Here is a 72,089-nt window from a genome sequence, read left to right on the forward strand (position 1 = left end):
TCTGTTTACCTTACTGAAATGCACAAACTTCTCTGATGCATTTGTAAATTTAATTGAGCATTTATACAAAGGAACGCTGGCTTATATTAAGGTAAGAACATATGTTACACAAAAATACCCATTCTTAAAGGTACAAAGCAAGGATGTCCACTTTCTCCACTATTATTCACTTTAGTAATGGAGCCTTGGGCTAATTTGATTAGAAACAGTACTGACATAGAGGGTTTTGAAATAGACGAAAATACAACATCAAAAATTCAACTTTTGCAGATGATGTTCTAATTACATCAGCAGGATCTAATTCTTCTATGCAGTCTTTATTTGATAAAATTATGAATTTTAAAAGTATTTCTGGTTTAATATTCAATGAAGAAAAACTAAAATACTACCTATATATATACACGAAAAAATATTCTCATTAGTGATTTTACTAAATATGTACCCAATTCAGGTCAGATAACTTATTTAGGTATAATACTATCTAAAGATATTAAATCTATTATATATAATAACTATAATACCTGTTTTCTTAATATACAAAATCTTTTTAATACCTGGAATAATATGTTTTTTACTATGGAGGAGAGACTTACAATTATTAAAATGATAATATTCCCCAAGATTTTATACTTAATACAATCAATAATACTTTCACCTACAAAAATAATTATCAAGAAACTGAATACACTAATGTTAAATTTCTTATGGGCACCTAATAGACCTAGGATTGCATTAAAGAAACATACTAGCTGGTCTCAAGGGGGTATTTCTTTTCCAGACTTTAATTTATATATTATCTCTTCTATTATAAAAGTTATTACTTTATTAATAGATCAGTCATATATCGCAAAATGGAAAGATTATTGGGAGCTAATTAGTATGCACTTCATGAAAATCTCCTTAACACATAAAAATATGATTGTAAATAACTCCATGTTGTGGTTGCTAAAGGAATTTTGTACTTCACCTATTACACCTAAACATATGGTTTGTTACCCATTAAATATTATTATTAGTTATCGTAACTTTATATTCATGCACCCTAAGTATAGGGAATGGAATTTTATTGTATTCCTGTAATGTATACTCAGGGTATGCTTATGTCATCTACTTCTGAAGGAGCTCATTTAGCTATAGATAATGATCTAAAGTACTGGTATCAGCTGATATCTGATAATAAAGTTAAAAATCTAGATTTCTTAAAACAAGAATTTGATCTAAGAGAAACTTGCTGGTTAGAGGTTCAGATCTTTAGACAACATCTCATTGATAGAATAGATCTAATGTCTATAACAGTTAAAGAATCTATTCCAAAACTGATTGATTACTTGATATTAAATTTACAGCATAAAGTTTCTGATAAAGGTAAACTTTCATATATACATAAAATTATCAGACAAGAAACTTTTTACAGTGTAGATTCATACTGGAATTATTTCACCTCTATTAATGGGGACCCACCAACTCAACAAGATAAACAATATATATTGGAATCTGCTTATAGAACTACATCTTCCATTGTCTGGAGACTTTATACATGGAAATTTTTACATAGATCTTTTTATACACCTTTGATGATGAATAAAATAAATAATAAAGATAATCTATGTAAGAGATGTAATGTAGAAATTAATGCTGACTGGGCTCATATGTTTTATGACTGTATGAAGTTGAAAGAATACTGGAAGTCAATTAATGAATTTTTGCAGGCTCTTTTTACAGATAATTTCATTATTTCTAAGTCTCTTATATTATTCAACACACCTGTACCTCAATGTGTTAAAAAGATTAAGCTTCCCTTGTTATGGTCTATCCTAGCAGTGGCCAGGAAAATAATAACTAGAAATTGGATTTCAGATACACCTCCTTCGTTCAATGAATTAAAAAATATTATGAATATAATGTGCCATATGGAAATAAGCACAATTAGAATGAGAACAACTAGAAAAAACATCATATTATATTGTATGGGATAATTTACAAAATTTGTTAAAAAAATTCTAATTTCAATAGCACGGTATTTTAGTTTAATTAATTGATCTGATTGTAGTGGATGTCTTTGTAAATACTTTAGTTGTTTTGTTGAATATTATAATAATACCTATTTTTAATTACTTGTATAAAATTGTTATGATATTTCTCTTATATGTTAAAACAATAAACCTGTTTTGAAAAAAAAAGAATCCTTTTTAGAAGACTTATATTTGGTCAGCCAGAAGAACACTGTTTGATTCAAACATCTTAGACACATCAAAGAAACAATTAAAAAACATAAACATATTTACAGAATTAGAGCTTGTCATGGTGGCATTTATAACACAGGGTCATTTATAATTATTTACAAATATTTACAAAACTGCAGCCAGACATGCTAGCACAGATAACAATAACTGATATCCTCACACATCACATGCCTCTTATAGGCTGTGCCCACACCTCTCACATTCCAGGAGATTAATTTTACAGCCCCCGAGGTAATGCGGTCGGGGTATCATGGTTAAACTCATATTATGAATGAACAATTCTCTGCTTGTGCCCTTGTATTGTGAAGGAGTTCACCAGAGACCATTCGACAACCAGCAGGAAACTATATTGAATAAGTCCTGAAATTAAAGGAAAAAGAACACAATAAAAAAAACAAGAGGAAATGCCACACAACTATGACTATAACGTTACAGTCTACAGAACCCTGGGATACATAATTGTCATGATGTCTGTACTAGTACAATCTAAAATAAGTCACCCTATGACTTGGGAAGAAAACTAAACAAGTCCTAAACACTCAACAATTAAATAGCAAGTACTGTGTAGGTAATTGTTAAAACACTGTTGTCTGTAATGCTCAGCAGGAAAAATAACAAAAATATCTTTTGCTTCAACAACAGTGAACAACCCCTTCAATCCCTACCCCGTATATCAAACACTGATTAACTATCCTAATAAACAAGGTATTATAACAAGTTGGACATCATCACTGCCAAAAGAACAAATGAAGAAACATCCAAAAAACATAGTTTTGCGTTGCTACCATCTATGAATCTTTCTTTATAGAGAATGTGTACAGTCCTCAGATAGTATAATAATGCCAGCTTGGGGCCCAGTTGCTCCAGCCTCATTTATAAGTGGGAAAATGGGTTAAAATGAAAATGCAAAAGTACTTATCTCTATCAGAAGTGGTACCCATCAGCTGACTGCCAAATCAGATGATGTGACAGACAGGTTGGCATTACCAGAGCCCAACATCAGTTGTTCCATTTGTGATATTTCCAGTGGCAATGGATTCAGCATAGAAAAGTTCTCTGACCATTTTGTATCTGTAGCCTATGCCTTGAACATATGAGAAAGTTGAAGACCCACACTGCTTTGCTTCCATTTCTCCTGTTGTTCAGAAAAAGAACTGGTAGATATCAGACCTGTTAGTACTGTGTCTCTTCCTTTTATAATCAAGGTAGACTTGGAAGGTGATAAAGCTGCTGATCTTTCCTGATTTTTACTTTCTCCAGCAGAAAAGCTCTTCTGTCCAAGGGAGGCAGAACCTGATAATATGTCAGCTCTAGAAGGCATGTTGTTGATGGCTGCCTCAGCCTTCATTGGCAGATTTATTTATTTATTTATTTGCCTGGAAGAGTATACTGTGGTGGTGGTGCTGCGGTAGCGTTGTCGCCTCACAGTAAGACATTGTCCTGTTCGATTCTCAGCTACAGAGTCTTCTGTGTGGAGACATTCATGAATGGGCATACCTTCATTGAAGGTTGTGTGTCAGGGCCAGCAACTTGGCACGTAAAAATCTACTGTCAACCATTAGCAGACCAGGGTTCCGCTATGGCGACCCCTAATCGGGAAAAGCAGAAAGACACAACAACATTTGCCTGGAAGAGTCTGACTGGGCAAAACCCATTTTCAGTGGAAGCCCACGGAGAAAAGCTCCATAGTAGTACATTTATATTGGCAAGTGAATTTCAGACAGTTTTTAGAAAATAACAGTTAATGAAACACATGCAGAATCCCATGTAAACGCAACTGAAGAAACACAGGAAACCTAAGTTGCACAAAATGCTCAGTTCCATACATCAATATATCACTAGAATGAAGGCCTTCCTTTTCAAGTACAATGCCATACTATAATCAGGCATCGCTCACACCTTGTTGTCTAGGACCATCAAGAAGTTACCAGATTCCTTACTTTTTTTGAAAATCATCTCCCAGTAGTTGTAATCCAGGCACTGACAGACGAACTGTCAGGAAGTATTCATGCTCTTGACTTTCAAGTTAACTCTGTACAGTTTCACAATTATTACCAAGTTATTTCCCCAAAAACATTTACAGTTATGAAGTACTAAAGGAGAGCAAGTCCTCAGAGTCCACCCCTTCAGCGAAGCCAATCAACCGAAGATTGTTCCTTCTAGGCCAGTTCTGCATATCATATATCTTGTTCTCCATACACACTAAGTGGACATGAGTATTTTGAATATCCAGAGAGTGGACTGCCGCAATACTACTTAAGGAGAAAATTTCAGTCTGCATGTAGGCAAACTTCCTCAACTGCAGCTAACCTTCCTTCATGATGATTGGTGGCCTCTTTAATTTGCTGCATGCCCTTCATAATAACTTGCAGAATTGTTAAGAGAGCCTCCATATTCATCCACATAGCCTTTGTATCCTCTGCCATAACATGTCAGCAAGTCCAAGAATCACCATCAAAACACTAAGATGAAACAGTGCGATTTCTAGAACAATCACGCCAAATTTTGTTCATGGCCCTCTGATAAACTTACTACATCCAGCTATTTTATACCAAAGTAGATAAACCACATAAAAAGTCCAGTTAAGTATCTGTGGCAGATGTGAGCAAACCATGTTAGCTACACATTGTTATGCATTCTTGTGTGGCCCCCATTATGTGCAACATATTTTATATATATATATATATATATATATATATATATATATATATATATATATATATATATATATATATATATATATATATATATATATATATATATATATATATATATATATATATATATATATGGGTTCCCTTCATATGAACAAAACCTGGAAGAGCGGGACCAGATGTTCGAAACTTCAGAACATCGAAACCTCAGAAGTACAAAATTCAAAATCCCGACATTACGGGATTGTGTTTAGCACTTCTGGTGTTCCGATGCCCTAAGTATGAATGTGTAAGTGTCTGTTTGAGGGGTAGTGGTGTGTGTAAATGTATGTTGTGAGAGTGTTGTGTGTTTGTGAGGGAATGTAATGTGTGGGTGTGAGTGTGCCTTGTGTGTCTGTTTGTGCGATCTCGGAGTTAGAATAATAAAGAAGGGGATGTGTGGGGGGTGCAGGGGGGTTTGTAGTATTGTGTGTTAGGTACTTTGGGGTTGTTGTGTGTGTATGTGTGTGCTTGTGATGTTTGTGTTAGTGTTTCGTGGTTTTGGGTTTTGTTATGAATGTTTGTTGTTGTGGGGTTTCGTTGATGTGATCTTATTGTTTTGGGTTTCGGTGAAGTGGGATTTCATTGTAATGAAGTAGATCCATATATATATATATATATATATATATATATATATATATATATATATATATATATATATATATAATACACACATATATACCCTACCCTACCCCTTTCCCCCCCACCCCTAGGACTCTCAAACTTATACTTCTAGACCACACCCCCCAATTATCCTATTGCATCGCTCCATTCAACTATAACACATATTTCAACCACCAAACCTCCTAGCAATCAAGCACATCATTTATCACTACCACCACACCCACAACATCTACACCCTAACTTACTCACCAATTTTATTTCCAAATCAACTTTATCCTCACACTAATTCAAACATGTATAGCATACAACACCCCCTTCTCCATAAACTTTTATTTTATCAAGCAACTATCTCCATCCTACTTCTACTCTCTATACTCTCTTCCTATCATACCCATCTAAATATCACTTTTCCACCCCCATGGCAAACCAAACCCATAACTTACCACACACAACTTCTAAACTATCATATTACAACCCCCAACTATACATCCTTTCTAACCCCATCTCTCTATTATAACAAATTAGCAATAAAAACTAACACCCATACCTCACACAAGTTATCTAAAATTCTTAACAAACTCACCAAACTATACTTAAACTTACTCATAAAACTCTCCTGCTGTGGAGACATTCACCCAAATCCTGGCCCTACCTCAACAGAAAAAAACAAAATAAAGCTACCAACCCCCCATTTCTACAAGCCCAAAGCATCTCTCCTCCTCCTAAATATCAATGCAAGAAGCATACTAAACAAAATACATGACCTGCATGCCTTGTTAGCACTATACAAACCTGACATAGTGGTACTAACAGAGACATGGCTTAAACCTGATCACCACAATAATGAGATCATAGCCCCAGGTTATGATATCTTGCATAAAGACAGGACAGGGAAAAGGGTGGAGGTGTAGCAATTCTATTCTAAAGCCACCTCTCACTAGAACTACTTGACTATAATAATGAAGAAATCAACAACGTAGAACTTATCCTAGCCAAATTTAAATTAAACCCAAACAAACAAATAATCATCGCAGGGGCATATATACCCCCAGGTAACAACATTCCCATTATGGAAAACATGTTAAGTTGGTTGTCACTCTCCCTCCCTTACGAAACAATACTACTAGGAGACTTTAACATAGATTGGGCCAACTGCTCCAAAGATTATCCCTCAGAGCATATCAACCTTTACGGGTTCTCCCAAATAATCACAACCCCCACTAGGACAGACAAAACAACCAAACGTCAATCCATTTTGGATTAGATTCTGGTATCTCACCCCACTTTTGTACATCAATCTGGCTGTTTACCTGACAGTCTAAGTGATCATCAACCCACCTACCTAATTAGGAGCAAGACCCAACACCTACCCAACCTACCTCTACTAAAAATAATACATAATAAAAAAAGCTTCAAAGCCAATGACTTTAATAACGCACTAAATTGCTGCAACTGGCTCCCTTTTAAACAACTACCTCTCAACGAAGCTGTACAGTACTTTAACACTACCTTCCTACATATCCTAGACTATCATGCCCCTACTAGATCCATTAGGACAAAAACCCACCAAGCCCCATGGCTCACCAAAGAGACAAAAAAGATAATGAAAGAAAGGGACAAACTCTGGATAGCTTCCCACAAAGATTCAAATACTATCCTAAGGTCAAAGTATACAGAACTACATAATACAGCCAAGAGACTAACTAAACTAGACAAGTCCAACTATTACAAAAACCTACAGGATAAATATAGCCATAACCCACATAAATTCTGGACCTCCATTAATAGACTACTTCACCCTGGAAAAGCATCCACTCCCACCCCTGTACTGCCAAACAACCAAGATGATATTCCTACTCGATTTAGTAAATTCTTTACAGAAACAGTTCAAAATCTAGCCAATACCCAGAAAAATAATGATACCCCTATACAATCTTCTACAACATATAACAGTCATACAAAAATAACTTCTCTACCTTTTCCCTACAACCAGTGTCCACTAAAATGGTTGCAAACCTCCTTAGGAAGCTAAAACCAACTACACTAGCTGCCGATAAACTCCCTGCAGATTTCCTTCAGATAGCAGCAGACACCATATCCTACCCAGTGTCAATTCTTATTAATAGATCAATCTCAGAACACAAAGTTCCCACCCACTGGAAAATCTCCCATATTGTCCCTCTGCATAAAGGTGGCAACTCCTTAGAGCTAACCAACTATCGTCCAATTGCCATACTATCACCCTTATCAAAAATTCTAGAAAGAGTTGTCCACTTGCAACTAATGCAATATCTTCAACAAAATAAACTACTATCCAACTCCCAACACGGCTTCAGACCCTCCCACAGCACAACCACTGCCCTTCTATCCTATACCAATACAGTCAATCAGTTTAGAAACCAAGGTCTTTTCATATCTTCCATCTTCCTCGACTTATCAAAAGCCTTTGACATGGTTAACCACAATCTGCTCCTCAATACTCTATCTAGTCTAAATATTTGACCCTCCACCATACTCTGGTTCAGCAGCTATTTATCAGAATGCCAACAAGCAGTTCTCTGGCAAGAAAAGCTGTCCCTCCTCTTACCAGTTTCCAAAGGAGTCCCTCAGGGATCAATCCTTGGCCCACTGCTGTTCTCCCTCTTCACTAACGACATTTCTTCTTCACTACCCACTGCTACAGTAGTTCAATATGCTGATGACACCACCATAACCTGAGCTGCCCCCAGCATTAAGGAACTACACACCAACAGCCAATACAACTTTACCCTAGCAGAAACCTGGTTTACTAAAATACAACTTCTTCTCAACCCAAAGAAAACCAAACTAATACTATTCACCCCTGGCAGATCATCCAACTCAGACTATAACCTCACTATAAACTCCAAAAACAATATTCAAATCACACCAACCAACCACACCAAACTACTAGGAGTTGACATTGATAACCACCTAAAGTATGATATCCATATAGCACAAACCATCAAAAAGGTCAACCGAAAACTGGGTCTGCTCTATAGAAATAAAAAGTTCATGACTAATCAGACCAAAGCCACTATTGCAAGAAGCCACCTCCGCTCTATCCTTCTCTATGCTTCCCCTATCTTAACTAACCTTCACCTGACTGAACTTCACAAAATGGAATCATGCTACAACAAAATTGCCAAATTTGCAACAGACTCCTCAAATAGATCCCATCACTGTCTTTCCCTAATGCAACTCAAGTGGCTGGAACTTCCTCAGCTACTTAGACTCAATCAAGCCATAGGTGCACATAAACTCTACTACTACCCTGAAAAAACTCCTGCCCTCCAACAACTAATTAAGCCCTACACCACCACTAGATCCCTGAGATCTAGCACCCAAAATCTCATTCAAGTAATTAGACATAAAAACGAAGCAGGTAAATCTCTCTTCGCCTGCACAACAGCACAAACCTGGAACTCACTCCCAAACAATATAACCAGCACTACTTCTTGCACCCATTTCAAACACCTCTTGAAATCCTACTATTCTAATATCTGGCTCTGCTCTTGCTATACCCCAGGGTAGCAACATCTATGCTCAGTTGCAAGGACTATGCTACACTACAACATTTTCCTTTACTGAGCTCTACTGCTATCCCACAGATTCATCCTAACATTTCATCAATCTAACAGCAGTAAACATTCCAACACTTGTACTGTTCTGTACTATATCCCTTACCTGAAAAACACTCTAATCCGTTTCTAGACTAACACAATACCTAACAGAGCTTATCTTACTCTCATCCTACCTATACCTTTATCCTATTTTATGCCACTATGGGCATTTATTTACTTCTCGGTTATACTAAAACATAAATGTATTACAACTTTATATTTACTAATATTTCTACAAATAAAAAAAAAAAAAAAAAAAAAAAAAAGTATTTTATATATATTTGTATTATTTGTACTAATTGTATATTCTACTAGAGTACTGACTGTATATTCTACTAGAGTTATCACATGCCATGTAAATGGTCCTCTGTACTACTTATAAATGTTAAGAATTGCTTTGTACTGTTTTAATCTAATATTGTAATGTATCATGGAACTTTTCTCCCCGGGCCTCCGCTGAAAATGGACCTGTGTCCAGTCGGACTTTCCCGGTTAACAAAAATAAAATAAAATAAAAATAAAATAAATAAATAAATTATATATATATATATATATATATATATATATATATATATATATATATATAAAAAAATATATATATATATATATATATATATATATATATATATATATATATATATATACACACACATATATGCATACATATATACAACATATATACATAATATATCCATACATATCTATATATCTATATCTATCTATATCTATCTATCTATATATATATATATATATATATATATATATATATATATATATATATATAGATCTATATCTATATATATATATATATATATATATATATATATATATATATATATATATATATATATATACTTGTTTGTTTACAGGGGTAGTGCACTGATCTCAACGGACCATTTACAGGCACAAACCAGGTGAGTAGTATCACATAAATGACAAAGCATATTTACAGATGCAAGAATATGCTACAACATTTAGTTCAAGAACCAGTTTACAATGTCTAAACATGGATGGAATAATAGAATTATGCTTAGCAGAGCTTTATGGATAAGATGTGGACATAATGACCATAATGGTTTATGCTACAGGGAGAGCAGCATATCATTATACAGAATGGTGTGAATATTTTAAAAGCTGTAAGATGGACAACAGTCTACATGTTTACCAAAAACTAGAAAGGGGAAGCAAAGTCTACAGGTAAAACAGGTTTGGGAATAGCTGTGTTTAAGAGAATCTTATATGTGTGTTCCTCCCATGTGTACTAAATTACTGCTCACAAATCTACCTGAATGTTATGATTTACTGATATAATGGTTCTCCTTGAAAAATATAGCATATCAACAGAACTTTAGGGACATGTTACTGTAAAAGAGAAGCTACCTTCTTTCAATACCCATAACTCAGTTGTATATACTTCTCTTACAGCTTTTTACAAAGGTTAATCTAATATATCAAGCACACTTTCTGTAAGGATTAAAAAGGGATGAAAAAAAATAAAACTCATTCCTAACAGAGCTGAGTATACCCAGATGTCAGATGCACTAACTATAACACAATGCTATGAGACTAGTGTTGGTCAACATATGGATAGAAGTACAGCTGATGACTGAATTGAAGCTGGTCTCCTCTTTTCTGAAAATGTATTCATCTGGTATACAACACATTTAACAGAAATGTATTAGGACGATACCACAACATAGCAAAAATGGCATTTGAAAGAACTGGCTTGAAAAACATTGGCATTTGAAAGAACTGGCATGACAAACACTGTATCCAAAAGAGCTGGCATCTGAAAACTGGTTTGAAAATTACTGTCATTTGAAAGAACTCACTTAAAAACAATGGTGTCTCTAAGAACTGGCATAAACACTCATATCTGAAACAACTGACATAAAAACAGTGGCATGGCTACTATAACTCAGGATAACTGACATTTGGAAGAACTGTCTTGAAAAACACTAGCATGAAAAACACAGCATCTGAAAAACTGACATCTGAAAACTGGCTTGAAAAACATTGGTATTTGAAAGAACTCACATGAAAAACATTGGTATTTGAAAAAAAAAAACAGCTTGAAAAACACTGGCAGCTGAAATATCTTGCATAAAAACATTGGCATTAAAAACACTGGCGTTTGACTGAAGTGGATAAAAATAATCGCATCAGACAGAACTGGCATAAAACAATGGCATTTGAAAGAAATGGCATAAAACACTTGCATGGATACCACAAAATATCATGAATGGCATTTGAAAGAACCAGTTTGAAAAACACTGGCATGAAAACCACAGCATATGAAAAAACTGGCATATGAAAGCCTGCTTGAAAAACACTGGCATCTGAAATAAGTGGTATACAAACACTAGCATTTGAAATATGAAAATATTTTGTAAAATAGTCTTACCTAATTTTTTGTACAGATTTACTGGAGACCTGAACAATGCAAGTGAAAAGGGGAAATATTTTTACCATTGCAAAACATTTAAAAAGGTAGAATGTCTAATTACATAATGGCATAGTAGATCCAAGAGATAAAATGGGGGAATACATGTCATCCATTAAAGCATTGACATTAACAGAACTGGTGGTAGCTGTTTTTTTTTTTAATCACCTGCACAGATATGGGCAAAAGGTGAAGGAGGCTCGATCTACATTAATAACAAGTATACCTGTAGTTTGGCTAAACAGGGCAATCCCTGGAGTTTATCCAAGTGCAAATCACTATAGATAATGTCCCATACAAAATCCTAGCAAGGTATAGGTTACCCTCCATGCCTCAAGAATCACATAGCTCATATCTAGATCTACTGGAGACACTCACCATTAAACCAAATATCGTATTACAGACTTTAACTGTCTCTCCTTAGACTGGGAAACATACACTGCCTCAAACTCACAGGCAAAACTATTCCCGCACTTTATTAACATAACTATCATTATGCAGATAATATACTCATCCACCAGAGGTTCAAACATACTAAACCTGGTATTCACCAATATGGGACTGCGCTGCACCCCTCTCCATGCCATGTCCTCACTGGTAAGGTTTGACCACATAGCGTAGTGCTTTGAAATAAAAATCAACACTGTAACTTCAGGAAACCCTGTAACAGTTAGGAACTATTCCAAACCAAACTACATCCTATTAAGCGATAGTCTGCCAAAATTCAATGCCCCACCGAACATGTATGCAGAATTATTCACAGAGACTGTGCACAGCCATGTAAATGGCTGTGTAGAGGCTGCTGTACATAACTAGTAGTAAGTCCAAAACAAACACTAAAAACAAATTGCACTGATAGACTCCTATCCTTAATATGGTATATAACAAAAGGAAAAACTAACTCCGTGCTGCTAGAAGCTTTCTAATTAAACTAAGAGGACTAATTAAGTCCATCAAGGCCAATTACGAAGTCAAGATAGCCTCACAGGATAAAGACAACCACAAGGCCTTCTACAGCTATGTTTGTAACCTCAAATGCAGCACACAGCAGTATGCCAAACTGGCGGTCAATGGTGCCACCTTCAGTGAGCACAGCAACATAGTGAATCTGCTGGCTGACAATTTTAGCACAAGCTTCACCCCTCACCTACCTCCATGAAACACCTACTAGCACAACCCCCCCAATTATTAGCATGGAGCATGTCCTGGCAGCACTCACTAAAGCCAAAACCACAGCCTCATTGGGCCCTGACAGCATCCCAGGATGCCTCCTAAATAGCTTAAAACATGAGCTATGGGGATCACGTGAGTCACTTTTCAACTATAGCCTCAAAACAGGCTTTGTACCATGAGAATGGAGGACTGCAATGGTTGTCCTGCCTTACAAGGGTGAGCTATCAACTAACCACCAGAAATTAAAAACCCATTAGACTGACTAGTCTAATATGTAAAGCCATGGAAAGAATAATGATGAAAATGATCAATAAATACACAGGCAACCTTCAGACACTGGACCCAACCCAGTTAGGCTTTGTCAAGGGATGGCCATGACTACTAAACCTGGTGGAATTCTTTGAGAAGGTCACCAAGGCTATGGATGAAGGAGAAATGGTGCATACTACCTACCTGGACCTGGTTATAGTTGACAAACTCACTGAACTGGGCATAAACCCTACATAAATTGCTGAATTGCCAGCTGGCTCACAGATAGGACCCAGATAGTCAGGACTGGTAAAACCACCTCCACTAAGAGACTGGTCATTAATGGGGTACCTCAGAGCTCTGTGCTGAGATCACACCAATTGACATCTACTTATTGGATATAAAGGCTAATGTCAACAGCCTTTGGCTGACTAACTTCACAGATGACTCAAATTTGGAGCTATCATAGTTTCCACCCATGATACATACATCTTACAAGAAGGTCTAACACAGACAAATGACTGGCACCAAAATCATGGATTAAAACTCAATGCCAAGAAATACATTATAGTGTCTTTTGGGAAAATGGTCCATTGATCAGATATCCCTAAGACTTGACCCAGTAGTCAAGGATCTGGGAAGATATGTAAACCGAAATCTGGTCTTTGTTGAACATGTGGCCAAGGAAGTAAGAAAATCATTCTATGTTGCCCAACTTATAAGTACAGGCATGACATCCAGGTTCAAGGAAGTCATAGTGTCACTTTATTCAGCCCTTATCAGACCCATCATATAGTATAATGCCCTTTTCAGCATATACCTGACCAGACATAAGCAGCAGTTGTAACACCAATAAAGGTTCCTTACCAGGAGAATCCAGGGTATAAACACACTGTCCTACACTGATCATCTTAAAACCTTATGTCTATACTTGGTCTCCTACAGGTTACTGAGAAACAATCTATGCCTGGCATACAAGGCATCCTCATATCCAGCTCTGATCTTTTGCACACGCACAAAACAAACAGCACCTGAGCCATCAGATACAAGGACTTAAATTTTGCTTGTGACATAAATAAGACATGTTGGTGAGACAGACATGTGTCTCAGAGGATTGCCATGTTCTGCGTAACATTGATCAATACATGGGAAATTAGAAATTCACCCTGTGTCTGGCTCCCATATTTCTGATAGACAGAGGCAGACAGTAACTATGCCTGAACTAATATACTCCCCACATAACCTTTAGAAACTTCAGAACTAACATACACTCTCCTAATAAATACCCATGATACACAGGGATGTAATTGGTTTGGGTGGCTTATAAAGGCCCCAGTGATTGTTAGCTTTATATTTACCTATGAACCTATGAAATTATAAAGTTGTATGTCCCTCATCTTACCAGAAAAAAGAAATAAAAAGCACCCCTACAGACTATTAACAGATGCAGATTTTTTTAACCATTAGAAATAATAAAATAAAGCAGCTACAGGTTTAGCTTTATGTCCACAGTGCACTCCACCTGTAACGTAGACAGTGAAAAACTTTATTAAAGCACAACAATTATGATAGTAATGGTTTAATCCACAAAAATAAAGAAAAACACACCAGGACAGTCACAATGCAATTTATTAACAATATAACCAAAATCACTACACTTCCCTTCTGAAGATGGTATTAAAAACAAATAAATGAAAAAAATAAAGTGTACACACATTTCCACCCATAAAAGCAAACTATCCCAAAAACAATTACACATGTAAAAGCCAACTATCCTAAAGCAACCACAATAACATCTATTAGTAAAATGCCAAATGCATTATGTTTACTTCTGAACATGCTCCCTCCAAAAATAAATAAAATTATATGCACACATTTTCACTTTTAAATAAGCTTCTTGCTAGTCATCCCTAAACTGCCACTATAGAATAGATTACAATGCACAGTGGACCCCATGGACACCATTTAACAGTGAATACAACATTAATAAGAAAAAAAGAAGAAATAATAAAAGCTATACCACTAATTACCCTGCACAATGAAGAAATAAATAAATGCTCTGACAGCAACAGAACCATATTTGCATGACACCCAAAGCAGTACATTCTAACTTCTTAAAAACTGCATTAAAATCAATAAAATAAAACCAATTTTCATATGAAAAATGCAAAATATCCAAAAATTTTCATCTGTAAAAGCAAACTATTCTGAAACAACCACAATAACGTATTATTTATATAACACATGCACTACATTTACCTCTGAACATTGCTCCCCACCAGAATTAAAAAAAAAAGTCAAACAAACATTTTCACCTTTAAAACTACTACAACTTGCAAATCATCCCTAAATAACAACTATGGATTCAAGTAGTGTACAGTATACCCCATTTACCTCTGAATATTAAAAAAGTAAAAATTAAAATAAAACACAATATTCCCACTTTTTAAAATTTAGAGCCCTGGAATACTACTTGTACTTATCACTACAAAACAGAACAGGACAATCCTAGTCTTTACTGGGCTGGACAGCTTACCTTCTAGATTAGTTGGATGACTTCTGACTGGCTGAATGGCTTGCTGCCTTGCTGGCTTGCCTTCTAGCTAGTTTATTAGCTTGTTTGCCTTCTAGCTGGCTTGCTGGCTTGCCTTCTGGATGGTTGTTGGCTTTCTTTCTGGATGGATGGCTGGATGGCTTGCTGGTTGGATTTTCATTGATTACTTAAAAAAAACCTCAAACATTTTGATGAATACTTCTCAGGTTGTAGAAGCACTGATAAAAAAGTGTTCCACAGCTGTAGGCTTTGTAGGGCTCTTCCTGTTCTAGTCCTTGTCCCCTTTGTGAACTTCATGAGTTTAAATACCCAGACCTAAAAAGGAACAGTTCTGCCCACAGGTCCAGGTGAATTAACTGAATTGCTGTTAAAAAGGCAAAAGTAAGTTTAGCTTTTGAGTGGTGAATCAGTGCTTTGGCAAAGTGGGATTTTTTAAGCCCCCTGCTTCATACAACTGGCACCAGGATAATTTGATCCAAGCCATTAGTGTCCTGATGGTAGTGTGAAGAGTGGCAAACTTATATGGCCTGTGCTTGAAGATATGCGCTTATGTAAGTATCTTTAAAAACTTTTAAGATCAAGAACAGGGAATAGTGTATAATTTCAGTTCCTTCCCTCACTAGTAAATTGCATAAGCTAGTTTCACTGTGTAGAAAGATGAAACCCCGATGTTACCCAGATCACCTTGGTTCAACTGAGGCCTTGGCCCTGGAGTATCCAATGATGGGAAAAAAAGGCAAATGACAACACAATTCTTGTTTACATCTTTTAGGTGGGAGAGGGAGTAGTTTGAAATCAGAGGTGTAACAAGAAAATTCTTCCAGATTTATTGGGTGAGCAGGCAACAGACATTTGTTCCACCCTGTCACAAAGAAGATTCCCTCATTGCACAATTGCATTCTCACTGAGGTCACAATTCCATCATGTTAACAATTTGTTAAGTTTATTGTCAAAAGCCCTTGTTAGTTTGAATGACACAGGTCTGGTGAAGTTTTTATTTAATTGAGAGAAGATGAAAGCATCAGGCATCTAAAAAGAAATGTAGTAATCAAATAGTATTGTGTTTGTTTTCATTGTGGTGATTTTTGTGGTGTGGGCAGTCCCTCAGAATGACCCAAAGTAGAGGACAAAGAAAAAAAAATCCACCAAAATTGAGGAACTTTATCAAAGAACATTAATGAGCATTTGCTAGCTCCTTGCTATAGTTGGAGTCTCTCACACACACACACCCACACACACACACACACACACACACACACACACACACACACACACACACACACACACACCTGGTTTTCATTTGCGTGATTAGTGACATTGTGACTAGAAGACTGCCATCTCTTCTCCTCCTCACTGCTACTAAAATGCTCCCTCATTTCACCAGTATGATAGTCTTCCATTACAGAGATTCTCTACCAGGTAAAGAAGAAAAGAGCTTAGGGAACAGTTCTGATCAGCGGCAAAGTGTTCAGCTGACAAAAGTACCCTCTAAAAAGTAGCAATTATTTTTGATTGGCATAAGCTGACACATCATTGTGTTTTCAGTGCCACACACAGAGGGACAGATTGTGTTTAGAAGATTTGCATCAAGTTAAGATTTATGTGTGATGTAATAGTCATTACATCATACAGCTGTGTAATACAACGTCCTTTATGTACAGAAACTCTTATTTTCAGATAAAGTCATCTGAAGTGCTTTACATTATCATGACAAGGCAGTTATTAGGTACAACTTACAGTTTCTTGTGGGCACCTCTAAACATAATTTAGTTTTTCTGTCATTAACAACTAAATACTTATCCATCAATCACCAAACTCTGTCTGTAGAATAATGTTATATCAGCATGTGCAGAAGATCTTCAGAAAACAAAGAAAGCTGCATAAAGCATAAAACAGCATGTTGAAGGATGAGAAGTCAGTACACATATTATTAACAAAAATGGAAAAAAAGCAATTGTCCTGAGCAGAACATTGTTGGACTGGGAATGTCCATGGATAAAGAAATTTACCACCCCCACAGGTGACAATACAAAAAACAAACCTCAGTAACACTCTTTTAACCAGGAAGTTGTCTACAAAGTCAAAGCCCTTAGAGTTGAATGAAACAAGCCATGACATTGTTTCCATGCATATGGTCTGTTAGGAGTCAAGAGCTGCCATGATTCTACCACATTGTCTGAACAAATGGTGTTAGTCACAAAAGATACCACAGCTACTGATAGGTTCCAGGATCTGGTCAGCTGCTAGTTTGATTAAGAGGTTGAAAATGATGAAAGTAAGGTGCTATGTCTAAAGTGGGATAAGGAGTTTGTTCTTGAGACTTTAGATAAGGCTTCTGCCAGATCTTCTTTCCACAGATTAGAGAACTTGCGTCAAATCAAAGTGAGACCAGTGGTTTATGTGTTTGGGTACAAACTTTAAGAAACTAGAGTAGAATTTCATCCATCCAGGGCTACATTTGTCAGGAGGCTGTTTTGTTCAAGCCACTGATTTATCTGTAATTAGGCCAGATGTTTCTATTAAAATTGTGATTTTCAAGGCTCTTCCACCTCACTCTCTTCTATAAAGTGTCCATGCCCACAACTGTAAAGAGGTTGAGCAGTGTAGTGTTTTCAAAATTCATCACTGATATAAGTGCCTAAAAAGTGGTCAGAAATAAACTTATCTTTGAAACAATAATGATCAATGCCTTGTTGTTTGGTCTCCTAGAAGGTTGAATTACTACATTACAGAAGCTCCTAGGTTTATCTTTTAGGGAAATTAAACTTGGGTTGAATTTTGTATTTTTGTCATATAATTATACTCTTGTCCATGGCAGACCAACTGCTTTCCTGGTTCATCCTCACATTTTGCACATCTGCCGTAGCGCAGAAGTAACATTGTTATCATCATTGGGCTTCCCTTTTCTTGAGATAAAAATAAACTTTCTTGAAATGACAACAGACACCTGTGCAGGACAGTCAAAGATAAGGGAGGGTGTGGCCAAAATAAGATTCTTCATGCAAAATATTAGATTGAAGTTGAAAATAACCATTGTCTAGTCTCAACTGTCTTGTGGTAGAGGAAAGAGTAGGATGAAGATAGTTTTTTATGGATATACTAGTAAGGTGGTGGACAGCAATGCCCCACAGGTCAGATGAAGTCAGATAATGTATCCAACAATAACAAACAGCCCATCTTTCATAAGAAGATGGAGAGGCGAATTAATTGGGAAGAACAAGACAGTAACTTCAGCTAGTAGACTAAAGTGTACCACCTTATAAAAAGAAGTCATCAACCTAAGTCACTATGGTTCATCTTAATACACACAACAAGCCTGATTTCAGAAAACAATTCAAGCAACTAATTAATTACTAACAGTAAGCAGCAATAACTCTTGGGGTCCTGACCAGCATTTAAAAATAAAGGGTAAGTACATTCAGTACAGTGTCTACTATGCCACTCAACTGCAAACACACACACACACACACACACACACACACACACACACACACACACACACACACACACACACACACACACAAACTGTTTGAATGAAACTATTTGTTTAACTATACATAAGATCTGAATACATGTATTCATGCATAAAGTAGTTTCATGAGTTGCTATCTACCCAAAGTAATAAACAAGTTTTGGGACTCCCACACCTTTACTTTATTATGCACACCCCAAAGTCACACCATTTTCAATTCTCTGTGATTTTAGACTATCATAAAAATACAGGATTAGCACCAACATGCCTTACTATAATGTGTAGCAAGCAGAGAAATATGATCCAACAATATATGATGCAAACATGCTGAAAAATTGGTAAACATGCTTCAAAATGAGCAGAAGCATCTTGGGTAATTGACTGCAACCCAGTAGCAAAGCTACAAGTTTACCTACAGCAAGGTGAAAATAAAATATGTTAATAGTCTAACAATGTCACCATGAGCATAGCAGCTGACAATAATCAAATCAAATTCAGAATTTGCTAAATTGCTCAGAAATGGTAAAGTAGGAGAAAATTAATTTTAAATTCAATCACTTAGGAAGGAAAAAAAAAACTTTTTACCACTTAATTAGCAGTTCGTCTGGCAAGATGTAATTCTTAAAAGTGAAGCACATTGGTTGTGTAGAAGGAATACATATGCATTTAACTTTGAGTGTGCCTTAAAGTGTAAAATCTTAGTGTGGTAAACAAATCTTCAAACTCTAAAGCACCACATATTGCAAATAAAAAAGCTATTTCATTATTCTGATACAAGAATTCAGACAAGTACAATGCTTTTCAAAACATCAGGAGAGAAGTTTATCAATAAAAATGTTTAGCATCAAAGCAGAATTTCACTCACGTAAGGCATGATCATAAAGTCATTAAAAACCATCCAGAAATGTGAGTTCTGGCACCATGGATCTGAATTAATACAACCATAAATCCTAGCCATATACAAAACAAAACATTAGGAGAGCAATTTTGTAACAGCCAGTGATTGTGTTAAAAGACCTTAAGAATTGGGAAAGAATGAGTTGTATTAGCATATCAAGCAAAAATATAAAATGAATGAAGCAACAGTGTTCCTCCTAAAACAAAGTCTACAGTTCCAGAAGTACCAACAAGAAAAACAAAAACAGGCGGAAGACTGCTGTAAGAACATATGTCTAAGAGAGAAAGAACAGGCTAGAAACAGGACCAGTTAAAGTAAAAGCAGACAGTCAATTCAATTAGAGTAACAAAAGTACACATTGAGTAAGGAATATCCACTTTAATTAAGCGATAAAATGATTTTTGCACTGCACTGGTAGGAAATAAAAAGCAAGGATATAATGGAAGCTTTATGAACAGAGAGACAGAGGCAGAACACAGACTGACAGTGATAATTTGTGAATGCCAAATTAGTGTTATGGAGTATTCTCACAAAGCAGAAAATGGAGAATTAAGTAAATAAAATCATGGAAACAATGAGTCTACATTAGATGAACAAACACTTAAAATGTCGAGTACGACATGCTCGACAGCTTTTAAGTGAAAGTTCATCTAAGCGAAACCCCATAATGTTGAAACAAACAGTTTGAAAAGTTATAGTTGGCCAGCCATCAGGAAGCCAACAGCTGAAGGCTAAAATGTACTGTACACTATTAAAGCTCCCTCCCAAAAAAAAAAAAACCAAACAAAAACAAATCAACAAACAAAATAAAGTGGAAGGCTTTGCCCTCCACACCCCCCAACATGGGGGGCTGTGCCCTCCACACCCCCCCCTACTTAAATATACCAACTCTGAGATTGCACCACAGTGGAGGACTGTCATAACATTACACAGGGTGAACAACGAGCTCACACCACAGTGGAGGCTGTGGCCTCCACACCCCCCCCTACTTAAATATACCAACTCTGAGATTGCACCACAGTAGAGGACTGTCATAACATTGCACAGGGTGAACGACGAGACCACACCGCAGTGGAGGCTGTGGCCTCCACACCCCACCTACTTAAATATACCAACTCTGAGATTGCACCACAGTGGAGGACTGTCATAACATTGCACAGGGTGAACAACGAAACCACACCACAGTGAAGGACTGTGGCCTCCACACCCCCCCCCCCCACTTAAATATACCAACTCTGAGATTGCACCACAGTGGAGGACTGTCATAACATTGCACAGGGTGAACGACGAGACCACACCACAGTGGAGGAATGTGGCCTCCACACCCCCCCCTACTTAAATATACCAACTATGAGATTGCACCACAGTGGAGGACTGTAAGAATGGCTAGACAAGGTGAATGTTCTGACATCAGCTGTTAACTTCCTGACAGCTGGCCAACTATAACTTTTTGAAACTCCTTTTTTTGACATTCTGAGGTTTCATTTAGATGAACGTTTGCTTAAAAGCTAGCGAGCATATCGTACTCGACATTTTAAGCATTCATTCATCTAATAGGGAACCAAAACAATCTAGTTATGGGTGCAATACTGAGCATGTAAAAGAAGAAATTACTGACAAATGCTAAAATAGGATTTGAAAAATGCTAAAATAGGATTTGAAGGAAGCATAGGAAATACATGTCACAGCACCAGTAGTATTTTCATAAACTATTGAAAATGGTATGAAACTCAAGGAGTGAAGCAACAAGGATATTTCTGCAGGAAGCAATTTCAGCAAGACAGATAAGGAAAACTGCAAACAAAACTGATAATGTTTTAGTAAATTATCTAAAAGTCATACAATGTTTAAATATCTTGATGTTACAGTTCAAAATACCATACATACAGGGGAGCAAATTATAATAAATTTAAAGTTGTATTTTGCTGGATTAACAAGATAGGCCATTGAAGCACTATGGATACAGCTTAGCAAAGAATCATGCATAAGGGACAGATTAAGATCCTCTACACAGACTGAAAGCACACTCAATAATATCATGTTGAGGACTTGTAGTAAACTAGAATGTTCATGTAATATCCAGTGGAAAATATCATCTCTGCACCTAACAAAACTCAGGGGCAATCTCTTTGATTTATCTCTTTATTAGGTTCGTTTTTTAGTCATTTATGAACACGACGGTCTATGCAGGTAATTTGCATGATATAAATGTTTGCATAATGCTGCATACAATGTAAATGCTGCATACATATTTGCTGTATTGGACTGTTTCTTCTCTTTCTACTGCTGATAAGCAAGCAGGAGTGGATTGCAGTTCCTAGTGCATTGTACTTACTGAAGGTACACTCCAGTGCCTGTGGCATCTTGTTCCTTGGTACTGGATTTCATAATGGCACAGTGGTGCAGCAGTAGTGTTGCTACCTCACAACAAGAGGTTCTCTAGTTTGATTCTCATCTGGGGTGCCTTCAGTGTGGAGTCTGCATGTCCTCCCTGCTTTTGTGTGGGGGTCCTCCGGTTTCCTCCATGTTACAAAGACATGCATCTGGAGTGTTTCTCCCTGGGTCTCTGCTGAAAATTGGCTTTGTTGCAAGTTGAACTTTCCGGGTTAACAAATATTAAATAAATAAATAGCTTGCAGTCCATGCTTGCCTGTCATGTAAGTACAGGAAACATTTAAGACAGGTATTTCTGTGTGCACTTTGCACCTGTTCTTTTCATGACCACAACAGGGACTCATTTATCATGATCTGTATATGTGTGTGTGTGTCTGTGTGCAGTCTCATTGAGACACACCTAACTCATGATAAGCCTATGGAAAACTGTCCAACCAAACTACAGAATTTTCATGATGTACACACAGGTGTACAGGAGTAGATTTTGTAGTTTTTGAAACTTGAGAAGAATAAATCTAAGATGAATTCCCTGCTTAGTCTAGCAGAAGCATATCAGCATCAAGCAGGAATGGAAGTCAAACCAGAAGCAGACAAAAATCAGGCAGCAACTGAACATGCCAAAAAACAAACAAAAAAAAAGATTATAAGGTGAGCGATCAGATGAGAAGGCAAGAAATGTGGAAAATGCATAAATATAGTTGCAAGTATAGAAAACTTCGGGAAGAACCTCATGTTGATCAGGATCAAATGCAGGAGAATGGTTAAGGAGAGGCAAATTCAAACCAAAAGGTAAAAGGTTAATATTGGTGGCCCAAGATAGTGGGCTATGTACTAAGTACACATTGGTTTACAGATAAAAGGTTAATATTAGCGGCCCAAGATAGTGGGCTATGTACTAAGTACACATTGGTTTACAAAGTCCATTGAACATGTGGAAGAAACAGACAAATGTAGGTTTTGTAAAACAGAGCTATAGACAGTTGCACAATTTGTCGCTGGCTGTGACATACTAATGGCAGAAGGACTGTATACTGAAAGGCACAATAATGTGGCAAGACTGTTGCACTGGGGATTGTGCAAACATTATGGTATTGAAGTGGTTGATAAACACTGGAGACATGAACCACAAAGCATCATAGAAAATGCTGAAGTGTATATCACATGGGATCACCCATTATCAACAGTTTAAAAAATAGATGCAAGAAAGCCAAACACAGCAGTCCCCGAAAAGAAGACACAAGTAGCATTGATCATTGAAATTGCTACACCCAGTGGCTATAGTGTCTTGTGTACAGAGAAGCACAAATTTATAAAATATCAAAATTTGCAGGAAGAAATGAGATCATTGTGAAAGAAAGATGCCCGGGCAGTTTCAATAGTAGTAGGAGCAATGACTCTTATAAAAAAGAGTCTACAATGTTATTTAGATCTGTTGCCAGTACATGTAACTCCACACAAATTGCAGAATGTGTCATTACTGGGCACATTGTAGGTGCTGTGAAGAGGACTTTTGGCTGACATCAAAGACTGAAACAATACCAATTTCATAAACTTTAATTGTACTTTAACTTAGGAATGGGGTTCATTCCCATCATGGTATTAGAAACTCCAAAGACGTGGAGAAATTAAAAAAACAGTGTAGAATGTTAAGCATTTCTTTCAGCTGACTTTCACCAGTCAGTCTTTGAATGTGGATCACCAACATTTAAGATGGACTTTCTTCTTTTCCAATGAGTTGATGATGAGAGGAGTACTACATAATTACTAGAGGCTAATTTGATGCTTAAATGGGGTACTCCATTTGTAAGTGATTCATGAATCTAGATCTTAGCCATTAGAAAAGGATTTAGCACAGAAGTAAAACACTTAAAAAGTTAATCTATGTTTTAGCATTAAATGGTTAGACAAGGTGACACTTAAATTAATATTGTGATTAAATAATAATAGCAAACACTCCATTTTTAAGAAAGTGCAATTAGTAGGGAGCATCAGTCAGTCTGGCATTGAAACAACCTTCTGTAATATATTTTCAGGAGGGTTTAAATGTGAGTTCTGAAAAAAAAGTTTCCATTTTTGTAAATTACACAATAGTTGGGATAAGCAATTGTGAGTCTTGATGGAATGTATGTTAAAGAAGTTTATATGTCTGAAGGAATAGTCAAATGTGCAGGCATTGATATTTAATGCAGCTTTGGAAACAAAGACCTGAAGAAGTTCTCAAGACAATGACCTAAGGACTCTTGGTAATAATTTTACTGAAAAAAAAAAAAAGAAACATGTATAGCAGGGAGTCACATGATAAGATCCAAACAATACGGCTCTATAGCACTGATGATTAATAACTTGACTATGATGCAATCATTTAACAATTCATGTGTTGGATAAACAGAGTGATGGCAGTACAGGAATGAATGGTCTAAGCCTACCCACTAATATCAGGACTGGAGGGAAAGCATACATGACAGAGAATGTACTCGCTGTTTAAACTCCATAGTGCAGACCAGAGAAACAGCAGAAGTAATTATTTGTGCCAAGGTATATACATAGATATATAGATTTAAATAACTATATATATATATATATATATATATATATATATATATATATATATATATACACACACACACACACACACACACACACACACACACACACACACACACACACACACACACGCACACACACACACACGCACATGTACACACACACACATACACACATTTGTGTGTGTAAGCAAAACTGCTGGCTTCTCATTAAGCTGACCTGTTTTCCAATGTATTTTTTTTTAAACTTTTGCTGTAGAAGTCCCTGTTGTTGTCAGTTTAGTCATCAAATGAGTAAGAACACTGTAGTCATGGTTTTGTAACCATGAAGTTAAGATATATAATTATGAGGGTCGGAAGCAAAGTCCCCATATTTAAAGGCATGGGGTATACCCTCCACATATCTTCAGGTTTGTTAGTATGTTTGGATGTTTACATGTAAACACCAGAAAAGCCAAAAAAGCACAAACTGAATAAAAAAGCTAGGAAATCACTCCACTGGTCACCCAGAAATAAAATATAAAAGGTCCGTTTTATTAAGCGCTTTTCATCTCTCCTTATAGGGAGACTTCTTCAGATAACAGACATGTACAAATGCAAAGTTTAAATAAAGTGCTGTGGGAAAGCCTGTAGAAAGTGAATATGTGTGTGAATGTGAATGTGATTTTATTTTGAATTGGGCTCTGTGTAGCAATCACAAAGGTAGTAATTACACTTGCTTTCGGGATTTCTTGCAATGTGACGCATGGGTGTTTTGGGAAATGTGAAGACGCTGAGTTGGCATATCAATATAATTTTATTTTAGGTTGGCTTGTTTTTATAGTGATTGCAAATGCAAAGTTATTAAGCTTGCTTTTTGAACTCAAGTGTTGTGATGCATCAGATGTATTATTTTGTTATAAAACTTATTTTAAAGCATCAGAGCTAGAAAATAAGAACCAGAGAATTGCAAGCATGTTGTAAGTGATTGTATTAGGCAAAAGAATTACTGATAAAATAACTTACGAACAAGAAAATCAAGACTATTTTTTTTTCATATTGCAGTAGTTAAGGAGTTCATTTTCTGAACTCTTTGCATAATTTCGATTGCGTGAAATTTGGAATTATAAAATGAATTTGTAGTGTAAAGTTAGCAACTACACATGTACAAAATTCCTTACACAGTCCTTTAGACATTGTAAACACTCTGCAGACCATATAAATTACATATTACATGACTATGCAGATTTATTTAAAAGTTTAAGAAGTTTGTCTGCAGAATATCATGCAAAAATGAAATGTGGTACTGTGCCATTGATTCATGTTCCTAGCAAAACCTTTGCAGCTATCTGGAGTAAAATAAATCAGGAATTAAAGTAAAAGAAAATATTCAGGGTTGCATTCCAAAGGCCCAGCTGAGCAAGTGTAGAATGACTGAGGTCATCAACTACCAGTATACCAAACTGTGCAATGTACCTCACCCATCTGGGTCAATCCAATTCATGGTGGGATTTAACTGAATGGAGTGCATTTAGACCCAGATAAGATAATGACATTACTTAATATTCAATGTTAATGAATTTTATTACACATGTCAAGCATAGTGGTAAATCTGCTGAAGGACTTGAAGGAGTCACCCAGCCCAGCAGAAGTTCTCAAGTGGATTAGCTCCATTTGTATGTCAGACATGGTGTTACAAACAGGAAGCTTGCCTACAATACTAGGGCTGACATACAGGTGGATCTGTGTGGTCATGATGCCAGTCAGGGCAACAGCTCCATTTCCAGGATTAACTGGTGAATGCAGGAATAATCACTGTAGCTGTGATGCCTGCATTTGGCATGTCCAAGATGATAGATGATAATGCTGGACAATTAGCCAATGAGGAATTTCAACCTATTAAATACAGTGAAGTGAGCTATCTCAAGAGTTCTGAAGTGGCTGGCACTACTTATAACCACACATCCATACCATCCCAGATACTTTCCCTCCATCACCTGAAAGCTTCAATAGAACTCCATCTTTATGAGAAAGTAGGTACTGAAGGCAGTCCAGCTTTCCATCAAGTAATAATTGCAGTACCAAGTCAAACAGGTTCTATGTTATGTGATCAAAACCTTAAATTATCGAACAACTAAAGGTCGATCACACAATATCGAACCCTTAACATCGAAAATATCCATTTCCACATAAGGAAACAATGCCATTGGCCAAATCAAAAAAATTAAACAGAAATTATGTGAGGGGCTTCGCCCCACACACCGCCCGATGTGGAGAGCTGTGCCCCCTCACACCCCCTAACTAAATATACCAACTCCAAGATCACTCTACAGCAGAGAAAGAACAAAATCCATGTAATGGTCAAATGACATTTCCCTGTGTGGAAATGGCCATTTGCAGTTTTCAGACTTCGACATTTAGTGATCGACCTTTAGGTGTTTGATAACCTAAGGTTTCAGTCACATAATAGGGAACCGTCAAATATGCAATTCAAGCAGAACCCTATCATTTTGGATGTGGGCAGGGACAAAAAGTTTGGTATGATATTCCATGCACAATTATTTTGACTTCCAACCCTCAATGTCATGAAAAATCAAGCAAAGCCAAAAGAACAGGTGATAACTATGAATACTGTTGTGACAAAATGCAAGATTTAGATTTGCATTAATCTACAAGATCTAAAGTGATTTAAAAAAAAACATTCTCCATTGCTTACTATTGAAGACTAGATGAAGAAAAATCCAAACTAGGTGCATTTAATATCCTATTAGAAAGGCATGCTTTTGTTAGCTTACCATTTCACAATATATCAGCACCAGAAGTGTTCAAAAAGCTGTTGCACAGGTGGTTCAAATCTTGGAAAGACTGGTAAGCATAACAGACGATCTGCTAGTTTGGGCTCCAACACAAGAAGATCATGACAATGGACTGATAGACCACTGAAACAGAATAAAGATAGGTGAATTTCAAGTTAAATAAAACAAGGTAAAATAAGAGGCTAGAGCAGCTGTGCAAATGCCAAATCCAGAAGTCATGAAGACATTACAGAAGTTTCTAGAAAATTTTCAGCATGTTGCAAAATTTATACATGATATTTCTAAGATAACTAAGCCTCTAAAATTCTTTTAGTGCAATATGTAGCCTGAAAATAGAGTTATGAACAGAAAATAGTTGAAGTGATAAAATAGTCATAGATATAGAAAAATCAAAGTGCTATAATGCAAATAAGCCATTGACGTTGTACATGACATTGATACATACATGTCAGTAAAGCAGCTTTCTCTGGGTCTAAAGCTTTTATAAATGCAGAAATGACATATGATCATTTAGAAAACAAACTGTTAACCATATTTTATGGATGGGAGGATGCACTACCCACAATTGAGCATATGCTTTGTTCCCTGAACTCCTCGACTCCTGAAACCTTCAGTAAAACTCCATCAGTACATCAAAATAAGTAGTAAAGGCAGCCTATTTTTCCACTCTTTACTGTCTGCCATATCTGTCCCACACATAGGTGAAAATTCCACTTCTCTGAGAATCCCATTCTTTTCAATCTGGCCTTGCACGGTCACAATGAGTGTTCAAAATATCTTTAAACAAGGTACTCCTGAGATATCATTAGATGTTACTTAATCTACAAAGGTATGATTTGAAAGTAAAGAACAGATCAGGCAAAGGGCTGCATGTGTTGATGTCTTGAGTAGAGCAGTAAAGATATCCTGTTTCCATCTCCTGAACCTCTCCAGCATCATGCAACTACTACTTCAAGAGGATCTCTCTGTAGTTAAACATGCTTTGGACTCCTTTCATCTTAGCTGTTGAAAAGTATTTTACTTGAAAATCTTCTGTACCAAAATAAGTTGTTTACAGCTAATACAAAATTCTGAAGTCAGGCTATTTACTGGTACATAATATTCCTAATTGATGCTACAGAGTTTGCTCTGGCTTAAAGTCCAAAATAACATTATTTCCAGGATGGTACTGTTTGTTTATCTGATCCATATGATCTGACTTCCTCTTCTGTGAAAGAGTTAGGCCCATCATATTCTCTACCTTGGATATTATGTTTGGCCTCTCTGGGACAGCTAGTTATCTCCAGGTGCATTTTTAGACCTCAGACATTAATTAATTTGTTTACTAAGTACCTCACCTGTGGAACCTACTACACTGGAAGGTTTAGGAGTGTTCCACTCTGACCTGCTTTAGATGATTCCGTAAGATGCATCTGTTTAATATAACCTGCAACAAACATTTCTGAACCGTTCCCTCCTATGGATTTTATATCCCCAGGTATTCATTAATCTATGATCTTTCCTGTATATGTTTATCTTAAAATTCTGCCAGATGAAGCTTTTACTTGTATGTTATGCCCTTACCAGTTTATGTGTGTTATTCTGTATTTTATTATTGTGTTTTGTATGTTGTATGGTTCTAATACTTATTGTGTTTGATGTTTTGTATTAAGTTCTTAAAAGATGAAGTTGAAATTAAGGAAGTTTATCAGAGATGCATGCAGCATGGTTAGAAGAAGAACATGAGACTAGGTCCTCATTGTACATTTGCAAAATTTAAGTGAGATCCTTGGAACTGCAGAAATTTAAGAGCAAGTAGGAGAAATAAATACTGCATACAAAAGTGCTGTATCTCAGAAAATTGTCTTTTGTTTGAGGTGCAACCATTTTAAAATTAAAATATGTAAGAAGTGAGGGGCATGGAAGTGCAACCCCGCCCCCACAACACTGTCCTATGGAAAAACACATTTTTAATGCATAATATGTCACTGTTATTTCTAGTGAATAATACATATTTTTCACAGTTTTGAGACTCAAACTGTCAAGTTTCATACTTTCCAAAGGGATGCCCTAGAGAATTTTGGATAATGCTACATTTACCAATAATTGAAGAAAAGTAAGATAATTTCAGAAATGCATTGACACTTACTAAAAATTCAAGCAATTGGAAATCATTACACTGAAAGGGTGATCTGAGCAGAAATAATCTGTAAAGAAAAAAAGTTTTGTTTTTCTTTCAAGAAAGAAATAATTTTCCACAGGTGAATGTTCAAACCTGGCAGAATAACAGTTCACAATCAAATGACCAGATAACTGTTTGAGAAAATGCACAAATCAAACAGCAAAAAAGCTGAAGAAATTGGACTGGTCTATCAGATCATATAGAGCAAAGACTGCAGAGTTATTTTGTATGTACAGCATACTGTGACAACACTCCAAATGAAGAGATACAAGGACTGGCAGTACAAAATTCTCCAAAGAGATGAAGGGGCACTGATTTGTTAGATTTCAAAAAATCTATAATCTCATGTGTGCAAATTACTTTTCAAAATTCCCTCATATAGTGCAACTTATGAGTGATACTTTAAATTTCACATTCATGAGACTGGAATGCATGATGTCATATCTGACAAAGGTACATGATGAAAAAGTTAGAAATTCAGAAGAGTTGTACATAAGTTAATATTCAGACATGTAATATCCAGTCCTTTAGATTGTGATGAATATCCAAACAGTGAAAAAAAACTCCCAAAAGGTAGCATCAAAACCTGTGAGTATTGTCATTGTGCAGTTGTGGGATATCATTCTTAGAAACTGTCAGTTAAACCCAAGATTCTGGGAACTTGGTATCCACAGTGCTCCTAGATCTCTTTAAAGCATTTGATACTGTTTCCCATAAGCACCTTCTAAGTCATCTATCAAACCTAAATCTCTCCCAAAACACACTTTCCTGGTTCTCAAGCTATCTGTCAGATAGATATTAGGCTGTGAAATGGAAAAAAGGCACCTCACCTTTCTTACCCGCTCCTACCGGAGTACCACAGGGGTCCATCCTCGGATCAATGCTGTTTAATATCTTTATCAATAACTTTCACTCTGCTATTCCTAATGCCAAAGTCATCCAATGTGCAGATGATTCTACACTTGTCTGCTCTGCCTCTAACCTCTTTGAACTCCTATCTAAAACTCAGACTGCCTTCTCAAATACTGAGATCTGGATGTGCCAAAATTACCTTTCTCTCAATGCTAACAAATTTAAAATACTACTCTACACTCCTTCAAAATCTTTCTCTGTTGATAAAAATTCCTTAGCCAAAACAACTCTCTGATCGAAGTTGTTCCCTTTGCCAAACTACTCGATGTAACTATAGATGAACACCTCAAGTTCGACATCCATATTCAGCAAAATATAAACAAAACCCACCAAAAACTATGTATGCTATACAGGAACAACCACTTCCTCTCTACTTCTACAAGGCATAATCTGGCGTTCTCTTACCTCCTTCCCTCCATTCTGTATGGTGCCCCACTACTAACTAACCTATCCTCTTCCATCACTTCCAATCCTGAAAGCTGTTATAATAAAATTTCTAAATTTGCCACCAAAGCCAAACATTCCATACATCACTGTGTTACCCTCCATTCCCTCAACTGATTAGAACTCACAAATTACCTGGACTTCCTTCCTCCAGCTCACTACAGCACATAGACTAATATTTAATCCAACCAAATGCCCAGCTCTAACCAACATCCTTCCTCCATATACCCCAAATAGAGCTCTCATATCTGAACACCAAAACTTAATTACTGTCCACAAACCTAAACATCCTGCTGGCCAACTTCTCCTCTCCTTCTCCTTAGGTAAGAAATGGAACTCTCTCCCTTCCACACTAAGGACAATGTCAAATACAAACAACTTTAAAACTCTGCTTTAGAAATGTAATTGCATTCTCCCTACCTAGAACTCTTTAACAAAAGCCCCTGGGAGGGTATCCTCCTGGGTTCCTAAGCACCCTACAGCTGGCTATAACCTTCTATAGCTAATTCCCATGTGATCTCTCACACTCTGTAAATATTGTAAATAGTTTTTGACTTTGACTTTAACTGTGAATTTGTTAAAATGTATCTGCACAAGATTTTTCCATTATGGGCAATATTGCTCACACTTTGTATTATTTGATATGTATTTGCAGGCGTACCCTATTTTTATTGGACTGCTATCTTTACTGTAATCTTTTTCATGGTGCTTTTCTCCCTGGGCCTCCACTGATAATGGGCTCTCTGGGCCCAGTGGACTTCCCCGGTAATCAAACTGGAAATAAATAAATAAATAAATATACCAATGCAGGGATTCACTTTGCCTTCTAAAGTGTTTCAAGGACAAAAGATTAGCTGCTTTAGTTGTGGTATCGCTACTCAAAAATTAACACAGATTAAGGGACATGCTGGAATGAGACCAGCAGAAACAGATGTTCTTCAGTAAAAGAAAATGTAAAATGTAAAATGTTACCAGATTTACATGTTGGAAATATGGTAAGAAAGCATGCACTAGTAAGAGTGTAGTAAGAAACTGGTGCACTTGATAGAGTAGCAGAACCAAAAATCCTATATTGTCTGCTGAGATGATGGAAAGGTGTATAGAAGGAATTAAAGATATTTGTAAAATAAAAGTACTTCAAATTCAAAGCTGCAGAAAGATGACGTATCACAGCCAGTCCAGACACAAAAGATAGTAAGGACTGTGACAGTCAATAGTTCAGAGAAATTCTTCAAACTCTTAACTTCTGAAGGAATGTTAACCAGGAAGAACTAAAAGAAAGAGAAGATGCCTAATGTAAACAGTATTGATTAATTCCCCAGCTATAAAAATTCAGTAAAGAAATAAAATAGACATATGACAAGTAAAGGAATTACATGAGTCTATGGTTGGAAAACTGTAGCTATCGATAATGTCTTTATGAAAATGTACAAAAATATTATTTTTTCTATTTTTATTCTACCATTCTCTCTGGGATTTGTCCAATGTCTACCATTTCTTTGTCCATAGGCTCAGCTCATTTGTTCTTCCAGGGGTGACATCCAGGGATTCCACAGACTGGGAAAAAGTAGTACAGCCCAAATATCCCCATCTGGGGAAGCCAGATAAGCTCAGATGTTTCTCCTGTGTGCTAAGAGTTGGGGGTGAGGGGTGTAGGTAAGATGTTGGTCTCAAGGAAGTTCCAACCTAACTCTTTCCTGAAGTCTGCTTGCAGACTGTCAATAAATACACAGTTAGGAATAGACTCGCATGAAAGCTTCCATTCATTTAAAGTTCCTGGCTCAGTTGTAAAAGTGACATTCTTGTGGCATGAGCCTTCCCCACATCTTCCATAAGTGATAGTCTACCATCTCTAATGTGGTAGGCCTAACTGCCATCCTCCTCCTCCTCCAAGTGTAAACAAGTTGGTGCAAGCCACTCAAGCTCATCCATCCCTACTCATTCCCTCCAGACCCATAAGAAATATATACTTTGATGTAAATACCCTCTGGCATGCTTAATATCAAATTAAAGTTTTATTTTAAATAAGCAATGCAATGCAATTTATATTATCTGACATAACAGATATATATATATATATATTTTTCCATAACTTTTTTCTTTCTTGTTGCCTGCTGACTGTCATTCCTCCTGTACCTTGGCTGGCCAGTTCATTCCTCTTGGGTAAGAGTGAGCTGCAGCAGATGACATATACAGTATGCAGCCATTAAGCATTTTGAAGCTAAGTCTATAATCCTACTTCCTGGGCAGAACAGACATGTGGCCCATATCACTGAGTGTGCTGCAAAACCTTCACAAGGTAAGTGCACTCACCCTATACCTGCTAAGAAGGCTACTGCATTTCAAAATGATTAGGAGATCCAATACACACACAAACCCCAAACACATCTGCGTATGCCACCTTTCCTTCATTTTGCAATCTGTCTTAACACCTCCTCCATGTAGTATGTGTCTTTACATGTATCTGTAATCATTTTTCTTTTATTTTATATATTGTTGTATGTACAGTTGGAACTAATGTATCAGTAATAAGTTTTATTTTATATCGTTGTTTGTATTGTTGGAGCTTTTCTCCTGGGCCTCCTCTAAAAATAAGTTCTTCTGATGGAGTCGGACCTTCCCAGTTAACAAATGTCAAATAAATAAATAAAGTTACAATGTATTTTATAACTTAAAAAAGTGTGATATTGAATATTGGATAAAAACCCTATCCCTTTACTCAGTCTCCTGCAGACTTTTGTGCTGCAGTCTACACCGAACCTTCAAGGCATCCTCTGATTCCACACTGATGGATTTGTTGCACATCTCAAAACAAATAGCATCAGAAATTCCAGTTCTAAGGGCCTAGACCTTGTCTGTGACATAAACAGGACATGTCAGAGGAAGAGGTATGTGTCTCAAAGATTACCTGTCTCTGGAACAGACTTTCCATCCATGTGAAGCAAAGATCATCCCTAACCATATTCAAGCAAAACTTGCACAAAAAAGGATGGGAAATCACAAATTTCCTCCTGGTTTGCCCCTAAGTCGCTGATGAATAGAGGCAGTTTGTGGATGCTTGATATGCACAAGTCTATATCATAACCATAACCATAAAATTCCATGGGGTATTGACACATGTAAGCAATACTACAGTAAATCTGGTGTAAACGTAGCTAAGCTTAAAATGGCTGTTGGGATGATAGCCTATTAACTACTTATGAACTGATGAACCTATAGAGATATAGAGCTTTAAATAAGGGCTAGCTACAGGAAATTCCAAGTCACATGGCATGCATGCCTTCTAAATAGTTTGCTCTAAATATAGATCTCATGGAGGTAAGACCATTGTTTCTGTCTTAGTTAATCAACATTCAAGCACTTCCTGCTGTTCATGTATCAGAAGTTTCATATACTCAGAATATGTATTGCAGTTGCATCTGGTGTAGCACAGAACATTTGCTCTACACAGTCCTTAAAGAGCTGTAGACTAGTATGTTAAAGAATGCAATGGATATCAATGCATGTAATAGAAAATAAGCTACTTATGCAAGCACAATGTGTACTTATAGTAACTGTATTTAGAGCACAACCTAAAGCTGTTTGCTGAATTTCCTGTTTGCACTTATTTTTAAAATCGTTTTTTTCTCAAAACTTGCATTTTATCTGTCTTTGGCCTAGCACTCTTGTGTGGGGTCATTTACTGCACTGTTATAACTTGTTAATACTTGTGAACCTCTGCTATCTCTGAAAAAAAAAAAACAAAAAAAAATCTTGCTTTTTTCCCACTTTTCTGAGATTTAAAAAAGTTCAGTTACAGGCTTGCTGTTCTTGAACTGTTTGTAAGTTTCTGTGAGGCCATTTTTGCTTGGGCTAAAGGGAAGTCTCTCTGTTGATCAGTGGCAGTGAAAAACATTGAGCAGCCTGCCTGCCCCAGTGGGAGTGGTTACTGACTTGAAATGGTAGTTTTATTGGCCATTTTGGGTCAATTCCAAAACTCCTTCATCTTCCTCTCTTAAAACCTGGTTGCCTCGTGGTTTTGGTGTCTTTTCAGGCTTGTTGGCTGTTGGTGAAGCACCCACCAAGAGGAGAAAATGCTGAGAGAAGAAAGGAGCCACTTTTGAGATTTTAAGTATTTTTCCTCTGTTTATTTGCTAAGTTTTTCTGCATAGCCATCTATTTTGAGCATTTTCTGGCTTGTTAAACTTGATTTCTGCATTAGTAACTGTATTTAGAGCACAACCTAAAGCTGTTTGCTGAATTTCCTGTTTGCACTTATTTTTAAAATCGTTTTTTCTCAAAACTTGCATTTTATCTGTTTTTGGCCTAGCACTCTTTTGTGGGGTCATTTACTGCACTGTTATAACTTGTTAATACTTGTGAACCTCTGCTATCTCTGAAAAAAACAAAAAAAAAATCTTGCTTTTTTCCAACTTTTATGAGATTTAAAAAAGTTCAGTTACAGGCTTGCTGTTCTTGAACTGTTTGTAAGTTTCTGTGAAGCCATTTTTTGCTTGGGCTAAAGGGAAGTCTCTCTGTTGATCAGCGGCAGTGAAAAACATTGAGCAGCCTGCCTACCCCTGTGGGAGTGGTTACTGACTTGAAACTGTAGTTCTTTTGGCCATTTTGGGTCAATTTCAAAACTCCTTCATCTTCCTCTCTTAAAACCCTCTTTTGCACGGTTTTGCGCGTTTTTTGTGCATAGCGCAACAGTGGGCAGTGCCGCCTAATTGGGTTTAAACTATTCCTGGCTCCACAAAGTCTCCTCTTCGCTTTATCCCTTAGAACTGCTCTATCTCTCAATTTAAACTCCATATTCTCATTCTAAGGCCCTTCACTGGTCCAATTAAGTAATCCTACAAGTTAGCGCTATTAAACCATAAGCACTACTTACTCTTATACTCTCTATGATTACCCTGTCCCCTACTGGTCCGTCTTAAATTCAGTTTCCCTATATTACTCTAGCATGTCCAAAGGTCAGTCAATGGTTTCCTTTCCAGTCCAGCTGGTGAATCTGGGAATTTTGAGGCAATGTTACAACTGTCTCATGTACACGGACAACCCTCTCCTCCTCCAAACAGGTTCAAATATATGTGAGAGATGCAACTATTTAGCCAAACTGGAGGCTGAGCTCTCTCATCTCAAAACTGGTGTAACCAGTCAGGAGGAGAAGGTAACCTCACACAACACAATTCCAGTATCACATAGTCCCACCACATCAGCAAACCAAACACATAAATACACAAAAGCATACTCGGAGGCTCTAAATAAAAATCTACCTAAGCAACAGAGACCTCCAAAGCAGACATCCAAGCAAACACTACCTCAAAACAAAACACGCACAACACATAGCCCACAAAGTCAGTGTGCCAAGCAGCTACAGCCCTTAAGGCTGAATAACACACCTGATACTCTTGTAATAGGTGACTCTATTGTCAGACACACTGACGTCCCGCTCACCAGGCAGAATAAAGAGAAGGCCATGGTGAGCTGCCTGTCGGGTGCTAGGATCCGCCACATAACACAAGCACTCAGGTCACTCCAAAGCAAATACAAATATGACTCAGTCATTGTACATGCTGGTGTGAATGACCTGAGACGTACCTCCCTGGACTACATGAAAAGAGACATAGTGGAGCTCTCTGATCATGTAGCCCAGGCTGGTCTGACCCTGACCTTAAGCAGCATCTTACCCTCACCTAGAATGAAGCCACAGTACAAAGACAAAATGATCGATTTTAACAATTGGCTAAAATTTTGGTGTCATTCAAAGGGGATCCAGTGTCTGTCAGCCTGGGATGACATGCTCGACAAGCCACGTTGCTTCGCTAGGGACGGCTTGCACCTGTCACCACTGGGCTTTCGGATATTGGCAAAGGCTCTTGCCACCCCCATAGTGCCTTTTTCAGGCAAGGCTCAAAACTCAAACACACCCCCATAGACAGCACAAGGAACAAGAAACTATGGGTAATGCTGCTAAACGCCAGAAGTCTTAACCTCAAGATGCACGCACTCAAAGCTCTCCTCAGTATGGAGAACATCGATATCTGTGTAGTGACAGAAACCTGGTTCAAGGCTCCAGAGAGCACCCCAGCACTGCCAGGCTATACCTCATATCATGCTTTTTGGCCCCAAAACCTGGACCGAACTACAAATGGAGAGGGAGTTTCCATATTTATCAAGGATATCCACACCTCCAGGTTAGTGGCATTGCATGAAGTATTGGAGACCATCCATGTGCAACTAACAGTGGACAAGACTGCTTTTCAGTTTATAGTATCCTACAGACCACCCTCTCAAAGTCAGGAATCCCACACGGCTTTCCTCAAAACATTGGAGAACATGAAGATCTCTCTGAACACCATTATATTGGGCGACTTCAACTACCCAAACATTGACTGGGAGCACTACTCAAGCCCCAGCACCTTAGCCCAAAGGTTCCTGGAAATTATAAACTCAAATGCTATGGAACAACTAGTCACCACTCCCACAAGAGGGGACAACATACTAGACCTGATCATTACCAACATGGGGACTCTATGCTCCACACCAGAAGTATATCCCTCATTGGTAAGATCAGACCATAAATTAATTTCACTGGATGTCCACATCCCGACCCCACCCCCCAGCCCAGAAAACCACAGTGAAAAACTTATCAAAAGCAAACTTCTTGCTTCTCAAAACTGAAGTGGAATCCTTCAAGGCCCCAGGGCCAGTGGAAACTACGGCCCAAACTGCAGAATCCTATATAAACGCATTCTACGGACATCTCCAGGAATGCATGGATCATGCTATCCCAAACAAAACCAAGACCCAATCATCCAAAGGCAGGCGTCCAGTCTGGTGGACCCCTGCCATAAATAAACTGTACAACAGAAGGAGGAAGCTACTACATGATAGAGCAAAATCCCTAATAGGGAAGGCATCTGTGATCAGTACTAGCAAAAAATTACAATCCCTCATAAAATCCTCCAAGGCCAGCTTCGAGAGAAAAATTGCACAGGACATCAAAGACAATCATAAGGCTTTTTTCAGTTATGTTAGAAACCTGGGATGCAACTCCCAGACTTGTTCTGAGTTGATTCTAAATGAGAAAAAATACACTGAACCCACACATCGCCAATATCCTGGCAGACAGTTTCAGTGCAAACTTCTCCACCCCTCCCCCCCAAAAGAGCAAGTATCTATCCCAGCAGAGGGCTGCCTCCCAAACATCTCTGATGCTCAGGTGAAGGCTGCCCTCTCCAAAGCAAAAAAAACTGCTTCCATGGGATCAGATGGCATCCCAGGTTGTGTCCTACATGAACTCCAAGAGGAACTAATCCCTCAAATAAAACAGCTATACAATCTCAGCCTCACTACAGGATATGTGCCCACAGAATGGCGTACAGCAACAGTGGTCCCACTCCACAAAGGTGGAGCCTCTACGGACCCTGGAAACTATCGCCCCATAAGCTTGACTTGCTTAGTCTGCAAGGCTATGGAGAGGATCATCATGGAGCGCATAAACAAAGACATTGGGGACCTACAGACACTAGATCCTACCCAGTTTGGCTTTGTCAAGGGCAGATCCTGCCTTTTGAACCTGGTTGACTTCTTTGAAACAGTCACCAAAGCCATAGATGAAGGGAAGGTAGTCCACACAGCCTATCTGGACCTTGCAAAGGCATTTGACACAATACCCCACTCGGGCATCTTAGATAAGCTATCCAGCTTAAATATAAACCCCTATGTCACAAGATGGGTTGCAAACTGGCTCAAAGACAGAACCCACAGAGTGAGAGTTGCTGGAGCCATGTCAGACTCGAAACCAGTCACAAGTGGCGTCCCACAGGGTTCTGTCCTGGGACCACTCTTGTTCGGTGTATACTTTTCCGAGGTACAGGCAAACATGGGAGGACTATGGCTCACCAAGTTCGCAGACGACTGCAAACTGGGCGCCATAATCAACTCTCCAGCTGACACAAACATCCTTCAAAAAGGTCTCACAGAGACAGATAACTGGTGCCAGCGCCATGGTTTAAAGTTAAATGCAAAAAAATGTATAGTCATACCCTTTGGCAAAAACAATGTGCCCACAAATTACCACATAGGCAGAAACCCATTAAGTACAGAGAAAGTTATTAGGGACCTGGGGACCCAAGTAGATAGCAATCTCTCCTTTGAAAACCACATTGCCAAAGTGGTTAGAAAGACCTTCTACATAGCCCACCTCATCACGAAGTGTTTCACATCTAGATCAAGAGAGGTAATCATGCCCCTTTATTCATCCCTCATCAGGCCCATCATAGAATACAATGCCCCTTTTGGGATGTACCTTACCCGACACCAGCAGCAATTAGAAAGACCCCAAAAGTATCTCACCAAGAGGATCAAGGGTCTCAAACAGATGCCATATGCTGCTCGGTTAAAAAAACTCCAGCTCTACTCAGTTGCATACCGCCTACTTCAAGGCGATCTATGCCTGACATACAAAGCTATGTCAAATCCAGAATTAATGGACATGCTCCACCTCAGTAAATCTAAATCCCTTAGATCCACACGCTCGAGGGACTTGAACCTCAGCACAGAAATAAATAGAACTTGCTGGAGGGACAGGTTCATAACCCAGAGGCTCCCTTCGCTCTGGAATAGAATTCCAGTTTATGTGAGGCAGAGCACCTCACTGAATCTCTTCAAGAAGAATCTTGATAGGTGGATGGGGGATCGTAGGTTTGTCCCAGGGATTACTCCCGTGCCACTATTAGACAGAGGCACAGTAAACTAAACCTTAAAAAGGGCACAGTATACTCAAATCAAGGGGTGGCGTACGCCATACAGAATCGGGCTAGGCTTATAATTGCCTCAGGGCAGATAGCCTAGTATGAACCTATGAACCTATGAACCTATGTACATATTGTGTTCATTATACATCTGCCTAGGCAACCAGGGGGAAGTCTAACTTTTATGGTAATTATTTGGATACAGGAGTCACAATGTACTGGCTGCTGGGATATGAGTAAGGCATGTCAGCTGCTTGCAAAAAATAAGGACCATGACATACATTCATCCTTATATTTTCCTTGGCACATTATACTGGACTCCACATATGAAGCATGCTTATGATTGGTTGGACAGATTAGAATGTCTTTGCATGCACTGTAGTTATGCAGTATACAGCTAGCCCTTGCACTCACCAGTTTACACAAGCCATGAATCACTCCTTTGCACATCTGCATAAGCAGTGATCCCTCAGATCAGTGGAGGACACTGTAAGGTTCCATAGTGTTATAGTGCTATGAGACTTGAGTAATAGACCACAATCATGCCACCTTTGCGCTATGCAAACATTCTTGCACCTGGCAAAAGCAGCTCGTGAATCCAACCCAAGTTCAACAAGTACTTTTCAACAGTAAGATCTGAACTGTTTTTTAACATCATCTTTTTAAATTATTTATTTATTTTTTTAATTTTACTCTAAAAGTAAAGTATAGTGTAATCTACAGTTTATTTATTTATTTATATAATCATACATTATTCATTCATGTGTTTGCGGATGGGGCTTCAAGGTTCCATTTTCAGATGTGACCATTTTACAATGTAAAGCAATACAACACGATATTCCATTATCCATAATTTGATACAAGTAAGATCAGAAAACTATGTTATCGTATACATATCAGAAATAAACTTTCAGATTTTATTTGCCATTTGTTTGGTGTATTCAAGCTTCTATTTTTTTTTGTAAATCCACTGAAAACATAAAGCTTCCACTAACTCTTAGCAGCCTAGATGCCCACAGTCATTTGCAGCTGATAAGTGATGAGCTTTTTCTTTTAATATTTTGCTAAGCGTTTTTTTTTTTTTTTTTTTGCAAATAAAGAACACAATTGGTTTTGGAAGAAATTTAATCTGAAAGTTGTAGATATTTTAGTCAAAGCAATGGCTGGTTTATGATTTTAATAGAGCAAGTCAACTATTCTGAAATTAAAGTTTTTAATTTGATTTTTTTTTCCATTGTTGAAGGTATTCTGCTTATAACGTGAATCCCTTCAGCCTGAAAAGAATTATGCAAAGAATATTATATACTGGCCCTGCAAGACTGCTCTTTTGGCCTCATTCGTAATTGCTGTGCAATGTGAACAAAAACCAAGCTTTAGAAAGCAATCACCTAAACAAACATGTCCTCTTTCTAATCCACCAACAATTTTATTCATTATAGTGCAATCACATCCTGCTATCTGTGCACAAGAATCATATGTGCAATATAAATGACAATATAGGAAGAAATGTGATGGATCATCATACATGTAAAAGCAAAGCCTTGGGTTAGATAGAGTGGCAAGTTAGATGAACCACTTGAGTTTTCCATCAATCAAATTATAGTTTATTGTTCAGCTGAGCTACCTCAGGCAACACAAATCTAGAAACTGTCATTTAGAAAACATTTTTTTTCCTTGTCACATTATAACCTGAGACAGTCATAAAAAACATGTCAAGCCATTACTGGCTTTAATATTCCTTAATTTAAGAACACCATTTCAGCTGTAGCATGCATGCAATAGCAGCTGTATTAGAATATTTGATTTCTGTTATGCGAGAAGTGTATCCATTATGCCTTACATACGGAATACATTTGAGTTTAATTAGGCAAAAAATAGTTGATTACAACATTAATGTATACCATCAAAGTGGTTTAACATTGTGGCCACATCTGTGCTGAACATTTTTGTGTTCATGAAAAACAATTTGCCTTCAATTTAATAAAATCCTTCCCCGTGGCAATGTTCTAGAATAGACAATACTTTTCTGTTTTAGCCTGCATCACTAAGACCTAGTAACCTAGTAACCTGAGGTCTGCAAGACATTGTAAAGCAGGGGAAAGGGAAAATATGTGGCGTATTGGAAAAATAAGACTTCCCAGGCATAACATACATTATATGAACACTATTGTTTTCTTGTGTAGTTAATAAAACAATTAATAAGCATAATCCCTGTTTTAACAACAAAAATTATGTGGTATTTGTCATTGGATTTCATATTATTTTAATTGCAACAGTATTTTTGAGTTAGCAGTCTTATAAGTCAAAGCAGTTAAATAGAATGTCATCAATGGTAAAAGAGGAATGTTATAAAAACTATCATAAAAACTCACATTAGTACAGCATATACTGTTATGTATATTGAAAGAACAAAGAAAGAAAGGCACTATTTGTCCAAGTAATTCTATTTTTGCTACTAATTTATTTATATATTTCAGACTTATTTCCCTTTTTATTAGATTGTGGCTGAAGATTTGAAGTTTATTTGCTCAGCAGTTTCTTGACATATGCAGAGTTTTTGTGATACAGGTCACTCTGTTGAGCTGCCCACAGCATTTTTAGTGACAGCATACATTTAAACTCTATAGTAGACTTCAGCTAACTCAATTATCCTCTCAGTAACATGGTCATAGAAGGAGTGAGGGCAACAATTGTAAAAGCACATAATAAAATTAATCTAAAAAGAGGAAAATGCTGTATATATCTTGATGTCTAATTAGAATGTCAGCTTGGACTTGCATGAATATATTTGGGGATATACGTATGACACAGAATGACTCCAATAAAAGAGTGAGAAATCATAAACATTAAAAGAAAAACCCGCTGTACTATAATAAATACATGCAACTGCGGTGATTTTCATGAACCACATTAGCTAATGGAATTTTTTTATATGACAGAGGGCAGGACACAATAAGACATCTGTGTAAATTAGCATAGCCGCTAATTTTGCTTTTTCTGTCTTTATGTATATATGATAGGATGCACACAGTTGTTGAACTACATGCACCATTTTCACAGACAGTAATGCAGCTGTACATTTTAGACCATTGTTTCTTTTTACCTGGCAAATACGTCTCCAGTGGAAGCCATGGGTTCTAGCCCAGTGAAATGATGTAACACATTAGGTGTCATCAGATTGTCTGCAATGGCTGGTGCATGCAGGAAAGCGCTGCATGTATGTCTTTCCTGCATCAGTAGACTGTATTCATAAATCCCTCACAAATACAGACTCCTTCCAGTTTTCATCTGCTGTCCTTTGGTGACTTAAGAGGTAATACATTTAGAGAGTGTTAGTTAAGAGGTGAAAGTGCCACATGACCTTTTTTTAATTGCACACTCGAGCCTTCTTACAATTATTTTTCATTGTCATGAACTTCATTTTCTTACACTTTGGTTATGTGATATGGGACCAGCACTTACACATGAACCACATTGTCATTGCAAGACAAGGGCATGGGTGAGGGTTGACTAACAACATGTTCATTACAGTCAGAATAGTAGGATTGATGGTTGCCACTAACTCCTTTGTACAATGGTTTTAGACATCTAAAAGAGACACTGAGACCTAACTGATAATAGTTTGTAGGGGCAACAAAAAACATTTTAAAATAAAAATAAATAACAGGATATATAACAGCAGAAAAATTCAAGAACAGAAATTTTCTGGTATGAAAATGTAATTTTAGCAGCTTATTTTGTTTTCAAATTGATCCTGATTTTCTGCATTGTCCATGAACTACCGATGTATCCAAGTCCACTAGAGATCACTGTGACCTGCTTATGAGGAGCGGTTGAGCTCTGTAAAATGTGTGAACAATATCTGACTCATAGTCTGTTGCCTACATGATGGAGACAGATAAACCCTGACTTTGACCAAGATAACCTGCAAATGACAAGTAGTTAGGCAGTGGAGGAACTGTTTAGAAAAGGTGGTTATGAGTGACTTTTGCCAAGTCACTCCTCTTGGTGGGAGGAAGCCTGACCCACTAGCTCCTAGTGGACACAGAGGTGAATAGCATGCAGGTTGTAGGCCAAGGGGATGCCTGGGTTTTGCAAATCTGTGTCCATGAGATAACCTTTCTGGAGAGCATGCAAATAAAGAACTTGGGCAGATGGAAAGCAAAGGAGTCCTTCACATCTGTAAGTGTACACATCAGCCAGTGGAAGTGAAATTAGGCTAGAAAATGGAGACTTCTTCACTGGTGCACAGATGATGACTGTGCATTTGCAACTTTCATTAAAGTGATCAGGAACAAATGTCCATAGCTGCAGTGAAAAACTAAAAGTGCACAGGCAAATGACTAGAAAAGATAAAGTTATTAAATGAAGTTTGGCAACAAACCAAGTTGTCCCAGGACATCTTCATGGGGGAGTTAGGTTGATATTAGGGGGAGTTAAGTTGGTTGGGGAGGTGAAAGGGTTAAGTGGAGGCAGGGATGGTTGGAAGGAAATGAGGTAAGGATGGGGAGGGGCTTAAGAGGATTAGTCTAGTGTAGCAGGGTTAAGCAATCACATTTTGGTGTAATTATTGGTATGTGTGCACATAGAATTTATTGTTTTTTCTTTTCTTTGCTGATTGCTGAAGTGCAGAAGGCATCATGCGGTGAGTTGAAAAGGGGATTTGAAAGATGATGTTTTGATAGGATGGATGTTCTTGCCACTGGAATGGAGCACAAGGAGAGTCTGAGTAATTACCTTAGTAAGGCATGTTAGAGCTCTGTGTTTAATTAGTGGGAGCTGATTATTGCGTTGGTATGGGAGCAAGTAAGGAAGAGGTAGGTAGGGGGCCAAAGGGAAAACTGTTGGAAACGGTTTATGGAGAGTGTGAGGATCCCACAGGATGAGTAGAGTCATGATATTCATAGGAGCACAGGAACTTATTAGGCTACAGCCCCATGGCTCTTGTAAACCGGTGAAGTTCAATATTTGCATTCTTGGAACCTTGGGGTGGTTGTATTCACTCATCCAGTTGTTTGAACTGTATGTGGGGGGAAGTGCCAATGAGGTGTTTGATGGGATGCTGGAGATTATTCCTAATCGGTGGTATCTTTGGGGTGACAAATTTTCCCCTTGAGTAGGTAGTGTTAATGTTACATATCAGGTTAAGGTGTTACAGAATAGCACAAGGATCATTTCACAAAGGGTATGTATTCTATTGGTGTTGATGTTCCGGTGGTACAGTGGGGTCATGGTAATCCTACTTTGTTTAGTTTCATTAGGGTGTGTTTCAGTTATGGTATGGCAAGGTGAGTTTTATGACAGGATTCTAAGGTGCTTTACAGATGATGGGTACACCGAATGATGTTTGGCTTGACCCTTCCCTTTAGGGGAAGTAGTGGTTTGAACAATTTTGGGTAGAAGGGAGGGGGAACAGACTGGTCAGGCTGGTTGGTGGAGAAGAGGGACAGGCTTGCCCTCTTCTGTTCCCCCTCTGGTGTCTGGATGTTCATTTCAAGGATCTGGGGAAAGGAAAATGAGTAGTTGGAGGAAGCTTGCTGAATAAATAAGTAAGCTGAGGTAAGGATGCTGCTTATTTGGTGGAAGGTAATTCAATGAATGGTGTATGAAGTGAGATGGGGATGCTGCTTCATAAGTAAAGTAAGCGAGCAGAGGTATGGACACTGCTTACTGGGGCAGGGTGAGTAGGTACGCTGTCCTGATTAACATTACAAGGATGTTATGCTGTGTTTAGAATCAGTTATGTTATGAATAGTTGTAATTAATGAAGTTGGTGAGCAAAGCTATGTTATGGAAATTTAATAAAGGTCATCAAATGTCATTTGGTGTGATGTGTTCATTGAAGGGGACCAGGACAAATGAAGTTTGGCAACTAACCGAGTTGTCCCGGGACATCTTCATGGGGGGGGGGTTAGGTTTCTATTAGGGGGAGTTAATTAGGATGGGAAGGTGAAAGGGTTAAGTGGCGGCAGGGATGGTTGGGAGGAAATGAGATAAGAATGGGGAGGGGCTTAAGATGTTTAGTCTAGTGTAGCTGGGTTAAGCAATCACATTTTGGCATGAACTTTCTACCCACCCACCATCTCTCTTTTCATTGGTGGGTTGGGAGCATTAGGGTTATTTATCAGTGGGGGTAGGCAGAGAAGAGGGATAGGCTTGCCCTCTTCTGTTCCCCCTCTGGTGTCTGGATGTTCATTTCAAGGATCTGGGGAAAGGAAAATGAGTAGTTGGAGGAAGCTTGCTGAATAGATAAGAAAGCTGAGGTAAGGATGCTGCTTATTTGGTGGAAAGTAATTCAATGAATGGTGAGGTGAGATGAGACGCTGCTTCATAAGTAAAGTAAGTGAGCAGAGGTGTGGACCCTGCTTGTTGTGCAGGGTGAGTAGGTATGCTTCCCTGATTAACATTACAAGGATGGTGCCTCATAAGTAAAGTAAGTGAGTAGAGGTATGAACACTGCTTACTGGGGCAGGGTGAGTAGGTATGCTGCCCTGATTAACATTACAAGGATGTTATGCTGTGTTTAGAATCAATTATGTTATGAATAGTTGTAATTAATGAATTTGGTGAACAAAGCTATGTTATGGAAATTTAATAAAGGTTGTCAAATGTCATTTGTTGTGATGTGTTTATTGAAGGGGACTGGGACAACATCATATTCTGCATTTTCAGGAATACAGGTAATACTATAGGCTACTTTTGGGTATCTGAAGTGATCACAGTGAGAGGTAAATAACAGAAGGATATGGAAATATACCTTCATTTCTTTTCACATAATCCCTTCATAAAGTGTTCATTCTCAGTGCTGGCTGTCAATAGGTACTGCATCTGCATTTGTTGTCTATCTGACTGCCACTTCACATAAATAAATATGAGTGCATGATAATTGGTGCATATGGTTCAGGTACTTTGCCTATCCATTTTGAAGAGTGAACCACTGAAAAAAGAATGGTGCTGTCCAAGAATTCATACTTGGAGACCTGAAGCATGGGTATCTATGGCCCACAGTGCTGACAAACTATATTGTTGAACAATACCTCATTTCTTTATTAAACTACTCACACAATTAAGTTGTATATTGTTTGTTTATATCACAGAAGTTGTTTACCATAAAGGCATAGTCTACAGTTATGTGTGTGTGTATGTGTGTGTGTGTGTGTATGTAAAATAAATATATATTTATAGACACACACACACACACACACACACACACACACACACACACACACACACACACACACACACACACACACACACACACACACACACACACACACACACACACACACACACAAGTCTGAAATGATTTTTGTCTGTCTCAAAATATTTATCAAACACGTTGAAGCAGGAAAAAGAACAAACTCCCTAATGGGTTTTAAATGGCTCCTAGGGGATAATACCATTTCTTTGTTCTGTTGCAATTGCTGTTTTGTGATTCAGAGTTTTTATTCAATATTCTGTGAATCAGACAAAAACATTTGATCAGATTAAATGTAACTGCAAATATGTACATACTGGACCAATTTACTTTATCAAATATTCATTTGTTCATAAAGTGAAGGGCAGGTATGTTTTTTCAAATGTTTGCTTCACCGAATGTCCATTAAGCTGAATGTCTGTTTTGCCAAAATAGGTAAGTAGGTTTGTATTAGGGGTGGGAATATGTATGCATCATACCTCTCAACTGTCCAGTTTTTCACAGAATGTCCATGGGCCAGATTCACGAAGGCTTGCACGGAGTCTAAGAGTAGAGTAAGACTCCAGAGAGCCAATATGTCTGCCGAGCGATCCAGGAACAGCAGGCAGGGTTGTGCATGAGAGCTCCTAAGACTACCCTTGCACGGACAGTGTTATTTTATGCAAATTACCTCATTTGCTGCTGAAAGCTATGCATATGAGGTAAAATTGCAATCCAGGAAACACTAACCTGTCCGAGTAAGAGTAGTGTTATTTGAAGAAATATACTCAGTTGGTAACGGAGTACCATTCTGCAAACAGCAAAATGGAGCTATGAAAGCTCCAAATAAAGGATGCATCCAGTTGAGGAAGCATGCCAATGGCCAAATATAAGGCCATTGGCATTTTATCCGTTGCAAAATAATAAAAAATATTTTTTCCCCTGATCTCCGATGTTTAAGCGTATCGCAGCACCTCGCAAACGTGCAGCGCTCTAAAAACCAGAAAAAATAAATAAAAGCCAAAATAGGCATTTTATTAAAAATATTCATCTGCCATGCAGGTGAATGTCAGGCTGAAGACAACATGGCTACTGAGTAGTGGTTGCTAAGGGGGGAAGCTCAGTCTGAGAGATGTAACCAAGCATTACTAGGCAATCCTATGCAAATGAGGATAAGGATAGTGAATCCCAATTTTGCCTGCCATGTGAACCATGTCTCTAGAGTGTAAGAGTTGGATTAGGGGAGTAACAGAGTAGAAAATAAGTGACATCATGAGGGGGTATGTATCAAAGACTGTAAGCTTATTGGAGCAGAGTGGCATGTGTTTGCTGTAAGTGACTCAGGACTGGAAGAGGCGTGTCTACAGTTGTCTTAACTGAAACTCAGAAACCGAAGGAGTACGCCATGGATATCACCAACATTTTTTACAAAGATGCTTACACTGTGTGCGTGCGTGTGTGCGCCTGTAAACCCGTCTAAGCCTGTGTGCGCGTGTGTGCACCTGTGTAAGCCTGTGTAAGGCTGTCTAAGCCTGTGTGCGCACATGTGCACCTGCCTAAGCCTGTGTAAGCCTGTGTAAGCCCGTGTAAGCCTGTGTAAGCCTGTGTGCATGCATGTGCGCATGTTTGCGCTTGTTTGCGCGTCACTGCCCCCTGTGGAAACAGAAAGGGAAAAGGAAGGAAAATAAGTAGTAGGAAGTTAAGCAAGGAGAACTAGCAGACCTGCCAGGTGAAATCAGTCAGAATCAACCAATTACACAGGCAGTACACTAGCCCAGCCAAGCCCAGCACTTAAAACTCTGCAAACAACATCCCCCCATGTTTTTTTCAGAAACACTGCAACACTGCAGTCTACAAAGAGATGTGAAAACTTAAAAAGCTCAACTGAGACAAAAAAAGTTAAGGGCTGCCATTGCTATTATAAGGCAACATGTGCAAGATGCTGAGGGTGGTGCCAATGTGAATGCTGCTGAGCAACCCACAGTGAGGAGACGGAGAAGAGTGTACAGACCCAGGGTAACCTACCAGGGGCTACACGAGCTGGAGATAGTGGAGCGCTATAGAGAGCACAGAGACCTCCTGCAGCAAATTGTTGAGCTGTGCATGCCACTCCTCACACACAGAACCAACAGAGGGGAACCCATCCCAGTGGAAACCAAGGTTTGTGTTGGCCTAAGAATACTAGCAACTGGTACCTTCCAGAGACCAACTGGTGATATGATGGGGATATCACAGGCATCAGCATCCAGGGTACTGCACCAGTTCCTGACTGCCATGTCAGCACATGTCAGTGATCATGTATACTTCCCCAATTCCCGTGAAGTATTGGCCAGCAATATGCGTCTCTTCCAGCAAATAGCAGAATACCCTGAGGAAGTGGGTTCAATTGACTGCACGCACATACACATCAAAGCACCAGCCGGTGAGTGGGGTAGGGCCTACATCAACTGCAAGGGCTTCCCCTCCATCAACTGCCAGGTCATGTGCGATGCCCAGGGCATAGTACTGAATGTGTGTGCTTGCTGCCCTGGAAGCTACTACGATTCCCATATCTGGCATCTGACGCAGCTGTACCAGACATTTGCCAATGGGGACATCCCTGATGGTCACCTAGTGGGGGATGCTGGATAAGCACTGGAGCCGTGGCTGATGACACCCATCAGAAATGCACACACACCTGAACAAGAACTCCATAATGAGGCACACGCACAAACACGAAATGTAATCGAGTGTGTGTTTGGGATGCTCAAGTCATGATTTCGGTGCCTGGACACATCTGGTGGAGCCTTGCAATACTCACCAACTACATGTACCCAAATTGTCATGGTATGTGCCATGCTACACAATATGATCCTGTGAAAACAGCTGCAGCAGGAACAGCATGGGGCAGGGCCAAACAGCCCCCCACCATTGCCAAGGCCTGTACAGGCACAGCGTGACTCGGAGGAGGAACAACCTGAGCCTGCCCCAGTAGGCAGAAGGAGGCATGCCCAGTATGCCTTGGCCTTGGCAAAGAGGCAAAGCATAGCACATACACTGGCTCAGTAGGAACCCTGAAAATGATACCTCTTTCTGACTCGCACATAAAATAAAGGGATGCCTAACTTGACACTACCTGTTTCCAAACATGTATAGGGACTGTAGTATGTGCATCCGACATAAGCAGCCCTGCAGCACCACCTGAGGCATGATTGCCATGTTTTAAGCAATATAAAGCAGTGCTAAGCAGCTTTTACCAATATTTAGTATATATAAACAAATTGCCCGTGCTAACTAGCGCAATGTCAGGCAATGTTGAGCAATGTTGGGCAAGGTCGGGCAAAGTTGAGCAAAGACAGGTAAACATGCTCATATTAGCTTTACTGTTCCTTAAGCAGCCTGGTCTGCCCAGCCTGAAAATAAAAAGCAGTGACAGGGCTCGAACGCAGGATACTTTGCACTACACTCACAGTACTGAACCACTAAGCCATGATAGCATTTCAGTAGCACAGACACAGCAAGACAATTGTGCAGTAATGCAAACACAAAGAAATGCTGTAACATTCCCCTAAAGATGCATATGGGTAACCTCCTCCACAGGCCTATGCAGACAGAGAACATCAGGCCAGGTGGTGTGATGTGGGTTGTGTAGGCTATGAAGTTGCAATCTAATATATGTGGCATTGGACGCTAAGACATGTAGTACAGTAGTATGCCTCAAGCCAGTATGATAGGCAACAATACAGACTGAAATGGTGTACTGTACATAGCAGTGCAGGCATAGCAAATGTGTATAAGTGTCAGGTGAACCCCTCATTGTATGTACACCCACAGTAACAATCACGTGTGCCTCTGGGTAGAAATGTACAAAAAATAGCTGTCCCCCCTGTATGTAGAAATGTTGATAAATCTATACAAAGTGTCTCATGGAAGCCCTGCAGGCACAGCATGATCCCTGTTGATCTATGACACAAAGGTGAGGCCTGCTGTAAAAATACAACTTGATTTTCCATACACATATAGTATAAATGTCTATACTGGGCGTGCTCACACACTCCAACAAATGTAGTGGATTTCATTCAGCATCACACTGAAAGGTCATACTGGGCATGCTCACACACTTAAAAAATGAAGCAAATGTCAGGCAACAACATACTGAAAGGTCACACTGGGCATGCTCACACACTTATGCCAAATATGTAGGTGATAATAAGGGATCTATGGACAAATGTGGAGAGACATCTCTACTTCCAGAAACACATTCACAAAGTTGTCAGAAAATCATGCTATGTGTTCACACAAACTGCCAAGGTCTGTGCATGTAGGTCAAAGGAGGTTCCCAGTACTCATCAGTCATCAGACCCATCAGAGAGTACCACAACACACTTGCGATGAACCTGACTAGGCACATTCAGCAGCCAGAAAGACCACTGATGTACCCTAACAAGAGGATTACTGGCCTCAGACAGTTGCCCCATGCAACAAGACTGAATGTAACCCAATCTGTACTCTGTTGCATACTGTCTACTCAGGAGATCTCTGCCCAACAAACAGGTCCATGTCATGGCTACACTCAGATCTGTTCTCAATTACAGCTCAATGGCACTAAATATACAGACCCAACTGATATTGCCAACATCCTGGCAGATAGGATCAGTGTTAACTGTACCCCCCTCTCACCCATGAAAGAGCACATCTCTATAATGGAAGACTGCAAAGTTGCTGTCATCACAGCTGCACAGGTAAAAACACTCTCCAAAGCCAGTATCACAGCAGCCATGGGACCAGATAACTTCACAGGCTGTGTTCCACACAAACCACAGAATGAACAGGCACCACACTGACGTACCATGTGCAGTCATAGCTTCACCTCATGCTTTGTGCCTGCTGAATGGTGCACAGTGACGGTTATCCCACTACACAGGGGTGGAGACACCATGGACCCCAGGAACTAGCACCCCATTAGCCTGACGAGCCCACTCTTCAAGGCCATGAAATGTATCATCATACAACATATAAAAATTACATTTGTAATCCCCAAACCCTGGACCACAACCATGTTGGGTTTGTAAAATGCAGATCATGTCACCTAAACCTGAAAGATGACATTGAAGCAGTCAACAGAACCATCAACAAGGGTAAGGTGGTTCACACAGTCTATGTTGATCCTGCCACGGCTTACAACACCACCCCACACTCTGGAAATATAGATAAACCCACTAAACTAGGTATAAACTGCTATGTCACAAGATGGGTTGCCAACAGGCTTACTGACAGAACACACACCATGAAAGTAGCAGACTCCAAGTATGACTTTGGACCAGTGATGAGTGCAGTACCACAAGGTCCAGTCATGTGTCTTGTCCTGTTTAGTATCTACTTCCCTGAAGTAAACTTTAACATGGAAGGTCTGTGGCTACTGAAGTTTCCAGAGGACTGCAAACTAGGAGCCATAATTGTAAACACTAAAGATGTGGACATCCTACAAAAGGGCCTCACTGAGACAGATGGCTGTTGTTAAAGCCATGGGCTCTAGCTCAATGCCAATAGGTGCATTGTCATCCCCTTTGTTAAAAACTCTGTAGCCAAGAACTACAACATAGGCGGTAGTATACTTAACACTGAAAGTGTGACAAGAGACCTTGTGTCACAGGTGGACACTGGACAAAACTGTGATAATCACATCCCCACAGTAGTCAGGAAACCCTATATTGCACACCTCATCACAAAATGTGTCTCATGCAGAATAGAAGAGGACATTGTTCCCCACTACTCATCACTCACTAGAACTATAATAGAGTACAAAGCCACTTTTGCTATGTACCTCACAAGACAACTACAACAACTGGAAAGCCTGCAGCAATACCTCACAAAGAGCATAAGCAGCCTGAAATACATGTCATACACAGACCATCTCAAAATGCTCCATCTGTACTCTGTTGCATATCGCCTACTCAGATGTGTTCACTGCCTAACATACAAAGCTATGTCAAACGCAGAGCTGTTGGACATGCTCCATGTAAAACACTCACAATCCCTCTGACCTTCGTACCCAAAACCATGAGTGAAATACAAAAGGAAGGGGTGTACCCATTTACCTTATGGATACCCACACCTTCAGGTTAGTGGCACAGCATGAGGCCTTGGAGACCATGCAAGTGCAACTAACAATGGGCAAAGCTGCTCATCAGATTGTAGCCTGCTACAGATCACCTACCTTGTCACAGGAACCTCACTCAGTATTCCTGAGAACAGTGGAAAATATAAAGGTCCTATCAAACACCATTATATGAGGTGATTACAACTACCCAAACATTGAGTGGGAGAATTACTTGTGTACAACGTCCTTTGCCCAATGTTTCCTAGAGTTTAAAAGCTCTAACACCCTGGAACAGCTGGTCACCATGCCCACTAGAGGTGACACCATACTGGACATGATCATCACCAACATGGGGTACCAGTGTTCTACAACAGAGATAAAACCCTCGCTGGCAATATCAGATCATAAAGTAATCACATTGGACATCCACATCTCACCCCCCCCCCCCCACCCAGTCAATGAAACCACCGTGAAGACATTTTCAAAAGCAAACTGCACATGTCCCAAGACAAAAGGGGAAAGTTCCAAAGCCCTCTTGCTATAGGATAATGGTATGCAATCTGCCGAATCAGTTACAAGTGCATCCTATGAGCATCTACAGGGATGCATGGATCGAGACATCACAAATAAAACCAAGATGCACTCCTCCAAAAATAAGAAAACAATCTGGTGGTCATTGCCCATAAATAAGCTAGACAACAGAAGGAGGAAATTAACACCTGATAGAGCCAACTTCACTAAAGGAAAGGCATCACTGATCATTATTAGGAAGAAGCAATGATCGGTCATAAAATAATTCAAGGACACTTTCAAAAGACAAATTGCCAACGACTGTAAGAATAACAACCACAAAGCCTGTGGTAGCTATACCAAACATGTATGTGTCAACTTCCAAATATGCTGTCAGCTACTGACAAATGGCAAGGAATACACTGAACCAACTTTCATTGCCCACATCCTGGGGGACAAGTTCAGTGTAAACTTCCCCCCATCACCCCCAAAAGGGCCTGTGTCCATCACAGAAGGATGCAGAGCCCCAGACGTCATGGACATGCAGGTAAAGACAGACCTCTCCAAAGCCAAGAACACAGTATCAATGGGACTGGATGGTGTTCCAGGCTACGTCTTACACAAGGCCCAAGAGGAACTACACCCTCACCTACATTCACTGCCCAGACTCAATTGTACCACAGGGTATGTACCCAAAGAATGGCATACACTGTTATCCAACTCCACAAAAGGGGTGCCACAACAGAACCTGGAAACCATTGCCCTATATGTCTACTCAGCCTGGTCTACAAAGCTATTGAGCAAATTGTCATGGAACCCATAAACAGAGACATTGGAGACCTCCAGACACTGGACTCTACACAACCTCATGTTGTTAATGGCAGATCCTGCCTCCTAAACATAGTTGACTTACTTCAAACAGTTACCAAGGACATAGATGGAGGTGAAAGTAGTCCACACAGCCCACCTGGACCTCACTAAGGACTTTTTACACCATTCCCCACTCTGTCATCATGGACACACTTACCAGCCTGAACATTAACAGCTATGTCACAGGATGTGTGGCCAAGTGGCTCACAGATCAAACACACATGTTCAGAGTTGTAGGTGCCATGTCTGACTCTAAGACAGTCACAAATGGCATCCCACAGGTCTTGGTCCTGGGACCGCACCTGTTCAGTAGACACTGCTCAGAGGTACAGGCAAGCATGGGAGGAGTATAGCTGAACAGGTTTGCAGATAATTGCTAACTGTGGTCCATAATTGACTCTATGGCTGACACACACATCCTCCAGAAGGGGCTTACAGAGACAGATACCCCGTGTCAAAACAATGCCCCAAGAAGAATGCCAAAGAATGCATAGTCATCCCCTTTGGCTAAAACAAAGTGCAAACAAATTACCACATAGGTGGTACACCAGTATGTATGGAGAAAGTCATGAAGGCCCTGGGGACACAGTTAGATAGTAAACTCTCCTTTGATGATCACATGGCCAGAGTGTTTAGACATTCCTTTTATGTAGCCCAACCAATGTCACCTAATGTAATCCACTTTGTCTAGTCTGATGATGTCACCATTCTACAAATATACCTGTGGAAAGCAGGGCTCACAGTAATGTGCATAGTGCGTCGGGTAAATGTGTACACCTGCAGTATCATAAACCCGTAAATTATGGGTTTGAATCCTGCACTTGACAAGTTTGTGTATGATCTCCTTGGAGAGGAGCAACTTTTTTGGAGAGTACTCAAACACCTTAAAAGTGGTATACTAATCTTTGTCAGGTCTGATGATGTCACCATCCTACAAATATACCTGTGGAAAGCGGGACTCACAGTAATGTGTGTAGTGCGTAGTGTAAATGTGTACACCTGTAGTATCATAAACCAGTAAGGTAGGGGTTTGAATCTTGCATTTGACAAGTGTGTGTGTGTCTGTTTGTGTATGACCTCCTCAGAGAGACGCAACCTTTTTGGAGAGTACTCAAACACATTAAAAGTGGTATACTAATCTTTGTCAGGTCTGATGATGTCACCATCCTACAAATATACCTGTGGAATAAAGAACTCACAGCATATCTCTCAACTGTCCCTGATTTTCAGGCCCTGATTTTGACTCAAATTTTAGCTCTGTCCCTCTTAATCCCTCCTAAAACTAGTGACTTTTGGAGGAAAGGTGGTGAATTACACTTAATGAATGATGACAATAATTAAGAGTTATCGACTTCTTTTACTTCAGAAAATGTGTATTAATTAATATGCTTTGATTTTGTCAATGTTTCAAGTTAATAGCACTAATATTTTAAAAGTGTCCCTGATTGTCCCTGATTTTTTCTTGACTTGTCCCTGATTTTGTTGAAATTTGTCCCCGGTGGGTTGCAAGGTCTGAATGTGTATACTGCGTCATGTAAATGCGTACTCTTGTAGTATCATAAACCAGTTAGGTAGGGGGTTTGAATCCTGCACTTGACAAGTGTGTGTGTCTGTTTGTGTGTGATCCCCTTGGAAAGGAGCAACCTTTTTGGAGAGTACTCAGACACCTTAAAAGTGGTATACTAATCCTTGTCAGGTCTGATGATGTCAACATCCTACAAATATACCTGTGTAAAAGAGAGCTCACACTAATGTGGATAGTGTGTCATGTTAATACATACTCTTCTAGTATCATGAAGTAATTAGGTAGGGGTTTGAATCCTGCACTTGGTGAGTGTGTGTGTGACACTATTGGTCAATGGGTTGTGGGTTTTGCTTTTACTACTGTATGACATATCAGTAAGACACCAGTATGTGTATTGCACATGTGGGGTAGCTGTGTGGCAAATACATATACGTACATGTGACCTCAATTATTGCATGTGTGGGAACCCTGCTTTCTCCAAGAACACATCTGTCACCTTTTCAAGAGTGTGCTGCTGCTTTCCAGACCTTAGGTCACATATGTATGCTTGTGACAAGGCCAGCCACTGCAGTGATCCCTGGCCTAGGTCAACTGTGTCACACACACTCATTACAGTTTCTATAGAATTGTGTGAGTGAAGGTTTATGGCCTAGGTATATGTCAGACCTGTTCAAACGCAGCAAGGTCTATCAATGATGGCTATTCCTTATAGGTGTACAAAACCTTTGTGGATATGCATGCAGACCCCTTATTGCTTATGTGATCCACCAAGTGATTTAAACATACCTTTAGAAACATGATTGTCAAAGGAGAGATTACGTACCACTTGGCTGCATGTACACATCGGTACCTGTTCTTCATGTTGGTGGCTACTACATATGTGGTACTGTGGGGATACTATGTACCGTAAAGGTGGATGACTATGCTTTGGTTGGCTTATAGCTTTACAGCATGGGTTTGACAACAGGGATCTGTCTGTGTAATACCCTTGTGGAGGATGTGTGTGTCATCTGGAGAATGCATTATAAGCCACAGTATGCATTACCAGACATGGACGGACATATCCCTACTGTGATTGCTTGTACCTAAGAGAGCTATATGCCAAACAGGACCAAACAGGAGTGGTCTCAGTAATGGGTGCAGGTGAATACCACTGGTTACTGGCATAGTATATTACCTGAAGGATCTAAATGTTACTGTGTGTCCTATATCTGTCTCAGTTGTCAAGACATCATCTAATGATTGGTTATGGTCAGGCTGTTGAAGTTATGAATACTACCAGAATGCAAAAAAATGACAGATAGTAACAGTATCACCCACAGCACAGTGTCAAACCATGTCATACACACATGTGTAGTCAAGTTCTGAAATGTGTGTAGTACAATGTATACTGGCCACCAATTGAGACTATGGAGTGTTACTGTGTAATACAGGGCATGTCACCCTGCCCATGTGTCCACTATGCACGTACATGCAGGCAGTGCACCTCCACCATGTTCACAAATGTACACCTGCAAATCTGTGCCACACACATCCCACACATACTCTCCACTCTCTAATACATGCTGCCAATACCACACACATCAGCCAAGTGGCATGTGGGTGGACAATACACTATTGGAACTAACCCTAGTGTAAACATTACTACATTGACAATCATAGCTTAAATGCATCATGCCTGCTCAGCTACACCTTCAAGCATATCATTACACTTTACTGCTGACAACATGCGAACATTGCTATACTGCTATAAAGTCACCCTGTGCATCAGCACCATGGTAGCCTGTTCCTGCATCGATGTTAAAGATGACAGGAGGTGGCACAGGTTTCATCATACTACAGTGAGCCATACAATCGACATGTATGTGTGTGTGTGTGTGTGTGTGTGTGTGTGTGTGTGTGTGTGTGTGTGTGTGTGTGTGTGTGTGTGTGAGGGCCAAGAGTACTGCTATGGGCCAATGTTGATGTAATATGTGCAGGTATGTGGTAACCCTAGGTATCTTGTTTATGTGTGTGTGTGTATCTGCATGCACACAGTTCCACCATGTGGCTGCCATATATGGGTATTTGTGGGACAGCCACAGACTGTACCTGCCAGGCTTTACAGATCACCATCTCTGGCCATGGATAGGGTACCTGTGCCTGGCAGGGGTGCTACTGACACTATCAGGTACTAAGCCTGACTGGGTACTATCCCCAGAGGTAGATGGATGTACACTGGACCCAGGTCCCTGCTGGGATTGTCCAGAGCCACGTGCACGTGATCTTCTTGGACGGTCTATGGACAGCCCACCCCCAACATTGCTGGGGCTGGTACTGGCACTACGGGAGTGTCTGTGACTTGAGGGATGTCCGTGGTGACTGCCAGCTGCTGATGTTGCTGGCATATGTCCACGTCAATGATTCAACCGTCCCGCACTGTCCTGACACATGGACATGAAATTGTGGAGAACATCTAATGTCTCACCCCAACGTCTATCAGTGACTTCAGTGTAATGACAGATGGCACCTGCTAGGTCACAGATACTATCAATTACAGTGGCATTATGTGCCCTCTGTGCCCTTAGTCCCTGTCTGGTGCACCATTCCATACGTGCCTGTGTCTCCATGACAGCCTGGAACATGTGTGAGGTTGTAATATCTGTGGCACGTCTGCCAGTGGCATGATGAGCAGCAGTGCTCCGACGAGAACCCCTGGACATCTGCCTATGTGGTACCCTTCCAGACATCTGGGTATGGCTGCTGTGTTGGGATGCATGTGCCATAGATACCACACTGTCCTGGCCAATGCCGGCTGTATGCTGTCCCTCAGCTAAGGGCAGTGGTGATGGATGTGTTGGCAGTATGACTGTGTGCATGGATGGGGTGGACACTTGTGTACTGTCGATTGTTGGCCCAACGACAGACCCTGGCAAACATGCCTGTGCTTCAACACACCTATCATCATTATCACTATTATGCTCAGTGACATCAGTTTCCCTGCTGCAGTGAACCAGCACAAAATCAGCACCTGTGAGAGGAAGACAGGAAACACACTTTACGACCTGTACATGATGTCGGCACACATGCACACATGCACACATGAATACATGCACACATGCACACATGAACACATGCACACATGAACACATGCACACAAATACACTCCTCACTAAAGCAGACACACACACCATCACACACACACACACACACACACAAACACACACACACACACACACACACACACACACACCACCAGCAATCCAGAACATACTCAATAGTGAGTGATGGTGGGGTACAGTATCACAAGCCAAGCATTTATGTCAAACATGACAGCATGCAGGACGTGTGTTGCTCAACATCATGCAGTGTGAGTGTAGACAACCCTTGCTAATAACAATATACATGGCTTTGATACATGTGTGTTTTGTTCAGTGATTGGTCTCACCCTGGAACGCAATGTGCACATGGACACAGCATTGCTGTGCAAGTATTAAAAGCTCTGCAATGTCCTGTGCACCATCACTCACAGGCTGGATGTGTATCAGTGTGCCACATAGATATCCATTTCTGATTAGAGCATCTGTGTCTTTAGCAGATAATTGTGGACACAGGTTTAACACATGCATGCTATGTATACACACAGGATGAGTGGTGCATGTATACCTGATGGAATACCATTGCTCAACATAGCCATTGTACAGTGGTTATGGTGAGTGTAGGACATATTGTGGACATGCCAGTGCCAGCCATGACATGGCATGCTACCACACAACTGCAACGTTAAACATCACACATACACAATGTGTGTCATGTGACCTATACACTCAATAGCATTACAAGACATATGTGTGTCACTTTGTACAAATGGTGATTGCTATGCATATTGTGTATAGGTGCATATTCTTGCACACACACAACATTGAGGTGCATAGCAATTAATGACATGTGTAGTACTGTGGCCACTGTAACTGGATGGGGTGTAGTACCATGAGACATCATCATGCAGCATCATGTGGTCACTCAAGGCTACTAATGTGTGCCAGACCAGCACATAGCATGCTGTACCTGAAATGCAGTACCATGGCTACATTCACCATTTCACGGCCAGTTGTTACATGGGTTTGTAAGGTGCCCAATAGGGAGCATTGCCTAACATGAATGTGTTATGTGTTGAAGAGTGTCGCACAGCCACATGAGAGGCCTCTACCCCTCAGGTATATTATGTGTGTTGTGTGGATGACATTTGGGATACTGGAGTGTGACCTTACAGTGGGTGTCTGAATACGCCATGTGTATCATGTTAACGTGTACTGCGTATGACACATTTGTGTATGTTGTGTGCATGTGTATCGACTCTGCCTATCCAACGTCCACTACAGTGTTGCCACAATTGTGTGGGATGCTCTGTGTATTGCATGTGTTTGAGGCAGCTACTCATGTTACTGAGATGTTCATAGTCTCACAGCAAACATGCACAGCATGCATTATGCACTGGTGTGTGACGTGTACATAGCCTACACCTCACCTATGACATGCACATTTAATTAGCAATATTTAATGTAGAACACACTCACCAGCATGGGTCTGCTGCCTTGCTGTCACACCAGAGGGACCTACAAGTTTATGAGACAGTTTGTCGGTGGCAACAACTGTGACATTGCTACTGTGTGTTTGCAATCTTACAGTAGTGCGACTGTTGACAGTCACAGGCCTGCAGATTATATTCCTAATTATTATTATTACACAACACTAGGCACCAAATCTTGTAACTACACAGTACACATCTCACATAAGCATGATCTACCAATAGAGATAACAGTAGTGTACAGCTATGCCATGTCACCTGCACTATCCATGTCAACTTACTGGGTGGCTCTGGCCTCCATGATGATGCATGTTAGTTGTTGTTGTTGTTGGCCAGGAGCCACCTGGCTCAGGAGCAGCTCCTCCACTCTGGTGAGGGGTGAATGGATGGCTACCCCACCACCTGTGGCAAGCCGTTGTCTACGAATATTACACGCTGGACATGTCTAATTAAATCACTGCAGTGATGGCGTACCTGCTCATATGTCCGGTTATGCATGCCTATGTCATTTACCCTATGGACAAGATCTTGCCACAGTGAAGTCCGCTCATGCTGGTCCTGGCTGGTTCTTGAGAACAGCAGGGCATAGTGCTGAACCATGGTGGCTGTAATCACTTCCTCCTCTGCTGGGCTATATGAGGGATTATGATGGTGGACCATGACCCTGGAAGACAATGAAACAATATCTGTGAGCAAGTCAAGTGGCACACTTAACATTCTAAAGTACAGATATCTATTAACTGCCATATATATAGCAACCTATTGGCTGTCAAAGGATACACACTTTCAATATCACATATCAGTGCTCAACCCACAACTGCCTGACAGTGCCTGGCACACTCTATATATCAAACCATGTTTTGCACAGCAACAATGATAAACCAGTATGTAAGACTATACAACAGTACATGGCACACTGTATGCGACACAATGCACCACCTAGCCACAGGGGGTATATATCAAGCTAATGCATAACGTAACATCTAATCCATTGCAATGATTGTAAAGTCCAATTACAGTATTACTAGTATACCACACTAGTCATTGATGGCAAACCCCTGCCTAACATATGTGCTCATTCGTTAATATAGGTGGCATACTGCCGTACTAGACTATACATGTTGCTAGATACACACCTATATCCTGTAACACACATATGACTGAGGCCATGGTACAGGCATACACACACACACACACACACATCAGACATACATACTGGACACAAAGGGATGGCAACCCACATGACCTTTACCTGCGTACCATACAGTACTGTGTGCCAGTAGTTACAAGACCTTATGCCTGAGGTATGTCATCTGTGAGGACTACGGAGAACAAAGAAAGCAGTGGTTCCAAGACATGTGGACATACACCATACTGTGCTGTTTAGGCATACAGCTTCAGGTAGTACTACAGTTCATTCAGGGGTTGGATTCACCAGCAGTAACACTCAATAAGTATACATGTACTGCTGCAGCCTACAATGGGACACCCCAGTTGACACCAACAGTCTACATTAGACCGTCTGGCATACTGCTTTTTCTGCCTAGCAATAGCATACACATCTTTTGCTGGGATCACAGCTAGGACACATAATACCATGACAGAAACAGTTTCCCACTTAGCTATCACACATATACAGAAATCTGACACATTCACCATCACACTCAGTCAACCTCACATAGCAATTATTGCAACAAGTACATGTTGGTGTGTATCGGTTCATAGGTAGGTTATAGGCTATTGGCCCTAGGATCTATAGATGTCTAGCCATACGCTACCCTGACCTTTGACACACAGGTAATTTAATTTCACGTGGCCCTGTCAAGCAGAGCCACAGAGATGATTCCCGGGGTGTATTTCCTATCTCCCATACAATCATCAGGATTATATATGACAACTGCTAATTAGGAGCTTTGTTTGCTATTGATAGGTGGTTTGTGCCAGAGTATGGGATGTCTCTGAGATAGGGATCTATCCCTCCAGCATGTGCTGTTTATTGAGGTGACAAGGTTTAGGTCCCTAGAGCATGTAAGTCGTAGGGATTGTGATCTGTTTACGTGGAGCATGTCCAACAGCTCTGAGTTTCACATAGTTTTGCATGTTAGGCAGAGGTCACCTCTGGGTAGATGGTATGCGACACAGTCTAGCTGTCGTTTTGTGAGACGGTCTGCATAGGGCATCTGTTTGAGGCTGGTATTTCTCTTTGTGAGGTATGTCTGTGTCCCTTCCAGTTGCTGTAGATGTCTTGTGAGGTACATACCACATGGGGCATTGTACTCTATAATGGGTTTTATGTGTGTGGAGTAGAGGGGAACACTGACCTATATTTCCCTGGATGACACACCTTTTGTGATGACATGTGCCTCGTAGACAGATTACATGACCAGTGTGGCACTGTGACTATCAAAGAGGAGACTACTGTCCACCTGTGTCCCATGGTCTCTTATCACACCTTCGGTGTTAAGTAGACTACCACCTATGTGGTAGTTAATGGGTACTGAGTTTTTGCAAGGAGGGATGCCAATGCAGTGTCAACATTGAGCTTGAGTCCATGGCTTTGTCATCAGACATCTGTTGCAGTAATTATGACCCTGTCTCTCTCTCTCTCTCTATATATATACATATATATATATATATATATGTGTGTGTGTGTGTGTGTGTGTGTGTGTGTGTGTGTGTGTGTATATATATATATATATATATATATATATATATATATATATATATATATATATATATATATATACACACACATACATATAAACATCCATTGGTGTGCATATAGATATACATATAGGCACATATACAGTCCACCTTTCATGATGGGAATATCAAGTATGGGAAGGTTGTGAGGTATACCATTATGTCATAATATTGCACAGTGTTGTGCGGAATGCATTGAAGGTTTTCTCAGCCCATGTAGCTTTAACAGGCCTCACTGGCTGCAACACTGCAAACCTGATTAATCATACCCACAGTGTTTAACCACCACATGTCATATACCAGCACTGTATGCTGTCTGGTTTGCCACACACTACAACCTACATAGAAATATGCACATAACAACCTTCAACAACATATATATAGCCACCTTTCACAAACAGTTGTATTATGTCCCTTGCTCTATGCACATGTACAGATGCTAATATATCTGACACAGACAGATCTCTCTGTATGTGTGTGCCATACACACACAAGGACCACACTGTTGTAAGCCCATGTACCTCACGGCTGACCTGTTGGGCCTTGCTGCAACATGAACAGGTGTCACGTGAGCACACAGTAATATTAGAGGGTGTATATATAGCTGCAAATGCTAAATTAGCATACTAGCCTGGTACAGCTGTTGTCAATGCTAAGCTACACGTTAATATGACTATTCTGCATGTGTTACTCTGTCAAATCTATGTTTACATAACCGTATGCGCTACTCCCCCAAACAGACATTGTAAACACTACTGTACAGAACACAGATAACATTGATCAGATGTTTGACATTTAATGCTGAATTACATATGTCACAGTCATACCCCACTGCACACAGCTACACACTGATTTCTCCATGGCAGTAGTTATGCAGGGCATCTGTGCATAGATACGTACTGCTGCCACATATGGATGATTTAAACTATGAAGAGTACTCTTCAAAATCATCTACTACATGTCAGTAAATACATATCTGTGACATACCTTTCCTTTGTATGTGTTTGTAGTAGTCAGTTCCGTGTGTTTTGTACACTTTGTTTTGTTTATATCTTAATTTTTTTTTAAATATTTTTTTTCAATATATTATATTTTTCAACATATTATTTTTTCAATATATTTTTTCAATATATATTTTTTTCAATATATTTTTTTAATATGTTTTTTTCAATATATTTTCTTTTTTTCAATATATATTTTTTCAATATATTTTCTTTTTTTCAATATATATTTTTTTCCAATATATTTTCTTTTATATCTTTTTTGTTTCCTGTTGCTGTGATCTGTGTCTCTCTGTGTCGCTTTGTAACGCTTCTCTCTCTCCTATCTCCTACCTGCAATGAAATGATTGCATGTGTGGACAGCTAGTATAGCCTGCTTTTATAGGTATCTGCACATGTGCATATGATGGCCTCTGTACCAATTGTTGGCCACCATTTGGCAATTGCATGCAGCCTACTGTGTGGTACTTCAAATGCTCACTGTCATAGCAACCAAATGCTATAAATTTCTAGGTCAGGTAGGCGTAGCCCTTTCAGCTTTCCAAAGTGGGGACCATGCTTGTTTGCTCTGGACACCGTTGTGTAAGTCAGAAGGTTGGCGTACTTCTTGTATCTGATGCTAGGGGTGTAGCCAGTGATTTGAATGTTGTACTCAGACCTGAATGTTGCCACTTCCATTACACAGTTGTCAGTGTAGAATTGTACTCACCCCTACAAATGCTAACACAAGATACATGGGAGTATGTAGTTTCTTTTCTACTTATACAATTAGCTGCCATACATACGTAGTTATTGAGATGTTTTCATTTGGCACATGAACTGTTTGTGAACTGCTATACTGTGGATATTAATGTACTCACGTCTGCACAGTTTGTGTTTATTTTTGTTGGCATTATCACAGGATGCTCATGAAAACTGGACAATTCCAGTACTGAGTATGCCTACCTACATCCTTGCTGGACCTTGAACACAGAGGTATTTTGTACATTTGGGTGGGGATTGTCCTGCTATGATACTGTGTGGGGGTTGTAAAGTGCTGCTGTAACGTTATTTACTGCTAAAATGGCTGGTTCTGTTATCACAGTCATGTAATGCAATTCCACAACAACTGCTGGTAAAGTTCCACAGAACAGGTTTTGTGTTATGGCATTCCTATCTTACCTTTACATTCACTCATTCTGATGCATGATATATATATATATATTTCAGCAACAATCTGCTGTATATCTACTGTGGCTTAGTGATACTTCATGCAGTCTAGTGTGACTAATGTCCCGAGTTCGAGGCTGACATTGGTGCAGAACAAGGCCCTCACATGCAGGGTGACTAAGGCACTTTTAAGCAGTTGTAAGCGGGTTTGCGTGGGTCTGCGCAATGCTTAGCAATACTTAGCTAAGCGCACACAAGCACACACTCGTGCAAACCTGCTAACTACTGCTTAAAAGTGCTTACTCCCCGCTAACCACCGCTCATTTCTTTGAAAGAAAAGAAAATGGGGAGATAGGAAAGTGGTGAAAATGGGGCACAAAGAGGGAAAGACAGTAGGGAAAACAGCTTGGGATGTGCAGGACGGGTGTAGGGAAGGTCCATAGCTGCCCATTTCTTCAACAGCAACAGCTGTGCATATACTAGTAATTTGGAGGACATTTGAAACCTTCCACCCTGAGACAGGGGTGAGGACAACAAAGTATGTTGTACTGCCAATTAAATTTCAGTTTATGTGTCCAGCGGACATGTGTACAAAATGGGCAGCTATGTATGGGGTGTAATTTTTGTGTGGGAGCAGATTGCCCATTTATTTTTCAGGTGAGAGTGGAATGTGGGGTAGGGGAAGTAGGTATATTTTGGGAGGTAGGTTGGGAGGTAAACAGACAAGACAAACAAGACACATACAGCGGCAGAATATGATACATGGGGTGGGTGAACACCATTGACAGGGAAGGATGTTTGGAAATCGCAAGCCCATGAGCCCACAGACGGCAACAGTGGAACTGAGATCCTCACCCATGGGCAGTCACCACTGCACCTTCACAGCTGGAAGGTGGCTGTACTGGGGCTGAGGAGGGTCAGGCTCACCCATAAGTCTCGCCACTCTTGCCTCGAGCTGGCGAGAGGATCAGCGACTGAACACACGATCTCCCAATGCACCACAACTCGGACCATTCGGAGGGTGATAGGTGGCCCTCCTCCAGCCACGCTTGCACGGGGGGACAAGCCCCATCCCCTGCAGTGCTTTGTCATCAGACATCTGTTGCAGTAATTATGACCCTGTCTCTCTCTCTCTCTCTATATATATACATATATATATATATATATATATGTGTGTGTGTGTGTGTGTGTGTGTGTGTGTGTGTGTGTGTATATATATATATATATATATATATATATATGTATATATATATATATATATATATATATATATACACACACATACATATAAACATCCATTGGTGTGCATATAGATATACATATAGGCACATATACAGTCCACCTTTCATGATGGGAATATCAAGTATGGGAAGGTTGTGAGGTATACCATTATGTCATAATATTGCACAGTGTTGTGCGGAATGCATTGAAGGTTTTCTCAGCCCATGTAGCTTTAACAGGCCTCACTGGCTGCAACACTGCAAACCTGACGAATCATACCCACAGTGTTTAACCACCACATGTCATATACCAGCACTGTATGCTGTCTGGTTTGCCACACACTACAACCTACATAGAAATATGCACATAACAACCTTCAACAACATATATATAGCCACCTTTCACAAACAGTTGTATTATGTCCCTTGCTCTATGCACATGTACAGATGCTAATATATCTGACACAGACAGATCTCTCTGTATGTGTGTGCCATACACACACAAGGACCACACTGTTGTAAGCCCATGTACCTCACGGCTGACCTGTTGGGCCTTGCTGCAACATGAACAGGTGTCACGTGAGCACACAGTAATATTAGAGGGTGTATATATAGCTGCAAATGCTAAATTAGCATACTAGCCTGGTACAGCTGTTGTCAATGCTAAGCTACACGTTAATATGACTATTCTGCATGTGTTACTCTGTCAAATCTATGTTTACATAACCGTATGCGCTACTCCCCCAAACAGACATTGTAAACACTACTGTACAGAACACAGATAACATTGATCAGATGTTTGACATTTAATGCTGAATTACATATGTCACAGTCATACCCCACTGCACACAGCTACACACTGATTTCTCCATGGCAGTAGTTATGCAGGGCATCTGTGCATAGATACGTACTGCTGCCACATATGGATGATTTAAACTATGAAGAGTACTCTTCAAAATCATCTACTACATGTCAGTAAATACATATCTGTGACATACCTTTCCTTTGTATGTGTTTGTAGTAGTCAGTTCCGTGTGTTTTGTACACTTTGTTTTGTTTATATCTTAATTTTTTCAAAATATATATTTTTTCAATATATTATATTTTTCAATATATTATTTTTTCAATATATTTTTTTCAAAATATATATTTTTTCAATATATTGTTTTTTTCAATATATATTTTTTCAATATATTTTCTTTTTTACAATATATTTTTTTCAATATATTTTCTTTTTTTCAATATATATTTTTTTCCAATATATTTTCTTTTATATCTTTTTTGTTTCCTGTTGCTGTGATCTGTGTCTCTCTGTGTCGCTTTGTAACGCTCTCTCTCTCCCTATCTCTCCGTACCTGCAATGAAATGATTGCATGTGTGGACAGCTAGTATAGCCTGCTTTTATAGGTATCTGCACATGTGCATATGATGGCCTCTGTACCAATTGTTGGCCACCATTTGGCAATTGCATGCAGCCTACTGTGTGGTACTTCAAATGCTCACTGTCATAGCAACCAAATGCTATAAATTTCTAGGTCAGGTAGGCGTAGCCCTTTCAGCTTTCCAAAGTGGGGACCATGCTTGTTTGCTCTGGACACCGTTGTGTAAGTCAGAAGGTTGGCGTACTTCTTGTATCTGATGCTAGGGGTGTAGCCAGTGATTTGAATGTTGTACTCAGACCTGAATGTTGCCACTTCCATTACACAGTTGTCAGTGTAGAATTGTACTCACCCCTACAAATGCTAACACAAGATACATGGGAGTATGTAGTTTCTTTTCTACTTATACAATTAGCTGCCATACATACGTAGTTATTGAGATGTTTTCATTTGGCACATGAACTGTTTGTGAACTGCTATACTGTGGATATTAATGTACTCACGTCTGCACAGTTTGTGTTTATTTTGTTGGCATTATCACAGGATGCTCATGAAAACTGGACAATTCCAGTACTGAGTATGCCTACCTACATCCTTGCTGGACCTTGAACACAGAGGTATTTTGTACATTTGGGTGGGGATTGTCCTGCTATGATACTGTGTGGGGGTTGTAAAGTGCTGCTGTAACGTTATTTACTGCTAAAATGGCTGGTTCTGTTATCACAGTCATGTAATGCAATTCCACAACAACTGCTGGTAAAGTTCCACAGAACAGGTTTTGTGTTATGGCATTCCTATCTTACCTTTACATTCACTCATTCTGATGCATGATATATATATATATATTTCAGCAACAATCTGCTGTATATCTACTGTGGCTTAGTGATACTTCATGCAGTCTAGTGTGACTAATGTCCCGAGTTCGAGGCTGACATTGGTGCAGAACAAGGCCCCTCACATGCAGGGTGACTAAGGCACTTTTAAGCAGTTGTAAGCGGGTTTGCGTGGGTCTGCGCAATGCTTAGCAATACTTAGCTAAGCGCACACAAGCACACACTCGTGCAAACCTGCTAACTACTGCTTAAAAGTGCTTACTCCCGCTAACCACCGCGCTCATTTCTTTGAAAGAAAAGAAAATGGGGAGATAGGAAAGTGGTGAAAATGGGGCACAAAGAGGGAAAGACAGTAGGGAAAACAGCTTGGGATGTGCAGGACGGGTGTAGGGAAGGTCCATAGCTGCCCATTTCTTCAACAGCAACAGCTGTGCATATACTAGTAATTTGGAGGGACATTTGAAACCTTCCACCCCTGAGACAGGGGTGAGGACAACAAAGTATGTTGTACTGCCAATTAAATTTCAGTTTATGTGTCCAGCGGACATGTGTACAAAATGGGCAGCTATGTATGGGGTGTAATTTTTGTGTGGGAGCAGATTGCCCATTTATTTTTCAGGTGAGAGTGGAATGTGGGGTAGGGGAAGTAGGTATATTTTGGGAGGTAGGTTGGGGAGGTAAACAGACAAGACAAACAAGACACATACAGCGGCAGAATATGATACATGGGGTGGGTGAACACCATTGACAGGGAAGGATGTTTGGAAATCGCAAGCCCATGAGCCCACAGACGGCAACAGTGGAACTGAGATCCTCACCCATGGGCAGTCACCACTGCACCTTCACAGCTGGAAGGTGGCTGTACTGGGGGCTGAGTAGGAGGGTCAGGCTCACCCATAAGTCTCGCCACTCTTGCCTCGAGCTGGCGTAGAGGATCAGCGACTGAACACTCGATCTCCCTATGCACCACAACTCGGACCATTCGGAGGGTGATAGGTGGCCCTCCTCCAGCCACGCTTGCACGGGGGGACAAGCCCCATCCCCTGCAGTGCTTCCACCCAAAGGTGGCACAGGACCAATGGAGGAGGAGGTCCTGGGCTGGGCATTGGAACTGCTGGTGCCAGGTGCCATCGCCAGCTGAGGTGGGACAGGTGGGTCTGCTGGGACCAGCCTTCTCATACGTTCTATGTTTAGGAGGATTTAATGACAATATGGGTTAGTAATAGCCAACAGCATTCCAATTTAGTTGTAACAGCATACAGTAGTATTCCCATTAACCCAACACACCAGAGTTCCAACAGTTGAACAGCAAGCATAACACATGCATATATAGAACAACAGTGGACATTCCAACAGCATGCAGGATTGATTGGTGGCAACAGGCCACCAAGATTGTGGTATGTGAACAGGGCACATGCATCAAAGTAAATGCAGATATTTATAAACCACTAGGACATGTGTCCCAACAAATGTTATAAGATTAGACATACCCATTGAGGTGTGGAATTGCATTGTTTATGCACATACAGTAGGGTGTAAAAAGATACCTCCATTAACAACTTATATATACTTATAGTTTACACTACATTCCTATTGACTGCAGTTATATATTCCCTACATGCATTATTACACTAGGCAATGTCCGTTAAATTGTGAAATGGGTTTGCTAGTTCTTGATATACCTGACCTGTATCTGACATACAAACTGTCCTAGCTGCAGATGTTACTGCTACATATTTATATATTTCATTTATATTTATATATCTACATATCTGGATGTGTTCAGGTGACATTATCAGGTATATGTTAACAGCCCCCTACATTTCTAGCAGCACACTGACATTTCTGGGGAACACAATAACAAGCTACTCATGTGCCAGATTAACCTGTACATGCCGGCCATGAACTGACAGTTGAGGACTGTATATATGCTTAACAGCTACTGGCAGTCCCTTCATCCACTTTATATGGGCCTACCCATGTGTGGGTTGACTGCAATTAATACAACAGTACTATTTCTATAATGCAAGGGTACAACAACATATCAAAGAAAGTGACACGGACACACTTCAGGAATTATACCTTTATTAATTACATTACACACTTTCTAGTGGCTCTCTCATTTATTTGATATATCAGTGCATGCAGAGGTCTTTTATTCAAGACATATTATACCTTTATTAATGGGTTACAACACCTTTTTACGCTGTCTCACTTATTTTATATAACAGTACATGCAGAGAAGCTATTCAACACTTATTATACCTTTTTAATGGGTTACAACACTCTTTTTCAGGCTCTCTCACTTCTTTTATATGACAACACATACAGAATAATTACTAACCTGCCTGGTGGTGCAGCCTTAGCAGCCTATCTGCATAGGCTTGCTGATTCGCAGCACGGACAACTGCAGCTGTGAAGTAAATGAAGGGATATTGAGACATACCTATCCATAATATAGACTACAATAGCAATTCTTACATACTTCATTCCATGGCTACATACTCAGTAGTGGGGCATTTTCCATTTCACGGGCCTCCTGTATCCACTGGTTCAGTTGGTCCTCCTTGCGTCTTTTCAGGTCTGAGTAGTGGTGTCTGACCTGCTCACCAGTCCGAGGGATGCCTGTGGCACTGGTGAGATCATGTGCTAGATGGTTCCAGGCTTCCACTTTGTACTCAGTGCCCTGAAACTGGCCCTGCAGGAGTCTTGTATCATGATGATGGATGAGGAGACAAACCATTACTTTAGACTCCTCAATGCCCCACCGTTGCGCTTGAAAATGAGAGCCCTCTCCAACACCAGCCATACTGTCTGCAGATGGGAGCTACAACCAGTTGTGGCAATTATTCTCACCTATGGAGCTTAAATATGCCTCATTTTCCCTACTTATTTGTGATTGGCCGGTTTTGAAAAATCTCAGCTAAAAGCAAACCTGCTTAGCAATGGGTAAACTTCCATTGATATATATATAAGAGTGTGTTGGAAATGCATCCATATGTAAAGCTGTCATGGTTTAGTGGTTTGGTACTGCGATTATGGTGCACAGTATCCCGGGTTCGAGGCCTATCATTGCTTTTTGTTTTACCACTGGCC

The sequence above is a fragment of the Protopterus annectens genome, chromosome 3.part0 (genome assembly GCF_019279795.1).
Source record: "Protopterus annectens isolate FY-2018-M chromosome 3.part0, PAN1.0, whole genome shotgun sequence".
NCBI lineage: Eukaryota > Metazoa > Chordata > Ceratodontiformes > Protopteridae > Protopterus > Protopterus annectens.